The following is a 72,089-nucleotide window of genomic DNA, read 5'->3' on the forward strand; positions in this document are numbered from 1 at the left end:
GGCCGCCACTTCTGTGGAAACCTTTATTTGCATCATTGGTGAGATGTCTGGCTGCCTCGAGATAGAAAACAGACCATACACGAATGGGTCGCACTCAGGTTGGCATTCGGCTGGACAACATCGCTGGTGTGTGCTCGAGGACAACATGATATTCGGAAGAACCGCCACTTCTGTGTGCCACAAAGTAGTTTATTTTCAAGCAAACCTACACCAGCCTTCGTTGAGCTCATCATGTGTCTGCCGGCGAAGCTATGTGCGTGCTGTAGAAAAATACGGCGACGATGTGAAGTGGGGATCAGTGCCTATAACGGGTTTGGGGAGAACTTAATGCGCTCCGCAGGAAGACCGAAAAAATACGATGCACAATCATGACACGCTGATCGTCCTCTTTTTCGAGCGTGGTTCTGGACCTGATATTGGCGATACTGACATTTCAAACGAGTCATGTTGTGAAGTTCAAAGAAGTGCCCTTATGTGCCGAGAACATTCAACTGCAGTACATCACTGCGTTGCAGGTCATGCATGCAAATGAATGATTGGGAGAGGAAAGGATTGAGGGCGTAGCCTTGAAATGACTCTATCAAGTTAGCGAGATAATAGCTTAGATTTCAGTGCACCCGGATTGCTTGTCTTTATAGAAGTGTCGAACTCATGTACCAGTGCGAGCGAAATCAGAATGCGCTGCGACTAACATTTCATAGATGGCCGCATCGTTTATCGCTAACTTTTTGCAGTTTGACAACCACTGCGACTCATGAAGTGCACAGGATATGATAACGATTTCGCGCTGCATAAACCACCATTTCCCGTTTTCTTGTACCTATTTTTCTATACAGATAAAGCATGATTATAGGCATTCCGAACATTTAATGCTCCCTTTTGATATTCGGCCAGTCTTGCGCCTAAGGAGTCATAAACGTTTTTACGGAACTGAAGCCCACTTTGAACATGAAAATCGTAATACTTGTTTAATTGGAGCAAGAATAACACGAAACAGCGGTTGGCTGTGAAAAATAACCTGACAGTTTAATGTTTTAATTACCATGCACCCAGATTGCGGTTTGGAGCCTTTAAACAGTGCATGGAAAGCCATGTAATTAAGGTGAAAACGAGATCGAGCAGGGCACAAAATCGATCGTCGCTTCGGGTGGGGATACTCCAAGGGAAGGCGGACGTATCAAGTGGGGACAGAAAAGAACGTGGGTGGACAAAATTAAAAAGACTGCGCGGACAGGGTGGCCGGACCTGACGCGGAACAGTGTTATATGAAGATCTGTTGGAGAGGCCTTAGTCCTGCAGTAAATGTAGTTGTGTTGATGATGATGATAAATTAGGCATAAAATTACTTGAATTTGTCTTTGTCCAAAACAGGCCGCTCTTAACGCGTACCAAACATTTGGCGGTCTCTCTGCGCAGAGTAACAGAGAAATAGTTTCGGCGCCGCCGCAGCGGCACCCTATTAAGATTAAAAAATCCGTCACCAGCGTCTTTTGGAACACTACAGCGTTATGCTCTTTCATCTGCAGGGAAAGTGTTTTAATAAATTCATAACTAGACATACCGTTTTTGGTAACCAGACAACGAGGTTTGCTTCTCAGCCGGATGATAGAGCCTTTGTGGCGCCCCTGGAGACCGAACGGTCTCGAATGGTGAGGTCAAGGATGCTGCTTACCTTACGCTCTAAACTTGAAAGGAGTAAAAATGGGGTAACCTCTCCACTGGCGCACTTCCTTTTAAGGACAGGATGTGCTGCCCTAGCCCCGGGGTCGATTTGCATCACTAAAAAATGAGGAATACTTTCGATTGGCAACGGACACAATTTCCGTCTTGGAAACATGCGAAGTTCAGAAGTTACGAAGAAGTTAACCGAGGTTTCAATCTATTTGCTCACGTCAGGACGTCCGGTGCCGCGTTTAAAAGCCGCCTCTCATTGCTAACTGCAATCAGCTTGCCACGCTTTGCAGTGGGGAATATACCTCTGTTGCCAAATTAAGCATTCCGCATATATATATATATATATATATATATATATATATATATATATATATATATATATATATATATATATATATATATATATATATATATATATATATATATATATATATATATATTGACAGAAATATGCTGCGGAACTTGAGCAGCATACCGTGCCCCTAAAATGAAGTGCGCTATAGGAAAGCTTATTACTTTCTTTACTCTCATATAGACGTATTCGTGTTTAGAGTGCACACAGTTTAGAATTTAAGGGGTGCCATAAGTGCTCCACCATGCTAGTAACACACAAACCCTCTTGCCCGGTCACTTTTGGCGAAGATGGTACGTATTCTGTAAAATTATTATCCTCTCGCAGGTCATCGCTAGCGTGATTGCGCTTGTATTTGACGGTCGCGGCAGTACATTCATGCTGACGCCTAGCTGCATTTTCTTGTCGAGTGCGCCCTCCATCAAGCGTTGAGAAAGATTACGTTCAAATGTCCCTCCAGCAAAACTGAGTTCGGCATGCAAATGCGCGACAGAATGCATCGCCGAGCTGTTTAGGAGTGCAACACCTGCTTGCAAGTTTGCCGCGAGGACCGTGCGCTGTCTCAGGCTGGTCGTACGCCTGAAGGAGGAGTAACACGGAGCTCAGCTACGGCACCGTACCGTGCTTTACGCGCCCACCAGCTCCGACAGCGACCAAAGCACTGGAGCGATTTTCTTTGGAAACAACTGCATATCGCTCACTTTTTCCAAAAGGCACTGTGGAACAGTTTATGTTCTGTCCACAGGCATTAAAGTAATACCAGGTCTCCTGGCGATGACTGCACCGTGACTAGTTCAGACATTATACCCAAACTCGGCATGAAACCCTCCTCACTTAAGCTTCCAGTGGAAGAAATGTGTGTTGAAAAGGCATAAGCGTGCTTGCAGGACATAATATCTTGATGCGAAAAATGCCGACATACCCCATTCTCCCAAAGTATAGTTAGGGCTCCATAATATTCACATATTTTCTAACAGCCGATGGGCAGAAAGCAGCCACCGTATTAGCGTGACGGCAAAGGGGTTTTCATACCAATCGCTTCCCCCAGACGTGGCATGACTTGATAGGGCCTCTTAATCCTCGCATCGCCCCGGCTACTAGTCAAGATTCCCGAGAACACGCTGTTCCAGAATGTGGCCGTCTTCCACACTCCGTGGACAATGTACCAGGCCTCCGCCGTTGATGTCTCAGCAGGCCGATGATAAAGCTGCTGCGACCGGGGTCCTCGTGCAACGACGCTGGTCTACGGTGCGTCGTGGAATCGCGATGACGACTAGAAAAGAGTTCTAGGTACAACTTGAACGTCTCCTTTATTTACATCACGTAAAGTGCTTTAAAAAAAATGAAGACAGTCTCCAAGAACTGAAGGAGTCTTATATACTTATATGTAAAAAGGTTTCATTAGGCGTAGACTTAACGTGGTTGTTTGATCGGTGCTGTGCCTGTCTGCCTCTGCGCCTTACCCATTCTTGTGCGCAGTGTTTCTTTTGAGAGCTGCGACCATATAGCTTAGCTAGGCACTCTTGCGCAGTACGCGTAGGCCGTTTCTTGCTCAACGGGCTTGGTAGGGAGAGTGAGAGTCGCTAGTGACTTTGTCGTCCACATCTGAAGCCAGTTGTATCCGCCGCTCTTCTTTGGATCTCAGACCGCATTGTTTGGTGCAAGGTTAGTAGGCAGGAAATTCTCACAAGTGAAATCGATTCCTTGTGCCCCTTGCAATGGCGTCCCTATATACCGTCTTAAGCCGGAAATGCCCGATGCACTTGCTCCCTAATCCCGCTTCCTAAGGTACACGCAAGAGTTTAGTTTGCCAGCTTCGCGTTGTTGAACTCGCAAGTTTGCAGAGTTCCAGCGGGGGGAATACATTTGGTCGAAGAGACAGCATACAAAAGGCAGATACTATGTGTATATATCTTAGGTACTCGCTACTGCGCGACAAACTCGCCTTTGACGTGCTCAATTAACGACAGTAAAATTTGCGTTGCATCTGATTGGTAATTCCACTTAGAGAGATTTGTAATTTTTTCCTTAGTTGCATATAATTATAAACAAAGCAGGTGGAACCAAGAACTTCCATCACGATGAGTATCAGCACTAATGTAAAACTTAGTACATGCGAGAAATGGGGGCTAAAAACAAAATAAAAAGTCGTCAAATGCTGAAAAGCTCCAATAAAAACAGCATGTTTCCCAATGCGCGCACAAACAACCACTGCATAAACAATTTAAGGTGACAACACTGCCCCCAAAAAGTTAGTCTGGTGAAGCTCATGACAGTCCTCAGCACGGAGGAAATTTCTGCGTCCGAAAAAGGAATTGCAGCATGATTGAGCTTGCCTGCCGAATCATTTTTTTAATTTGTTTCTAGGTGAGGCGTTTCATTCGTTTCTCATTAGTGGAAATCAATATAACTTAAAACTGTTTGTAAGAGCTGAATACGAGAACACGCTTTCAGCATGACCACATAGGGACGCGTGACACCAAAAAGGGTTCACATATTCCTTTCCGTCAATCATTAAAATTTACTGTAAGCACTGAACAAAGATTTAAACTTTGCAATTTTACCTATTTGGTGCAAGGTGAGAATTTCGTTGTCTCGCATGATACTGGACCGGGGATTGGTCAATCGTTATACACCTTTGCAGCGTATATAATGTGTAGTTACCTTAATTATAAAACGGGACTCATCTAATACTAGCACACTAATGTTTGGATAGAAGCAACGATGCCAAATCTTTCGCATCACTCGGCGCTTTGGCTCATTTAACATGGTGCACTTAGAACGAAAAAAATTCGGCGCACACGCTCATATCTCTGTGCGATTTTCGGTGAGTGCTTTCACACGCAACGCGCAGCCAACAAATTTGATCGGAGCGCTGGCAACTGCTTTCCTGCGCACTCCTCGCGCCTGCCCCTCCGCTGCTTCCGTGAGAAATTCCCACGTGACCACGCGTCACACGACGTCACAGCGCTCCCCCAGTGCTCAGTTCGCACAGCGATCGCACCGATCGAGTTCCAACCGGACGGGAACCAGTTGCAAGCCGTATACGGCAAGACCGACGCTCTCTCCTGTCGCAAACCGACGGAAATTGCAGCGTCGGGAGGTGGAAATCGCAGCATGAGAAACAGGCCTTACGCTTGAGGAAAACAAGTTTCCGTGCTGCTGATTCACAAATAGTGCCCGCTCGCTTTTACCAAACCACTGTTGCCAATGGCCATTTCTAAATATTTGTAAATATTAGCTTCAGTGACCGAGATATCAATTACAGAGTAGGTGAACACGATTGGCCACTTTTTGTTCCTGACGCGTAGTATTTTTTTCGTGGTAAATGTCATCGACTACCATTCGCACTACTCAGTTACTTGCGTTAAACTGGCGTTTAAGTATGCACACGTTACGGGCTATACATTATACGTACACAATGGACAATCATCTGCAGACAGTCCAATGTTAAGACAGAATTCGGTGACGTTTGTTGTATGGCTCATACCTGTATATGCAGAAAGAATCCAGAAAACTTTCCCTTGGCACTGCAGATGTTATAGGAAGCGATCTTGAAGTGTCGCCATTGACGAACTGTTCGCTGTGTGCCTGCGCTTCTTCGAGCTTTTCACGTGCCCCTATTGCGATTTTCATGATCTCTGGTGGGTCGCCTGCTTCGAACCAATAAGATGGCGAATGAAAGAAGCTGCTTCTGGAACTGTCCAAGGCAGATTATGGTTTTTCCTACTGCACGATTGGTTTGCTCTGCTTTGTGTTGCCCATGCTGACCTAATGTAAGGCTGCGCTTCATCAACGCGTGCATTTTTTAATATTCAGGCAATTTTTTTTCTTGATATAAGAGAGTGATCGGGTGAGACGCGCGGTATAGTATGTTCGCGTCTGCTAACTTCCGCTGTGGAACAGCAGGAGCGACGATATACGAGCGCTTTGAAGGAATTCCCCATTGAAAGCCATCGACGATTAAGGCACTGTGTAACTGTAACGATGTGGACGAGCAAGGCCTTGCAGCCCGCAAGCAAGCTCAGAAAGTTCTCGCATTACGGTCGCTTGAAATTTTACGTATAATGAAGCGCCCTTTTATTTTTATTCATTCCCATCTGTTTTGTTTCCAATACGTGCCTGTAACCCGAAAGTTAAGATTCCCCTTGCCATTCTCAGCGAACTCTTCTCTTGGAACACTCGTGTATGGTTGCTTTAAACGCCTTGTTTTTATGCAGGGGACATCAGAGAGTCAAGTGGGCGGATGACATTGGAAGCTAGCGCGGATCGGTTACCCGCAGCTGGCACAGGACAGGGTAATTGAAGGAATATAAGACAGGTCTTTGCCCTGCAATGGGGGAACTTAGGCTGATGGTAATGATTTCTATGCCATGGTGCTAAAGCATGCAATGAATTTCAGGGCCTGCGAAACATAACACATTTACGGATTTGATTGTAGTACGTCGCTGTCATCCTCCATATATCTTGAATAGCTAATCCTCCTGATACAAGGGCGTGGATTTGCCTGGGCCAGGGACAAATCGTAAAAATACAAAAAAAAGGACTTAACTAACGTACACGCTATTTCTCTCCTGCGTGGCACACCTAAGTCGCGTGTGTTGAACAAAAACAAGACGCTTGTTCATGCTCCTTCTCCGCGTCTTTTCCGCTGTAATATCAATCATGCACTAATTAGCTGATACGCAGACCAGTTGCCACGGCTGTTCCTGTGCCCATCCGGGATGAGAGCCTACATCGCTGCTTCTGTCAATCCCAGTCCACAGGCATCATCCGCTTAAAGCGACTATGCAATGAATTAAAAGTCGCTTGCAAATGTTTTCCATGCTTAGAAATGATGCTAAGGAGCATTCACACTAAGTATGAGTCTTCGGAACTGAGCCGGCAGTTTATTATAAAGTTTTAAAAACCGTGTTTTTCAAAAATCCCGGGTCGATCGGGGTTTTCGTAGTGACAGATTTTTTAATTAAAATCGTGAAAATAAATGTCACTAGTTCAGTGACGTCGGCAGGCCACCACACGGTGTCATAAGCTGGAGCCACGGCAGCCACGACGTCACGGCCACACTTTCAGTAGCCGTGAAAGTCGTCTGCTCGTGCCGCCGCAAAAGCCCCTCAGCCAAGGGCGAGGCAGGTCACTGCCTTTGCGCATACGGTTTCAATTTACCTCTGGCGCCTCTTTCTGTCCGAAGTTGCGGAGCCAGCCGCAGTGTCTTTTTCGCCCGCGACAACAGACGACAAGCAAAGGAATCCGAAGCGCGCCGCCATCCAGAAAGGCGAAGAGAGACCGCGGAGGCGCTCGAAGCTGATGCTGGGGCGCTCGGAGAGACAACCGGAAGTCTCAAACCGAACGTCAGCTGATGACGTATTCATGGGCGGGGCCCAGTCCCAGAGCTGTTTTCTTTATTTTTTCTGGTGCCCCGCCTGTACGTGTTGAGGGGGGAGAGGAGAAGCGTAATTTTTAATCGTCTACACCTTGATTGTTATTGATGCTAGCTCGAAAATTCTTGCACTGGGGTGACGAATGATCGAATGCTTATCTCCCGTCTGGTTTATCTAACCTAAATTAATTTATGGCATAGTCCCTTTAATGCACAGAATTGGGCTAGTTTGGATAAATTCACGGTAGCACAGCAGACAGGGACAACGACAGCATGTTGGTTAAATGTTTATGGAATCTTCCAAGGAACACGGATGCCAATGAGTAATTACTGTCTTAATAAAGGATAGCATATCAAAGAAAAACTAGCAATGAACCTCGAACACGCTGGTCGACTGCCGATAAAGATATACTACACACGACAAGACCTAGCCAAAACCAAGTACATATTCCGGAGATAATTTGAGCGTAATTCTGATTAGTAAAATTTGTAATCGCAGGTTGCCTGTTAACCGGGAAAAACACTAGAAGCGCTAGAACGTTGTCTCTGGGAACGTCGGTTACGTGTTAAGACCCACTTTGTTTTGCATATTCAGATTTGTCAATAATGATCCGAGCATTCCGTGAGGCACATAGATATTCTCGTCTATCGAAATAGCTTTCTCGTCTCCCTGTCTTTCTTGCAATCACGTCACAAGCTCCTCTGAATTTTTGCCGCGCATTAATAAAAGCTTTGCCGATGTTTCACGCGCACTGGTTTAAAAACACCAACATTTTAATTCTAAATCGTTTACCTATATTAATATCGTGCGGTAAAAAGAGTACAACTTGTCTTTTATTTCACCCCTCAATCAACCTGCAATGATCATTTAGCTAATACATTATCACTTGCAACATCTTAATCGCTAATAAAATGGACGTAAAGGACTTGAAATTTACACACCTCTCAGCTTATCGCCTGTTGCCTACAAATTATTTACGAAGGGGATCGCTAATACAGTCAACACAACCTTAGACCTCAAGCAACCAAATGATCAGGCAGGCTTTCGTAAAGGCTACTCGATAATAGGCCATTCTCACACTATCAATCTCTTGATAGAGAAATGCGCAGAAACCAAAAACCCATATATATAGTCTTTATAGAAAACCAGAACACATTTGTCTCAGTCAAAACTTCAGCAGTCATGCTGGCATTAGGGAATCAATGTGTAGATAGACATTGTGTAAAAATACTGGAATATGTCGTTAACGGCTGTACAGCCACCACAGTTCTTCATAAAGCCAGCAATAAAATTCAAGTTAGGAAATAATGAACTATGTTAGGTAGGGAGACACGATGTCGCCAATGCTATTCATCTGCAGTTTAGAGGAAGTATCGGGAACAGTTGAGGATAAGAACTAATGGAGAATACCTAAATAATGTGCGCCTCGCTGATGACATCGCCTTGATAAGTCCCCAAGGGGAGGAATTGCAAAGCATAATCAATGACTTAGAAAGGCAGAATATAACGGTGGGTCTAATAATATGCATAAAGCCAAAGTAGTGTTCAACAGTCTGGCAAGGGAACAGCCGTTTACGATTGGTAGCGATGCGCTCGGATTGGTAAGGAAATACATCTATTTAGAGCACGCAGTGAGCGCAGATCCGGATCACGAGAGTGATGTACCTAGAAGGATAAGAATAGAGAGGAGCGCATATGGGAGGCTCTCTGAGATCATGAGTGGCAGTTTACGAAATCCCTCAAGAGAAAAGTATATTACCGCTGTATATTACCAGTACTCGCCTATGGGGCAGAAACGTGGAGGGCAACGAAAAGGACAACGCAGCTAGCTATGGAAAGGAAAATGATAGGTGTTAACGTTAAGAGACCGGAAGCGGGAATAGTGGATGAGGGAAAAAAACGAGGGTTAATGATATTCTTGTAAAAATCAAAAGGAAGAAATGGGCTTAGACACGGCATGTAATGCGAAGGAAAGATGACCAATGGTCGTTAATGGTAACGGAGTGGATACCTAGAGAAGCCGAGCGTAGCAGACGACTGTAGAAAGTTAGGTGGCCAGATGAGATGAAGTAGTTTGCTGTGATAAGGTGGCCGCAGCTGGAAAAGGCCAGATTGCAGTTCGATAGATTTTAAGTGAAGAAGATCTTAAGCGAAAAGCCTCGACCACACCACTAATATATCGTGGGCATAATGCCAGCAGTAATATAGGAGATGAGGCCCGAAGGCGACTGCGATTTTGCCACCCGAAGGTGGAAAGAAATCAATAGGATGAACTACTATAGGGACCCACAGCCGGGCGAACGGGCCCGAGGGCAGTCCCCGGATTTCCCCTAAGATGTAGCGGGTAGGGGTGGATTATGCGGACAGTAAAACTGGTTGTCAGGGTTCGAAGAAGACAAGTTTGATGGACAGATATGAGAGAGGAATTTGTCCTGCAGTAGGCGTAGTCGGGCTGATGATGATGATTGTCATTTACGACGCCGCTGTTCGGCACATTCTTCTAACTTTCTCACTGCGCACGCTAGCACCAGCGTGGCGTACAAACTAAGCTTGAGGAAAGGAGGTCTTCATCAAAATGATAGGATTGAAAATGAAACAAGAGGCCTTCAGGCAAGTACCAAAATGGAGACTAAGATGAATAGTGGCGCAGCCTTCTTTTTTTATGGGGCCATTAGCTTCCCCGAACTATCACCACGAGTCTTGTTCAGCTTACCAGCGTGGCTAAGGAGCGGTCAATGCGTGACGAATTGCTGTGACAGAGCGGCATCTTGTGACTGGCGCGGCTGTCGTTGATCAACAGGTTTAGCTAGAAGATAATGTGTGACCGGTACTGTGCCTCGGAAAGCGGCATGGCTTGCTACCCGTAATTCATCGTGAGTACAGATTGACGCAAAACCCGCTGTCTGTAGTGTTTCCGCAGATGAAACATGCTCTGTGTTGCATTCGATAAGTATTTAATACGTACTTTGTTCGACGCCCAGATGCGCTTGACGGTTTCCAATGTGTGTCCGAGCCTGCAGTACCCCAGGACGCTGCAACAAGCGCGGGCACCAGCAGTGACGAAGAGCCGCATGAACGCTATAAAGGCGTTGCAACGTCTTCTAGCTTGGTGGCTGGCATAGCACGCAGTCGCAGACAAGTACACCCGGAGAGTCGGTACAGCAAACATTAATATTAAGGCGAAAGCCTTTAATGGCTCATGCTCGCGGTGTCCATCCGTCTGTAACACCCTTCAACTCGATAAGAAAAAAATCTTTGTGCACGATGGGATTCCAACTACAACCCTTCCGTTCCGCAGCTGAGCGTGCTAACGACTACGCTACTTACTGCCAACGCATATGCAGTTCTCCTTGTCTAGGACGCTGGAGAGTGTTTGCAGAAAGGCGTCAAATCAGGTGGATGCCTTCCAAATGCCCTCCAGAGTCTCCAGCATTTCAGATTCACAATTGCGTGCTTAATCAACATCTTAAGCACACATCAGTGACACAAGCAGCAACACCGCGCTAAAGGCTTTCGCCTCAACATACTTTAGGTCAGCAAAGTGCCCCCTGAATTCTTTTAACGCCTCCTGCGATGCTGCATGCGATGCTACATCACATGCGATGCAACATAAGCATCTCTTTTGCATCCATCGCGTGTTCCGGTTGGTGCTGCGTTCGATACCCAGCGCAACCGGGTACCGACCAGTGTTCAAATGGGTACAAGCATTCCCCCGGTAGCTGTGAGTACATCGGACAGAGGCGCGAAGAAAACGAGACTAGTCACTAGGGGTCCTTGTTTTTGTCAATTATTTTCGTTTTCATTGGACAGCACCTTGTGTGCAATTCATTCATAGAGGTCGGCATGTTCGAAGTTGTGTTCTATCGGCCTTTATCTCCTCTGTTTATGCAGTTAGCTGGCAGAAAGACTGACGCGTCACGCTTGTGTTCGAGAAGTGGGCAAGCAAAACGTTGCGGCAGAGAATCAGTTTTCCGTCTTGTCCGTTGACCGCCGAGCGGATGAAGCAAAGAAATGGGGCAAGTTCTGGGAGCGCTGATGTTGACGTCATTCCCGCTAGCTTTCTTCCGGTTCTGCGCGCCCGCGCATCTGGGGGTGCGCGGTCGATCACGTGGCTTTCGAATGATAGAACGGGATAAAAGTGACTCGTGTGAGTGTTGCAGTAGCCCTTGCTTTTACAGCACTACACATCCGGCAACCCTCCCAGCTGATTCATAGTACTTAATTCTCTTTCAGGGCAGTGCACTGGGAATTGCGTTACATTTGTGATCCATTTTAGAGCACGAGAACTTCTTGATTTCAATAGATCAGCCCCCTTTTTTCATTTATTTAAACATCTTACTCATCTCTCTTTTCATAGTTTTTATGCCCTGAGGCAATAAACATCGCTCCAAAAATAAATCATTGTTACTGTGCGGATGGGTTGTAATGCGACGTCAGCGATTCTAGGTTATCTTGTTCGTTAGAAGACAAGGGCTTTTTTTTTTTCGTCAGTGATAAGACAGAAAAATGAGAAAAATGAAACGCGTCCCGCAGAGTAGCGTGGTGGTGCCCTCCGAGCAATTGCAAGCAGAACTGAGTGTCCATTACTTTTCTTTCCACGAGTTCTTTCCTTTCTTAGCGCTAGCAAAATGTGCGGCAAATTCAAAGGGGCGCCTTTTGATGATGAGATTAGGCTTTGCGGCCACACATAAGAAACCTCAGACATTCTTAAGGCCATTCTTACAAAAAGAAATTCGATAGCATGTGGAAGTTGTCCCGCTCACGAGTATTCCAAAGGACTCCCCAAATTCTGGAGGTAGCCCCACGCCAGAAAATGAATTAAGGTGGCTTAGTTGATGCATTAAGGTGGAATAGTGCGTTCGGTTAATACCCCTATGATAATCCAATGACAGGTACTCATTTTAGTTCTCAGATTTTCAAATTGCGCATTGCTAATGACGTCACTACCTCTCCACCCAACAGGAAATTCTGTTACCTGGAAACCGGGTGGTGTTTGCAAGATAACATAAATGCTATCACATGAATAACAAATTAAAATGTTCAGAAATGTGATTGAGTTAAATACTGTGTGTTTCTCGAAACCGTATAACCAAGAGCTCTGCGTGGCAGGCTGCAGAAGCTGGTACCGCCGCCTGGAAGAGCATGCCACGGTTGATTTATGACGCTCATTTTGAATCCTGTTGGCAGCGTCAAAGCAGTGCTGCGATATTTGACACATGCACAGGGCTTTGCGGCGACAACCTACTGCTTACTCCCATCGATGCTTACCGAATATAGGGGTCCTATCGATGCACGTTAGAAAATATACGTGACCACGTCTTTTACAAACGGTAGGCTAAGCTCAATACATTATCAACGGGTATGTCACAAGTTTGCCTTGACGAAAACGCCTGTGAATGTTCATGCTCAGTCGGCAGGTAACCGCGTTTTGTGGAGACCTGTAGTCCAAAATTTCTCGAACTGACCCAGGGCAGTCACTTTTTTTCACATTCAAGCCAAATAAAACGAGGTTACGAGCTGAGCATGAAAATGTATGCGGTTGGCCCTAGTGCCAGCGCTGCGTCGCTCGTGATGTAATGGTGGCGGTGTGTGCGATTATTGGCGTTGCCTTTGTAGCTTCCACAAGCTCACGACACTGAGAGAATGGAGAAGGCCCGAACAACAAGGATTAATACAGCTATCGTTAGCGTTGCCCAGGGGCCGTCTAAAGCAAGTTGGCTTACCTACTTGCAATTAATATTTGGGGTGCGTCAGGTGCCCTGCAAGGAAAACTGCAATTCTTCGGAAGTGTCATCCTAGACACTTCCCGATATCAACGCTAACATGCTGTCCTTATGAGGCTGTGGTTTTTCACCTGTTTATGCCTCCAAGATCTATTGAATTGTTGCGCTTGGAAAAGAACTAGGGATGAGCGTAGCACTTCAGTGGTGCCGGTTGGGATCAAGCCGTCGTTTGCGAAGTGACATCATGTACCTGTACTGTCGAGACAGAAACAGCGAAACAACATGGCCTGCTTTGGGGACCGCCACTGTGTTGGATATTTATACCTGATATGGAAAGTACCTGCTACATTGCGACTAGATTACGCGTACGGGTTGTTTCAAACTCGTTTCGCTCAAGGTTATGCACTCATATTTCAGCAGGTGTATATGCTTTGTTATTCCCTTGCCTAAGGGTCACCTTGCACAGTCTCTCAGTCCATGTGCAACTAACTCTCTGGCCCAACCTTGGCTGAAAAATGAGCTGTGGTGGGCAGGGATGGGGCCATTTAAAAAAAATGCTACATATTGCTAAAAAGTGCGGAAGTTTTTATACGAAACATCCTGAAAACGCAAGATTTAATCATTGAAAAAAGACGATGATGTGCGCTCAACGCTAAGATTCGTAGATGCTACGTATTCAGTGGGGCTGATATAGCTCTGGTGTAGAAATACAGCGACCTTTTGTGCTGAGTTGAGTGAGGTAACGATTATGTAGATCTTATGACATACAACATTTATTTTCCGAGTTGAAGACTTCTTTCCTTTCGTCTCCAATCATTTCTGAGCGCTCATGTTGCCCAAGGCAAATTTGTTGACACGACCTCCCACATACTTATCACAGTGGCATTTCAGTGCATACGAATGACATGATATACCTGAGAGAACTATTTAAACAATGTTTCTTTTTTCTTCAAAAACAGCTTCAGCTGTCAGCCCAGTCAAAGCCGAAATTATAGTGTCACGTCTAGTGTGGTCTGTAGATGGCTGCAGTCCTTTTTGTAATAGCATTTAACAAATGGGGCCAGCATGGTTCATGTTCGTAGTGAGTGCATCTTTCAAAATTTTGGATGGCGCTACGAAAAAGCAACCAGAATCGAATTCTGTTTCAAGTGCGCAACATTCACAGAAATTTGTAGCTCCTTTAGTGCATAATTTCACGGTTACGTCTACTGAACGGAGAATAAAGCAATTTTTTGAATGGCATAACTTTACTGGTGTGGCGTCTTCCTTGGCTTTGTATTTAAATGGTGATTGAAGCAACCACTTTATTTCTAGAGTTGCGGTGTTGATTGGAAGTGATATGCTTTTCACACCATTTGAATTTTCGCGCCGCATAGCAATGTGCAACGCTCGAGAGATGTGCTGCTTAGTGGTAGTAAGTGATGGTCGTGATGCATGCGATTTGCCCTTACCGAAATTGTGCTTACTGCACAGATTATTCAACAGCTTTTGACTGAGCCCTGTCAATATTATATGACCGTGTCTGCAAGAATATTATCAATCAGCCTCTAAACTTCCAACTTACAACAGTTTCGAAACAAGCTGAGGCGATCAGCATAATCTGATTTGTTGCTTTTCTGTTGCTAAACGTTTGGGAGTAATGGCTCTTGGTGAGACCTGACTGCAAACGAATGAGTACGCTTTGTGCAACGCACTGGAAATGACTGCGGCAAGTCCAGTGTACACAGGCGAAGGAGGAGCCATGGCTGCGAAAGTAGGAACAACTCCACGCAATGCAAAGCTCCGCGAACGTCATCGCGTGTTTCCACGGGTTACGGAGCATAGAAATTGCGTCACGCATAGTTTCAGACACGTGCTATAGACTCTTTAGCTAAACTGCAACTGCTGCCTTGTTTTTTGTTTGTGTAAGCAGGTTCTATTGTAGTGGTTCAATGAAAAATGATCCTGCAAGCTACTGCATGCTGAACAAGGTGCGCCTCCGTGTTGAAAGCATTGCGAGTGTCGCCCGAGTGCAAAGTCATATGCGCGCAGCTGTGCAGTTTCGACGAGCAAGCTATCGGCAGTAATAGGGGCGACTTCTGTGAGTAGCTTAGTTCATACAGTTAGAATTCACTCAGGCCATGTTGATGCCACTTGAACAAGCATGTGCCCAAAACCAGATACCAGGCCTATACACACAACATCAGAAACCTGTACTGTGGTTAATTTCAAAACTTGGATCAACGATTCCTGTCCATACCTTCTACGACGGCAATGCGACAAGGGCGTTCTCCTGGTGAGCACGAGTTCATGGGTTCAATCCCTGTCAGCCGGGCTTCATTTTAAGGCTGTTGAAGAGATGAAACGCTTTCATATTGTTACGTGGTCCAAGGCCGGAACGACGCAAGAATGCCCGGGCACAGCACACAGGCCAAGAGCACAGGGCCCGCAGAGAGCACACAAGCCCAGAGCACGCACTCCTCCGAGACACTTCGTTCACGTCGTCGTCACCAACAATATCCGTTGCATGGCCCCCGGTCGCAAAAACACCGTCTCGGTGTAGATTAGGGCGTGGCAAGGAATGGCGAGAGGTAGGCTGTGAGGTGAGAAACGTGGACAACGTCACGTTGAGGTGCACGGGAGGTGGTTGCCGCGAAGGCCGGGTTGATCTCGTAGGTGACAGTGGTGACCAGGCGGAGCACACGGTATGGGCGAACATATCGGGCCAAAAGTTTTTCCCAAAGCCCGACGCAGTGTGATGACGACCAAAGCATGACGAGGGCTCCCGGGGAGAAGGTTACCATGCAATGGCGGCGGTCGTAATAGTCCTGCTTTGAGGCCTGCGATGCTTGTAGTCGGGATCTAGCCAGCTGGCGGGCGTGGTCGGCCCGGGCAATTGCGTCGTGTGCATATTCAGAAGGAGGTGAAGGAGATGTCGGAAGCAGCGTGTCCAAAGGTAATTGGGGCTCACGGCCGTACAAAATATAGATCGGTGAGTAACCGGCAGTGTCATGACGGGAAGAATTGTAGGCGAAAGTCACGTATGGAAGGGCAATGTCCCAGTCCCGATGGTCCGAAGGAACGTACATTGCGAGCATATCCGTAAAAGTGCGGTTGAGGCGCTCTGTGAGGCCGTTGGTTAGGGGATGGTAGGCGGTGGTCAGCTTATGCTTAGTGGAGCAGGAACGAAGAATGTTGTCGACAACTTTAGAGAGAAAGAAGCGGCCGCGGTATGTGAGAAGTTGGCGGGGTGCACCATGACGGAGGATGAGGTCGTACAGGAGAAATTCGGCAACGTCAGTAGCAGAACTGGTGAGGAGGGCCCGCGTGATTGCGTAGCGAGTGGCATCACCTGGGCAACGGCAATTCATTTGTTTCCGGAGGTAGACTCAGGAAACGAGCCCAAAAGATCCAAGCCAACACGATAGAATGGTTCAGGGGGCACATCAACAGGTTGGATCATACCCGCTGAGAGAGTGGCAGGACGTTTCCGGCGCTGGCACTGGTCGCAGGCACGAACATAGCGGCATACGGACTGTTAGAGGCGAGGCCAAAAGAATCGAAGACGCACGCGGGCGTAAGTACGCGAGACACCCAGATGTCCAGCAGTGGGGAGGTCATGTAGCTCGTGTAGGACATCGGTGCGCAGGTGCTTCGGCACAACGAGCAGGAGGTCGTGGCCAGCGGGTTTCAGGCTTCTGCGGTATAGAGTGTCATGACTCAGCACAAACCGGCGCAGAGCAGGGTCAGATGGTGAGGAGTTGAGGCTGTAAATAATAGATCAAAGCTCGATATCCCGTCGCTGCTCATCGCCAACGTGATTAATAGCAGAGAGCGAGAACAGGTTAGTGGTGCAGTCGCTGCCAGAATGGTCACAAGAGTCAACGGGACATCAGGAGAGGCAATCAGTATCGGTATGTAGCCGACCGGACTTATAGACCACGGTGTATTCGTAGTCTTGTAGGCGTAAAGCCAAGCGACCTAGCCGGCCAGTAGGATCTTTCAGTGAGGAGAGCCAGCAGAGCACATGGTGGTCGGTGACAACCGTAAAAGGGCGGCCGTACAAATACGGGCTAAATTTTCCAACGGCTCACACAAGGGCCAAGCACTCGCGTTCCGTGATGGAGTAATTGCGCTCTGATGTAGAGAGGAGGCGACTGGCGTAGGCAATGACACGGTCAGATCCAGATTGCCGCTGTGAAAGGACAGCGCCGATTCCGTGACCGCTGGCGTCAGTGCGGACTTAAGTGGGAGCGGCCCAATCGAAGTGTGCCAAGACGGGCGAGATGGTGAGCTTCAAGATTACAGTGGCAAAGGCGTTTTCTTGGAGGGATCACCAGGTGAAAGTCATGTCTTTTTTTTAGCAAATCACTGAGGGGGCGAGCGATGTCAGCAAAGCTGGGCACGAATCAGCGGAAGTAGGAGCACAGCCCCAAGAAGCTCCGTACGTCGTTGCAGGAATGCGGCACAGGGAAGTCTTTCACGGCGCTGATCTTAGATGGATCAGGGTGAACAACCGTGGCATCGACGACATACCGTAAGATTGGGATCTGACAACGCGCGAAACAGCATCTGGAGGACTTGACCTGCAGGCCGGCATGACGGAAAAGTGAAAGAATCTCAGAAAAGTCATCGAGGTGAGAGGAAAAGTTAGGGAGAAGACAATGACGTCATCGAGATGGCAGAGGCACGCGGACCATTTGAATCCGCGCAGAAGGGCGTCCATCATACGCTCGAAGGAAAATCGCTGGTCTTCGCAGGAAGATATCGCGGCCGTGTTAGGAAGGCAAGAAAACAACTGCGGAATGCGGCGGCCTTTCACTTACTCAAATCTACGGCACTCTTTAATGATGGAGTAAATTTTGCCACATTCTTTACAAACAAGCAAGCTAAAAGCATCATCTGCAATGCCTCGAGCACGTGGTTCACCTTATTGGTCTCACTCATGTCAGCGTCGACCTTGTGGCCAAGATGTCCTGAATGTAGGCAACGTAGCTTTATGTCGAAGATTGTGCTCGAGACGCAAGCTGTTTCTTGGCGGCGAGCTGGCGGTCATCAGGCCGACCGAATAACGTCCTCGACTACTCCCTAAAGCAAAAAAGACGAACTGCGCAACAACAACTTTTTTGCATTATGATCAACCAACTAGCCCGACAAGTCCTGTTGAAACTCCTTAAAGGTCTCCCAGCTTGTTAGGTCTTCCTCGTAGGTCTCGGACCACACTCGTGCCGTGCCATTGAGGTAAAAGATGACATTGGCGAGCATTAACGTAGGGTCCCACCTGTTATAGGTGCTGACGCGTTCGTAGAGATTAAACCAGTCCTCCACATCCGTGTCATTAGTGCCGAAAAAGGTGCCAGGGTCGCGAGGAGGAGCCATGATCACGAAAGGAGCGGTAGCGGGGGTAGTGGGGCTCTTTGACTCGCCGTGTGGAGCCATGGTTATAGACCCGGCTTGACGACCACAACGAAGCTGCGTGGTGTTCTCAGCGTAAAATCCGCACCTCCCCCAAATATGCTACGCGGTCCAAGGCGGGAACGACGCAAGAACGCCCCGGGCACAGCACAGAGGCCAAGGCACAGGGCCCGCCCAGAGCACACAAACCCAGAGCACGCGCACCTCCGAGACACTTCGTTCACCTCGTCTTCACCAAGAATATCCGTTGCAATATTATACTATAAAATCGATTTCATTAAATTTAGGGAAGTTAAAATCAAAATAAATGAAAAAAAGCACGCATTTAGCAGGTTGCGAACCAACATCCTGTGGATCTGCAGCTGAGTGCACTAACCACAATTCCACTACTGCCACGGGAACCAGTTGCATTATTTGTGCATGACAAGACCCGCTTTTTTCCGCATGCTTGGTTCTTTCTGTCAAGTGTACAAATTCCGGGTCGTACTCAACGATTATTCCTGAAGTGCACCGAATCTTCCTGCAGGCTCTGAAAATGTTGTGAATGTGTGTGTGCACTCTGATTAGCATTGAAGTGCCTTGGTATAATCTTACTTTCACTGCGCTTTCTCCTTCTTTGGTCGCATTGTTATCCCAGCTGAAAAAGAAACATTTGGAGCCAACTGAGATTTGCAATTAAACCCAATTAGTTTTTCATTTTCAATTGGCCTCGCCATTTGGCTGATCCAGTACCGGTTTCAAATGAATTTTCCAATAAATTTACATTTCCGATTGAAGTTTCAGTTTTAAATGGACAATCATATTAAAATTGGAATCCCAAATCCAATTGGTCAGTCTGTGTTTTTCCAATTGGAATCTAAATCGAATTGGTTAACCTGTCATATTCAAATGGGAATACCAAAGCCATCTGCTCAGTCTATCATGTTCCAATTGACCTAATTGAAATTTGCCTTTTCATTTGGAGACCCAGTTCTAAATGGATGGTCTTTCATGTACCAATTGCAAGCCCAGATTCCAACTCTGTTTACAGTACCAAGTAGATAGTCCATATTTCCCACTAGCCTCCCAACGTTAATTTGCATTGTTTTTTATTGGGATTGGCTTTTCAGTCAAAATTTGTTTTAAATGCCCTCAAATTCAATTAACTTGCCGATGCGAATCAGGTTTCATAAACACTAAATCTGGAATTTGGATTTCCCTTTAAGAAGTGTGTATCAGAGATATAATGGCAGGTTTAAGAAATCCAAGCAAACTGCATGTTGATAACATTCGAGTGAGATTTATTTACATGTGAATCATATCCTGCACACTATAAAAAGACATAACAATCAAAAAGAAATTATGTATTGCTAACAATTCCATCTGAATATTGAAACATGCGCACGCACAAAATGAAAGCATACACTTATCATACATGCAAGCCAGAACACAAGTGCACAATGAGCAAACTAAAAGAAAAGTAAGAGAAAACTTTGGCAAAAACAGCATGACCTGCTATTTAACAAAGTGTGCCTGTCAAAGAAAAGAAAAGAATAAAATGTCCAGTACGCACAAAGCAAAACAATGGTACATATGCAATTGACACCGACATCGGTCAATTTGGTAAGAATTGCTGAAGAACAAACAGCTACTTCAAGAAATGCTTGGATCTGTGCAAGAAAAGTATGAAGTCCACATCAAGTGAGTATGTAAGATCTCACCACGAGTACATGAGGAAAATATGTTCTGCAACATTTATTGCGACAGTGCTCCTTGGACAGTAGCCATATATACCAGCATGCGCTAAAGAGAAAACAACTTAAATGATTTGTACAACAGTCATGGCGGCTTTACCGAACTTGCTGATACATTCCAGCTGGGTTAATTCCTTGAAGTTTGGCGCTCTATATCATCATGAAAATGTTAGTGACCTCATGCAATAATTCATGTCACACAATTAACGTCAGCCATAATAAAATGTCCAGAACGCGCAAAGCAAAACAATGGTACATACGCAATTGACACCGACATCAGTCACTGCATCAGCCACCGCCATGGCTCAGTGGTTAGGGCACCCGGGTTCGATCCCGGCCGCGGCAGTCGCATTTCGATGGAGGCGAAATGCTAGAGGCCCGTGAACTGTGCGATGTCATAGCACGTTAAAGAGCTCCATGTGGTCGAAATTTTCAGAGCCCTTCACTATGGCATCCCTCTTAGCATGTGTCGCTTTGGGACTTTAATGCCCATAAACCAGTCATTGCATCAGGATACTAAAAAGGTATTTACTGTCATTCCTCTTGTCTTAGAACAAAGAGTACAACGTGAAAAAAGCATCCTTGCACTGTTATCCTCACTTTCACAGACGTATTTCTGTGGTCCAGAGAAATACTGCGCACTGGCCACTGCTCTCTGTATGCACAGTGCAACCGGATGTGAAATACACACGAGCACCTGCTGCGTCGATGCAGTTAAAGGATCGTGCTGTTGAGATCAAAAGTGTGGAGCTAAAAAATCTAAATGCAGTTTGAAGCTCTGTTGCTATGTGCTTGAATATTTAAAGTATTGCCACTTATGTGCACTCCCTCACACACAGCAACTCATGCAATCAACTGCACTGGCGAATTGGCTGTGGCATTCCGCAAAAGAGCCCAAGGAAGCAGGATCAAACCCAGGTCGTATTTATATGCTGGCAAAATGCAAAAGACAACCACGTGCTGTGCGGTGCGAGTGCATGTTAAAGAACCTCAGGTGGTTGGAACAGATATGAAGCCCTCCATTCTCACATCTCATAGCTTTGGCACTATACACATGCCATTGCCATATAGCCACTCATTCAAAACAGCAGGCCCTGTCCAATGGCACCCTTCTCTGGAATAGTGCGGACTGCAAATGCAGCCCTAGAGCCTTATGTGGAGAAATTTCACTGAGATTAAGATGTTTGAAAACATGAGCCTAAAGTAGCGGGATCAAACCTCAGGTGCATATTTCGATGGAGGCAAAATGCAGAAGGCGCCCGATGTCAGCGCAAAATAAAGAACACCTGGTGGTTAAAATTAATATCGAGCTTTCGATTGTAGAGTCGCTCATGGCCCACGTGCATCTTTCGGACATCAAACCTCACTTACCAAAGCACAACCCTTTTGTTTAGCACACAGAAAATGCATGTCTATATTTAACACACCTATGTTTGCCTGTGAATGGCGAATTCGTTGCAATTTCGAACTGATATTATTTCGACATTGCTGTAGTTTAGTGGATCCAGCGTTCGGCTGCTGATCCCATTGTTGCAGCAGCCATATTACGATGGAGGTGAAATACAAAAACACCCCTATGCTGTACGTTGTGAGTGCGAGATAAAGAACCCCAGAAGGTCTGAATTAATCCCTCTACACTCCTGTATGTATGGCATTCGTCGCAGCCAGAGCACCTTTTTAAACAAATAAACTGAAGGTAAATGACTATATATGACACTGTCACAAAGTCTGCAGCATGACTACTATGTGAGAAGAAGAGACCCCTGCCAGCGCGTGCCGAACTGTGCGCGGGTGCCACCTCACGAAGCGCGCCTGGCCAAGAGTGCTTCGTCAGGTCGCACCCGCGTACAGTTCGGCACGCGCTGGCAGGGTTTTTTTTTACTTTTGGTCACGAAAGTACACTTTAATGTGCATGTGCACTTGGTAAAGGCGAAAGAAGTGTGCCACCTAGTTTTATGGATACACAAAGCTTACTGACGTAGTGAAAGGGGACGACCAAATGTGCTTTGGAAAAATAGACTAAACGGATGAGCAAGCTGGACTGTTCCATACTTAACAGCTCCAGTGCACAGCAAAGGCTGAACAAGGAAAAATGCTGACTGCTCAAAGCTTTGAAAATAACAGCAAATGTGCCATCTGAGGGCTGCGCAGAGGAGTTGTTGGCTCTACAGTCCTGCATAGCCCTTGCCAATAAATATGGTTTTGTTGTGGCACAAGCGTGCGTACTAAATACAGCTTTCAGTGAGAAGCTCTTGGTTGCCTGCCGAGTCAGGTGTCATCACATATGGCGTGCCACGGCCAAAAAGGGTAGTTCTTCTGAGGTGTAGACACTTTTTTGCGTGTATGCTGCTACATCCACAGATGCGCAGTACTGAATGGCACATAGGAGAATGACATTCTTCATGCATTCTTTTACTACGGGCGCTGTCAACCTGCAGCATGCGACACACTTGACAAGGAATGCTATTGGCAGCCTTCACTGCTTCCTTCAAGGTGTCATTTCCAGCCTCAACGGGAAATTCTGAGTGAGCCCACAGTTGACCACAGTGTCTCATACTCTGTCCAGTATAAAGCAATTGGTGCGTGTTATAGGCCATACATTTTTTTCCACAAAGAATTTGAGCGTGAACATGGGAGTCCAGAATAAGGCTTTGTGCAGCAGAAACATCAGGAAATGACACATTGGGCTGAAGCATTATGTGCAAAACCTCTACCAAGCATGCCCAATGCTGAAGGTTCCTTCTCTCCAAAATGCAGTCTATGACTGGCAGGCTGTAAAACAGCACACAGTTTTAATTTTTTTTGAATTCCAAAATCTTTTCCTTGGTAGATCTAGGCGTACTCCTCACGTCTTGGGGCGGTGCAATGGTCATGAATCGTCCATCAATAACGGCCTGGCGTTGGCCTATGTAAAACTACGAGCCTGCCGAGTCTAACGACACATCCAGAAACTAGCGCCCCGCACCCGACAGCACACAAAGCATAGTCCGGAACAAAACTCCAGACTCTATTAAACTTGTGCAAGTTAATGCGTGGGGACACCGTCTCAACACCATTCTCAGGCTTGCACGTCTTAACTGCATTTACCATGTCCAGGACCGTTTGCTTCTCCAACTCTCAAGAATGTATTTAGCCTCAGTTGGATACTTAGTTCCTGTCCCGACTCTTTCCCCCCTCTGAAGACACCAGTTATAGCCATAGCAGGCCTTAAGCTCGATGCAATCTGTCCGTGTCTATCACCTTTTTCTTGTGTATTGGATCACCTTTTTCTTGTGTATTGGACCTTGCGTTTTCGCTGGCACGGCGTTTTTTCAAGGCGTTAAACTGCGTTACACCCTGCATGGGGGCCCTGGCCACAGAATCAACTGCATCACAAGCGCAGAAGGGTTTGAATTTTTCTTCTATGCCTTTATGGTGAAGGCGAAAACCTTTTTGTTACAATTCAATCATACCCTCCACAAAGGCACCCTAAATAGACGCCCATGTGGGGCTTGTATTTTCCGAACCAGACACCAGCCAATATCGGCTTTCTAATTCCCTCAGTCAGAGGCAGCTCATAATCAGCTCAATGGGCCAGATCGATGTGGCAAGATTGACTTGAAGTGGGGGTTCCATCTGTATTTAGTGAGAAACGAATTCTGTGGCCAGCACCTTCGGTAGCAGCGACAAAGTCACGGTTCACTGTGCCATCTTGAATGTCGCACAGGGTGCCATTAAACTTGAGTAGCTCTGTTAAGTAAAAAAGTAACACCCTCTCAGCATATTGCATACTTGGGAGAGTACATCTAGGAGGACAGAGAAGGATGCATCTGTTATTCCAGATGACCAAGATGTCTGTCTGCACTCTGAACATTCAAATGATTTACTTGAAGTAGCTGTGCCATGTAAACCTGGGACTCTGGACAGAAAAAAAAGCACAACCCTCAAAAATATTCTTTATCATGTACTTTGAGGCAGAACAGGGCCCACAAAAAAGAATTATTCATTTCAATGCTGCTAAAAAGTAAACTTAAAGATAAATTATAGCGAAGTGCATGTTTCAGTACTATCATCATGTCACCTTTTGACACCGCTGATCTTTCAGACAGGACATCTTGAAAGCGGCTGGAAAGTCCTCCATCATCCGTTTCCACATTTGTGATTTTCCTACTGGAGCCACATTCCTCCAAACCAAGAGTTATAAATTTATACTCCTGTTTAATCAAGTAATCACCATTCTCCGTACTTGGCCCCTGTGTATACCCACTTCTCAATATTTTACAACTGAGTCAGTCTTCCTACACACTAAACACAGATCAACCCAGATGGGTGTTTTTGGCTTGTCCTCTAGCGTCCTCCCAAATCGAGGTTCGATATACACCATTAGACTTGGGGTAGATTTCAGCACCAAAAAATACGGAGGACTTACGGTTGGCAAGGGAGCAGATTGGGTGTAAATTTTTACACCAAAAAATACGAAGCACTTGCGGTTGACAATGGGAGTATATTTGGTGTAGATTTTTACACCAAAAAATACGATGCACTTCCGGGTTGCAATGGGAGGTTTCAACCGCGGCGATAGGCTGAGCGGTAGCTGCGGTGTCGTGTTTATGCAGGCGCCGATTTTGCAACGCCGGCATCTAGGAGGAGGTGATGACAGCGGTCCGTTTTTCTATATTCATTTTTGCTCTTTCTTACAGGGCTACTAGAACTGCTAACTATATACGCGGAACGGTGCTAGATAGTTAATAACAAAAATCAAGTTCGAATGCGCTTTGTAATCATGAACAAAGCCCAATGGAACTTCAATTTTCAGATATAACAACCAGCCGCGTTCCGTCCATGCCGTTACGAAGTAGTACTGTAAGGAACAGGGCAAGAACGATGGATACAAAGTGCATCGGACCGCTGTCTTCACCTCCTCCTGGATGCCTGCGTTGCACGATCGTGGCGCCATGCATACACTCCGAAGTTCCAGTCACGTCGCAGCGTACTGCCGTACATCGCGGAAACAAAACGAGACCAGCGGTGGCGGCAAGGAAACGTCTTTAATCTGACTGCGCTGAGTATACGGCACTTCTGTAAAAAATACACAAACCATGGCTCCGGCGCTAGCCGAAAGTATCTTGACGGGGTGGTTCACAATGGGCAAGAAAAGCAGAGTTGGGGAGATGACAGGCAATGAAACTGAAAACAAGACCGTGGTAACGGATCTACGTGCCAAATTAATGAAACACATTTTTCTTCTCGTAAAAGTATACCATCTCTTCACTGTGGTCCAAAAACCGAATCCCTGAAGTTAAAGAACCTGAATGATGCACAAGCCACTTGCGGGCAGCTCCACATTGGACAAATGTTTGCCATCTCTCTGCCTTTAAAAGTTTAAAAAAACTGCATTTGTATACAGTATCCTTAAAATCCGTTCATTACTACTTACTTATTTTTGCAGTCCATAATGAACCTTTTTAAAGAAAATTTTGAATTCCGTGCTCCACTCGCGCATTGAAAATATTTTTCGAGCACTATTTTCATCCAGTCTGTAAGTCCTCAAAGTCAATAAAAGCAGGATTCGCAGTAAGGATTACACAAAAACATTGCATATAGCTTGTGCTCTGTGGTTTTATTTTCGAACAAAAATATAGTTCTTGGATTTTACCTTCATAGTGCAAGGTAGCTGTGCAAGTTTGTTAGACATTTTTTTTCGAGACTGCAGGTTTAAGCACTTTACAGAACATTGTTACTAGCACGTCCTCAAAACACTGTTCGCAATTTAACTTGTGCATGCGACTTACATACATTCCATTGGATGTTCGAAAATTCTGAACTACACAGGCCACCGCTACAAATAGCCCTGGATTATCACAATTGTCAGTTACTAACCTACCAACATATCTGAAATATTAACACCAGCAGCATTAAAAGGCTGCTTACCATGTCAAGCTTATTTAATTGAAAAGAAATTGTAGAGCCTGCGTAAAGCAAAGAAAAGGTCACAAAGACCTGTAGATTACAATATTATTTTTTTTTAAATGGAGGACAATAAACAACATTTGAAACCACAATTCTTGGACAGGTCTAAGAGATAGGGACTAACTTGAAATCAGCACCTAAAATTAATCAAAACAATACAATAGCAAATCTTGAAATTCAACAATGCAGAGTTGACTTGAAAACTTCTTCGCTACACTTCAGGATAACTGGTGCTGTCAGGTAAGATTAGCTAAAAAATATTATGTACCAGACAATTCCCAGTGGCTAATTTCAGGAGGCAAACGTCTAAGTAACAAATAAAAAGAAAAAAAAGATGCAGATTACACTACAGCAAAAGAAATACTAAACAGACATCCTAAAGCAGCCCACTAAATCTACAATAAAATATCACAGGTATCCAACCTCAAATGTTTGTTTGTTCTTGGGAAACACGAAGGATGAACATAACCTTAGAAAACGTATACAATACATTCAATTTAACACAATCACATAAAAAGAACACAAAACTTTACACTCAATATATGGAGGCCTATGCTCTAGAGAAAGTTTATGTGCCCCGAAAGATATGTTAGCCACCCATTTGAAGGAGCCTGTCGGAAATAAAATGCAGTACTCATAACTTATATGGAAAAAATTAGACTACAGAAACACATGCACACATGCTTTTCAATCTAGCTAACAAGTAATGACTAACGCTGAAACACAAGGAATTAGTCAACCTGGTAATATGTGACTTTGCGCACTGCAAGCAAAGCAAAAACACATGGCTTAAAGTCTAAACGCTCAGGACACAGGCATTCTCTTTGATCGCGAGAAAGGCATTCATCACCTTCACTTTAGGACGAAGTGAAGAAAAATTCAAGAAAAGTTCCCATGGCAACTGATCAGAATAAGGACTAGTAACTTTGTGGTTATATATGTAATTGAATTTCTGAAGACCTCTGTCTAAGCACATATTTGCTTGAAAACTTAATTGTTCACCAAATCCCTCATCACCATTATTTTTTCTTCTAATTAAAGCATATGTATAAATGCCAGCAAATGTGCCATGTGGCAGAACGGGAAGTCTATTAAAAAACAAAATTACAAAATGCTGACAATGCTCCCAGGAAGCTGCCCGAGCTAGATGCAAAAAGATAAAAACCATGGCTAGCCCATGCAGGGACAAGAAACCAGTGGGGTGATGATTCTTAGGGTCAACGAAATGTTGCTGTTCCTGTTTGTAATGTCTTTCCATGCTGTCACATAATGCGAGTACAGCATTTGTCGAAGTTTAGAGCCCAAGGAATTCGCTTCTGAGCCTTGTTGTGCATCGCTAGCATTCCAGATCTCTTGAAGGTACAGAAAATCTTGCCCTGACCTCCGTGAATGTTGGACATCCATGGGTGCTCAGATGCCTTACTACACGGCTTAGAAGCCAAGCTCTTTGGCTCTGTACTCTGTAGAGTTTTCTCACAGCTTCATGCTGATGTTTTCCTTTTTCTTCGCTCTGGCCAACTGTATCATGTTAACATTGATAAGTTATAGCAGCACAGTTTGTGTTCCACTACCAGTATTCTAAACAGTACTAAAAAACTAGACATGTAAAACATGTACAGGCAGATAGAAGAGGCAGCTGTGTAGGAAAGACGAAGTGGTTTTTAAAAACTGATGAGCTCAAAACCATCGAAGCGTGGTTTATTTTAAGCCAAATATCTAAAAGCACTCTCAAGAAAGGTCAGCAGACAGAGTGCCTTCTTTAGATTTTCCAAACAGAACACACAGAAGGCTGCGAACAGCAGAATCCCCACAGAAGCAATGAGGTTTTCACTACAGGGTGATGGCCAATGAACAGGAAAACTGCTGCTTGATAGGTGAGAAGGCATGTTGTAAGCGCTTGGTCCTGCAAAATTAAAAACGAAATATCACTGACATTTCTAACATTTGTAGAAGTGCAAAAAATACTGTCGCATTTCAGCATAATGCCCATTATGACTACAGTATCCTAGGGATGAAATCATGAGGGGGTGGTCTCCCCTCCTCAAAGTGAGAAATTTTACATAACCAAACCATGCTCAACCCAATTTTTTCAAGAATAAATTCAAAAGAAATGCGAGGTTCAAAGATGTCACTGACCGATTTCTAAAGATAATGGTAACCAGGCTAATGTACTCGGAGCTATCAACACTGTCTAGCTTCAACTTCATTGCCCATCAAATGTGCAGGACACCTTGGTGACAAGTTTTGTATCAAAACTTTTTCATTCATGATTCGTTAGTATGGATGAATCACTTTGCGAGAATTTTGCTCAGAAACCAAGGTGTCCATTTTACAGAGGTGCAACTGTAGATATGATTTGCCCATTAGAGCCATGATCACATTTAGTGGGCCACCACAACTATGCAAAAGTTAAACAAAATGCTGCAATGGCCTCCCTGCCAAAGATTCGAAAATCATATTCTACCTATAAGACAACTGAGCTGCTCAATCTCATTTAATTGCAACCAGTGCAGCAACAGCCTAACTGTAATCGAACTAGAGGCTAAAGAAGCAATGGTGAGCCTTTGCTCATAAGGGAGCGTGATACAAAGTGCGCATTCGAAAGGTACAGCTGCACACGAAATCTACCACTCTTGCTTTATCCGTGACATTTGGTACATATCGCGACTACAGGAATTTTTGCTGAGCATCGAAGAAGCAAATGTTCTCTAGGGAATCACATTTTGAGTACCTATAACAGCCCGGGATGCAACAATCAGTACTCCCCATGAATCATATTTGCGTGTGTATAATGAAGACCTAAAAATACAAAACAGGTATAGTGTTGTTCAAAGTGTATTTTGCCATTATACACAGCTTGTGAAGTAGCAATCCACAATTATTGGATGACATCGAAGACTACAACACAAAACACTCTTTTCCAACTGAAAATACAAAAAAGCTGCGCTGTATCCAGACCTCATTACCATTTGTCAATAAAATGAAAAAAAAACCACAGTCGCAAAACAAAATAATGGTGATCGCCTCTCCATAATTTCGTGCAAGTCTAAAGAAACCACAACCGTCTCAACATTGGATTACTGGTTATTTGAAAAGAGTGGTAGTGAACACGTGTAGAAATGAGGCAGTAGCAATGAAAATCCCAAAATAGCAGCGTGTCAGTACGCTGTATCTGGTTTAGTCATGAAATTACTTTATTTTCAGAACTGAGCATAGTTGCAGCAGTTACATTGGCTCCTTATTTCTACTATTGTCTTTTTTTTTAATTGCACAAGTAACACTGCCTGAATTTTAACGAAAATCCCTTGGGGGTCAGCAGCTCCTTACTGTCACTGTTCGCATCCCGCCTCTTTGCAACATAACGAAACACCAGGGCTTTGTGCCAGCCCCATTCAAAAATAAATAATCACAAAACCCAAACTTTGCTAAGGCTCTGGACATCAATGACAAAATTTGAGTAAATTCTGTGCCTAAAAGGTGGTCATCAGATGCTCAGATAAATACTGAGCTGCTATTTTCGTACAAAAATTTCATTTCCTGCCTATGTCCACCAATAATTTGCACAAAAATACCTACAAGTGTTGCAGCGGGCATCTTTCTTTGCGACTTAACTCTGAACTGTTTGGTACTGCTTGTAGAATAAACTGACGCAACCTTGGAGTTCTTCATAGATTAGAACCTGTATAGAACAATGTCCAGTCGGGTTTGATACCAAACAAATCATTATGAATAAAATATATGTCGTTCGAATTACTGACTCCAATAATGGTAGGTGAGCAAGGCAATGAAGTATGTGATGCTTTGAAATTAGAGCAGCTGTTATATTTTCACAAATAGTGACAGCACGTTTATACTGCAGCCATCGAAGTTATGCCGCAATGAACCGCAGAACATAAGGCAAGAACTGACAGCCGTTGCTTTCTCTCTTTCACTCCTGTTCCAGTGACAAAGAGATTGCGCTATTGACTGAAAGCAACAAATAATCAGATTGGAATTCTAAATGTGGCGGCCGAATCTATGACGACAGAATACAAGTATGCACTTCAGAAGCTTTGATCACATTCATAAATTTGCTGCGACGCGCACGATAAGCAAAATTATGTTTTTTGTGGGCAACCATGGCATTTTAGAAAAAGCTACCTGATTTTTTTTATGTTAATAGGGGTGCCGCATACCTCGTTCTGCTAACATGAATAAAATAAGAGTGGCCAAAAATGCTGCACATATCCAAACTTAAATGACACAAATGCTTCGGAGGGCACTAAAATAACAATGCCGAGAACATACAGCCACTTGCAAGGTGTACTTCAATGCAGACGCAAGCAGACTTGTACTACAGAGCGCTCGTGCGGTGCTTTGCGGAATGAAGGCGAACTTATAACGCAGGCAGTGGGATTGACTGACAATGCAAGTGCTCAAGCGCTGGCGCATAGTCATATAAAACAACCCATACACTGGCAGTGCGTCGTTAAGAAAACTGCGCTAATGTTTTGCTCCATTCCGCAGCACAGTGCTTCAGCGCTCCACACAAGCCTGCTCACGTCTTTATCGTACAACGATATTTAAGACGCAAAATCACTTACCATGACGGCGAGACGGACGTGAGACGGCAGGGATTCAAGAATATCCTTCAGGGCAGCAGTGTCGAGGTAGAAATTTCTCTCCCGCTGGCCAAGGGCGCGGGTAAGCCACCGCTTGTCTTAATTCGCTCACAACGGCGCCATACCGCCATTCGCAAACCAGAGCGAGGGGAAAGCTCAGCCGTTGTTTACGATATCCACTTCAGTGAACTCGGTTAAGCATCCATCTTTCCTTTCTCCGTCGCGCATCGAAAACCAGCAGCGGCAAACTCACAGTCGCCGCTCACGATATCCGTTCCAAGAGAGGCTCCAGCCAACCCACCGCGGTCAATTCTGCGACGCAATCCGAGACGGCCCCGCTGGCGCTGTTAGGCCTAGAGCCTACGCCGCTTCTGTCACAGCTTCCGCACTCACGAGTCACGACTCCCTCGCCGTCTTCTGATCCTTTGCGCCGCCTGCTGTCGATTGCATCTCGACCGAAACCAAAACTTGCTGCTTTGTTTCGGAACTAAGCGAAACAGATAAAAGTACACAGTTCCACTGGCGCGTTCTTTTGAACAGAAGTAGGAACTTGTCCTCGCTACGTCTCAGTTGCCTTACGGTGTTTTTTTCTACACCCTTCGGAAGGTTCCGAATGGCGACAACACCACTCCGTTAGAGACGGCTGATGAACGATTGCGGACCTCGTTAGCACACCGTCAGTTCTAGCTGGTGTTGCTTCGGTGTTTATGATATCATGCGCACCGTTTTACAGGTGTTCCCGTCTGGCGATGCGGTGTTTTAAAGCGGACGAACAAGGATAAACCTCCCATCTCGTGTCATTCGTGTTTAGTGTGTATGAACAATAGAGTACCAAGGCATTTTCCAATGCTTCCGTATTTCCTTGCATGTCCTCTCCTAAGAGAGAATTACCTTTTTCCCTTGAAGCATATGCATTTCCATGATATTCTCCAGTGGTAATATCAAACATACATAGGATTTTGTTCTCTCAACTTATTACAAATAGCCACAATGCTTCATTTTCTAACCACAAAAGGCTCAACATGAAATATACCTCACAGCAAAGATACACTTTTTCCTTCAGAAACCGCAGGCATATTTAGATGAAAATTGAGGGGCTGAAAAGTTTCGTAAACTAGTTTTTTTTCTGTTGACAGAAGCTTGCGGACATAATAGTGATAAGACTGACCACACAAGGTTTTCAACAAGTGCATTTTGTAAGTCGACAAACACTGTATATGCTATTGCATGTACTATACCTATGCCAAAAAAAAAACTGTGGACTTTAAGCACTTCATTCAGAAATGCACGCTTACTGCTTCGAATATTGCATTAAGAAATCATTTTTACCAGTCCGATGTCAACATCTTCAATCTCATGAACACCAGGATGTAAACTTGCATCGTGCTGCACAGATGCGCCGGTTTCGGTGCATTAGGTGCTTCTGAATGTTGCTGGGTTGCTGCTAAGAGTTGTTTCCCAAAAAACTCTACGTATGAGCTACGCAGCAGCTACAGCAGCTACGTGTGAGCATTCCAGTGAAGCATCCGGAAGGGAGTCCACGTTTTCCAAGGCAATCTACAATTAAGCAAGACCACAATTACAGCCTGCAGGTGTCTGCAGCATTCTTTATTTATTTATTTCACGATACTGCAAAGCAGATTTTCGGCCCTAGCAGGAGGGGCGTACATGAAAAATTCCGTTCAGGCAAGGAAATGAAAGCACAAGTCAAGTCACCCGCAGTCATCTGCTCACGTCGATAAGTATGTTTTTTTTTTACTGTGAGGGCCCAGATGATCGAAGCATACGCAAGTTCAGACCTAATATACGTTACTTAAGGCAGAAGTTTAGACTGAATGGAACATTTTTGAGTTTATGACGGAGAAAACAAAGTTTTACAAAAGCAGATGAACAGATATTTGAAATATGAGTACTCCACGATATCTTATTGGTAACGGTAACACCAATACATTTATAATCGGACACTTCGGAAATAAGACCATTGTGCAAGTGATAATGACATGAACTGAAATGTTTTTTACGCGTTACCCTTAGAAGCACTATTTGCTCCTTGCTAAGTTCCATTCCGCAATCTTTACACCACTGTTTTATTGAAAACAGATTACTGTAATAGCTTGCGGTATTAACTGTAATTATACTTTTATTAATAATACGGCGATCTGCAAATAGTCGAACGAAAACAGTCAGGAATTACTTGAGTAAAATTATTAATGTATATTAAAAAGAGCAAAGGGCCTAATACAATGCCGTCCGGCATCTCAGAGGTTACAACGAGGACATCAGAAAAACTGCCATTAGTTTCTACGAGTTGGTCTCTGTCCTTGAGGTATGAACTTATCAACTTAATGAGATAACTCTAGTCAAATGAAGTGTAGTATTGCTGCGATTGTTTTTATTCGCTGTTCGTCGCCGTCCACACGCAGCCTTATCATCCTGTTTGACACATGGAACACGTTATCGGTCGGAAAGTTTCGTTTCCAGGGAGCAATTTTTAACGCTGCATGTAGTATGAGAAAATATAAAATATACGCAACATTTCAACTAAACTAACGCCGCTGCGCTCACATGCCAGTCATTCTTGCCAGTTCGGTGCTCGAGTCTCCTATGTCAGACTGGGAACCTCTGGAGATGCGCACTACTTTCAGTCTTGTGGATATCATTGGACGCGTCTGGTTGACTACCATCAGCTGCGACATGCCGGCCAGCGTCAGCATTTATGGGGTTTGCTCTGGATTTGCGAATTCCCCAGAGGCTTATTCTTGAGTTGCCGCACCAGATGTCTGCAAACAACATTAGGTCAGTGAACGTTCAAAGCTCCAACAAGCTAACAAGCACAAGCGGCGCTCAACGCTTACCTTCTCAAGTTGTCTCTGTCTACTCTCTGCTCTCGAAGGTTTCTGAGCTCGGAGGTAGGGTCGAAATACATCTTGTAAGGACCCCGCTTTTTTCGCTTTTTTGGACTACCGATAAGTGATCGGAATGTGGTCGCTACACAAGACTGCAGGTATAACTCAAATCAAGTGACACGTTTTCCGCGATCTAAGTACGATGACGCGACAGGTATAGCTCATAAGTGGAAAAATAGCTGAAACCGTGCTTCCACCATATAGCCCGGTAAGAAATGTTGTCAGCGCTGTATTTTTCCTGTGCTGAGGCAATTGCTCAACAGAAAATTTTATACTTTAATTGTATGCACTTAAATTTATGTTATAGGGATATAAATTATAGTTAATTATTAGATTAAAGAGATCTCGACGACACCAGAAGTTACCACCTCCTCCCCTCCCTCACCCCGCGTTTCAGACATGTAGAGTTATCCGCATCCGTTTGAGCGCTCGCACTACTGTGCTCATGGAGGGACCTCCTTGACTGTTATTGTATTACTGTCCTCCCAGCAGTGCAGTGCAACACTCCCAGCGCTAATCTCCTGTCACACGTGCGGCTGAAGGTGTCTGTTCACGGGCGCAGCTGACAAGTGTAAATCATGGTTACTTATGCATACATACGCTACGAGAAAGACAAAAGTGATGTCATTGTTGAGGTAGCTGACATTGAGAATTTCATAACCGGCGATGATTGCTTGTCAACATTTTACATGGTTAATGGACTGACGGTAGTGGTGCGTCCGGCTTCTACTGTGTCCGGATTTTGCTTGTGGGAGGTAAGTGGAAGTGCCGCGAAAGGACATTTTGTTATCCGCTAATGCAGAGTACGTGTAAAGCTTCAGGCTGTCATGGCGTACGCGTAATTGAAGCGTGAGTTGTGTAGAATATTCAAGCGCGATCTTCTGCGAAAGCATGCATTCTCTAGCACGTGTAAGCAGATGGGTACTCCATGCAGCACGTGCTACATGAAGTGCCCAAGAAATCAGAAATGCCAGTGCTGCAAGTCGATAGCGTGCAAATAACGACATCCTCCGAAAGAAGCTGCGCAAAAGCAGTAGAAGCTGACGAGTACCCCTTGTACACGTACCGCATATGTAGTACAGCACACTTCCGTGACGAATCTCTATCAACTCGCACGTATGTCGCCTTGGTGCGCTCGAGTGGAAGAAACCACATTTTTTTGTTGGCAGAAGTAACAAGAAAAGTTACAAGCGAGGAAGCTTGTTCTAAATTATTTAGGCCGCACCTGCACTTTCTAACTCTATCTAATCTTTTTGATACATTGCCTACTAATTGTCATTGCTGATACTCAGCTTTACCCGCACAACGTTTAACACGAAATTAACTTTTTGCAAGAAACCTCCTCCTAAAAATATTTTCGGCAATACAAACGCAGTTAGCCTTCATGAGGTGCCCCGACTTGTCATTACAGGTAGTCAACACAGCAAGAAAAAAAAATTCAGGAAATCAGAAATCACAGGGAGAACATTACAGGTAAGTCTCCTAAACAGAGCGAAATACGATATTTTTATTTTTACAGCGAAGCTCTGTGCCTCTACCGTTGAAGGTAATTTTCTTATCGTCGTAAGCAAAAAACGCCAGGCTCAAAATTGAACGTTACTCCGAGTGGAACACTACCGAACAGCATAGAAATCGTATATCATACTGATCATAAAGCAGTCGTACAAAAATAAAAAGGGAAAATATATACATAATAAAATTAAAGTGACAAAGGCAAAAAAATAAAATAAGAAACAAATAATATATATATATATATATATATATATATATATATATATATATATATATATATATATATATATATATATATATATATATTGCCACACTGCTGACATTCTGCCGGCGCCACCTTGTGGCCCAACCTGTTTCCCAGCGCGTTGCCGAACGTCTTCTTTTGTCTCGAATGAGCGCGGCGGTTCGGCAAGCCTCACCTCAGTAAACCGCTGTGTTTCTCGCTTCTTGCTACGTTTGTCGGTGACATTTGGTGGAGCTGCTGTCCACAAAGCCAGCCGTCACCTGCATGACCTGCAACCACAGTTTGAGCCACTGACAAGGCCTGTGCGAGCCATGACTTCCACCACAGGTAGCCAGACAGGTGAGTACTCCGGCAGTGCCCCGCCGTTCGTCCTTCTCGCACCTTGGTCGCCACCATTCTTCCACGGCGACCAGTTCGAGGATGTTAAAGATTGGTTGGCCAGTTTCGACAAGGTTGCTGCATTCAACCAATGGGACGACGAGCGGAAGCTGATGAATGTTTATTTCCCGCTGCAATACTCGACGAAATCGTGGTTCGAGAACCACGAGGCATCCCTTCCCAACTGGGCAGCTTTTCGCCGTGAGCTGCTCGCTACATTCAGCTCGAACGAGCGAAAGGAAAATGCTGAAATTCCCCTTCGCTCCAGGTCACAGCAGTTCAACGAGACCGTGGCCTTGTTTATTGAGGACATGACCCGCCTCTCCAATCGAGCCGACCCGGCCATCCCCGAAGCTACAAAGGTGCGGCACCTTATGCGTGGGGTAAAGGATCAGCTGTTTGCTGGCCTTATGCGCGACCCTCCGAGAACCGTCGCCGCCTTTGCCAAGGAATCTACGAGCATGGAACGTTCATTGCAGGAAAGGAGTGCCCAATACGGCCGTCAGGCAAATGAAGCGGCCGCTCACTACTGCAAGTCCTTACCAGGTCCCGGGGATGAGGCGCTGCGAGAGCTTGGGCGGAGCATTGTCCGCGAAGAACTGCGACAGCTCCACTTGGATGCTCCGTCGGCGAGCATACGTTCTACAGGCGATGTCATCCGTGACGAAATTCGGCGAGTGCTGCAGCCACCACCAGCACCACTATCGGAGCCGCACGTGATGTCCTACAGCGATGCCCTGCGCCGATCTGCCCCCGCGCCGCAAGCATTTCGCCTCGTTGCCAAACCACGACCACCCCATCGTTACCTGCGTCCTGTCGAGCAGCAGCAGTACATGTGCCTTCCTTTCAGCAAAGCGCACGTATGGCGAACATCCAACAATCGCCCGCTCTGCTACCACTGTGGGAGCCCGGCTATATTCTGCGGAATTATCCGTATCGGCGGCTGGGTTTGAGAGGATTCCCACCGGACGCAACTCGACCGCGCTATGGTGAAAGACCGCAGGACATAGAGGAGTACCTGGCCACTCATGTGCTGCCCCCGACCTCGCAGCGGCGCCAGTCGTGATCGCCGTCCCCGAGGCGCTTTGCTTCGCCCAGTCGGTCCTCATCCTCCGGTCAGTTCAGAGGCACGTCCCCTCTCCGGGAAAGCTGAAGACGGCTTCCTCCGGGGGTAGAGCCGCCGCCACTGCACAGAGTCAACAGCTTCCACCCGACGATTTGACGCGACGGCCTGAGCGGCGACGACCCGATCCGACATACTGCGAACGATTAGTTGCTGCTGGAATTCTAGTAACCGTCGACAGTCCTGAAGTGACCGCACTCGTTGATACCGGCGCTGATTTTTCTGTGATGAGCAGGCAGCTCGCCACAACCCTCCGTGAGGTTCTGACGCCTTGGTGTGGACCCGTGATCCGCACCGCTCGTGGTAATGAAGGGACGCCGATCGGCGTCTGCACCTTTCGCATCCAGATCCGCGGTCTTACTTTCACTGGTTCCTTTGCCGTATTACGTGACTGTTCGAAAGAACTCATTCTGGGCATGGATTTCCTTCAAGAGCATGGTGCGGTCATCGACCTTCGGGAGCTCATGGCATCTTTTTCCGCGCAGCGAGCCGTTGACACCAACACCGAGCCAAGCAGAGTAATGTTGCGCGTATGTGACGACCACATAACGATCCCTCCGCGAGCCAGCAAGTTCGTCTCAGTCGAGTGTAATGGCAGCACCGGTACTCTTGGCATCGCTGAAGCGAACGTGTCGCTGCTACTCGCTCGGCAAGTTTGTGTCGCTCGAGGTCTAGTAGAACTTGCCAACTGTCGCACCGACATCTTAATCACCAGCTGTACCCGTGAACCACAGCATTTAACGAAGACAGCGGTCATCGCTTATTTTACCGAGCTTGGAGAGTGTACCAGGCAGTGCTCTTTATCCGGCGCGTCAGACCTTGACGAGACGATGGCTACAGATATTCCGACCGACGTAAACCCGCACCTCTCAGCCAGTCAGAACAGCTGCGTGGAAAACCTAATCTCTTCCGTGACTGCTTTGCATCGACTTCCAAGGTACTACAAACGCCGCTTACCAAGCACTAAATTATCGTTGCTGAAGGATAAAGACCACTATGCCAGCGCCCTTATTGTGTGTTTTCAAAAGAACGTGACGCCATCCGCCGTCAGGTTACACAAATGCTTCAGGACGACGTCATACAACCGTCCGCAAGCCCCTGGGCATCGCCTGTAGTCCTCGTAACGAAAAAAAATGGCACCCTCAGGTTCTGCGGGGATTACAGACGCCTCAATAACGTCACGAAAAAGGATGTGTATCCTCCGCCACGCATTGATGGCTCCCTAGACCGCCTGCGCCATGCCACCTACTTTTCGTTCCTTTACCTCCCCAGTGGGTATTGGCAAATAGAGGTCGAAGAAGGCGACCGAGAGAAGACCAGCTTTATTACTCCCGACAGTTTGTACAGAGGTCGAAGAAGGCGAACGAGAGAAGACCAGCTTTATTACTCCCGACAGTTTGTACGAGTTCAAGGTGCTCCCTTTTGGCTTACGCTCGGCCCCTGCCATATTCCAACGTATGATGGACACCGTGCTGTCTGGCCTGAAGTGGCAGTCGTGCCTCGTATATCTCGACGATGTCGTGATCTTCTATGACACGTTCGCTGAGCATATGAAACGTTTGCGTGCTGTTTTCGAGGCCATACGTTCCGCTGGTCTCTCTCTCAAGCCGGAAAAATGTCACTTTGCGTTTCATGAGTTAAAAGAGAGTTATAGCATATCGTTACCTAGTTTACGTTACCGTTTACCGGGCCCAGCTAGCGACATCTGCGCATACGCCGAAACTTACCGATCCGCTAGCACTGTATCCAGACGTTGCGGAGAGTTAGCGTTTGCGGGGACCTGCCCTGCAGCCCCTGTTTGCTTTCCCGCGAGGCACCGTGCCGCAGCAGTCTCACCCCGAGGATGAACGCATTCTCTTGTCAGTTACATTAACTGGCAAGAGAGGGCGCCAGCGTCGCTGCGCGGGAGACTGCTGAAGCCCGCGCGCGGGAGATGGGGCTTCGGCTGGGATCGTCTGCGCGAGCGGACGTGTCTATCGCGGCTCCGCTCTTCGCCGGCGGGGCGAGGAAGCGACGGGGAGACTGACTCCCGTACTCGTCCCGTCCAGCCTTCGGAGTATATTTCCCTTGCCCTAGCGCGGGCGAACATTCGCTCAGAACCTTGCTGGTGAGTCGGACAACCTCGAATCATTAGCGTACCTTGTTGCTAGCTGGCGTTATTGTTGCTGTAGCAATAAATGCCTGTTTGTGTCAGCCAATTTGTCGTTCCTTGTTGCCTCAGATCAAGGCCCGCCGTGGTTGGCGTGCGCTCGGTAGCGTACGCGATCACGGGGTGGGGTCCGGGCGCCTTTGAACCGTGTCAGCCCCGATTGAGGGGGGGAGAACGTGTATTTATATCTCCCCAATTCAACCCCACACGCCACACCTGTACCGGGTGGATGCGGCGAACAGGATACAGGCCGCTCCGTCGCAGCAAGTGGCAGCGAGACGATGTGCACCGGACAGCAATCCTGGGTGGCTCCACCGAATCTGCAAAATTGCAGAAACGCTCTCGGCGTGCCTTTAACGTAGGTCACGGGAGGAGAAACGGTATCCGCAAGGGCCTCGTGGCTCAATGCCTAACTCGCTAGCAAAACGCGTCGGCGGCTGTGCAAACGCAAAGTTCGAGTGAACAAAGCCCTTTCTTGAGCTGAACGAGACTGCCCAGTTCCTGCGAGGCTAGAAAAAAATGGACGGGCAGCAAAATGCTCCCCCTTTCAACACCACGGTCCGGTGGTCGTGCCTCTTCTGACGTGGTGCAGGCAGCTCCGAAAAGCATTAGGCCTAACTACCACTCCGACAACGACCGTGAACGCAACAAAGACCCGAAACGGGTTACGTGCGCGCAGCCGCGAGGAGACATCAGCTTTGTGGGGTGGTCCTACCCCGCTCACTGCACAAAGCAGCTTCTGAGCGGTCGGCGCCCACCGTATCGGACGGTGTCGCAGCGCCCGGTGCCGAGCTGCAATATCAGCGAGTCGTAGCGGCACCCGTGCCCCAGGCCACCCGGATTCCGGAGCCGCGACTCCAAGAGTCGAAAAAGAGACAGTAGAGAACTATAAACAGAAAATCGGACCACTCACGGGGCTTCCATACTCACTCGCTTCGGGCTCGGCGACTCCGCGGACGCTAGACTCGCGCTCCCTCGATGCGGACCAAGTGATTCTCGCGAAGAAACTCCAGGGAAAAAATGTGCTGAGCATGTCGAAAAGTTCAAACATTGTGCAGCGCAATACAACTCGCACTCAAGAAAGCATGCCGCAGGTCCTAGCGATCAAAATTTACTCTAGCCCTAGCACTTGTCAAATCCGGACAAAGAGCGTTCTTCGAACCGAACCGACAGTTGTCCAATATTCCAGGAGCAGACCCCACGCTGGGCGCCTGATGTGGGGTTGAACTGGGGAGATATTAATATACGTTCTCCCCACTCAATCGCGGCTGACACGGTTCAAAGCCGCCCGGACCCCACCCCGTGATCGCGTACGCTACCGAGCGTACGCCAACCACGGCGGGCCTTGATCTGAGGGAACAAAGGAACGACAAATTGGCTGACACAAACAGGCATATATTGCTACAGCAACAATAACGCCAGCTAGCAACAAGGTACGCTAATGATTCGAGGTTGTCCGACTCACCAGCAAGGTTCTGAGCGAACGTTCGCCCGTGCTAGGGCAAGGAATATATACTCCGAACGCCGGACGGGACGATATACGGGAGCGGGTCTCCCCGTTGCTTCCTCGCCCCGCCGGCGAAGTGCGGAGCCGCGAGCGACACGTCCGCTCGCGCCGACGATCCCAGCCGAAGAGCCCCATCTCCAGCGTGCGTGCTTCAGCAGTCTTCCGCGCAGCGACGCTGGCGCCCTTCTTGCCAGTTAATGTAACTGACAAGGGAATGCGTTCATCCTCGGAGTGAGACTGCTGCTGCACTGTGCCTCGCGGCAAAGAAAACACAGGCGGCTGCAGGGCAGGTCCCCACAGGCGAGACCAGTCAGCAATCACCTCCGGCTGCTGCTGCCCTGGCGACTACTGCAGTTTTCCCACCGGCCTTTTATTCAGGGGCCTGCGGACACGGTAGTCCGCGGGCCATGCGAGTCGTCCCAGCGGAGACCTTCACGCTGCCTTCGGAACAGTGCGGAAGACTGCGTGGACGCTATCGGCGTGACCTCCGCTGCAAGACTTGCCTCAAGGACATGAAGACCAGGAGACTCCTCCATAGCATGTACTTTCAGGCGCGTGGGTCTATTTAAGGATGGGGGGATGTGGGGACCTGCCCTGCAGCACCGTGTTTGCTTTCCCGCGAGGCACCGTGCAGCAGCAGTCTCACGTCGAGGATAACTGCATTCCCTTGTCCGTTACATTAACTGGCAAGAGAGGGCGCCAGCATAGCTGCGCGGGAGACTGCTGAAGCCTGCTCGCGGGAGAGGGGGCACCAGGCGCTTGGGCTGGTATCATCGGCGCGAGCTGACATGTCGCTCGCGGCTCCGCTCTTCGCCGGCGGGGCGAGGAAGCGACGGGGAGACAGGCTCCCGCACTTGTCCCGTCCGGCCTTCGGAGTATATATCCCTTGCCCTATCGCGGGCGAACATTCGCTCGGAACCTTGCTGGTGAGTCGGACGACCTCGATTCATTAGCATACCTTGTTGCTAGCTGGCGTTATTGTTGCTGTAGCAATTCGTGCCTGTTTGTGTCAGCCAACGTGTCGTTCCTTTGTTCCCTCAGCGCAAGGCCCGCCGTGGTTGGCGTGCGCTCGGTAGCGTACGCGATCACGGGGTGGGGTCCGGGCGGCTTTGAACCGTGTCAGCCGCGATTGAGTGGGAAGAATGTATTTATATCTCCCCAATTAACCCCACATCTGCTGGGGAGATATAAATATACGCGAAATGAAATAAAACCGTCATCTGCTCTCTGTTCCTTGTCAGCGGGCGCTTTTCGGGGCGCAAGACATGTGCATCTGAAGCCCCAACTTGATGCAGACATCTTAGGCGTACGGCGGATCGCCTACGCGCCCAGCGCCGCGCTGCGACGGGCGTCAAAAAAATGCATCCACCTCCCATGGCCGGTCTCGAGTGGGGCTTCGCGCGCTCTTTCATCGAAGAAAAGCGCGCGCTCCTCTCGAGACCGGCCGTGCCACCTCCATGCTCCCTGTGCTGGCGCGTTCCCCCTCTCGTCCGACCAAAGGAATTTCAAGCGTGAAAAAAAGGGGATTTGGGGGGGGGGAGACTGAAACCGCGAAGAAAAGTTCCAGGAACATGAAAGAGCCTCAAGACACGAAGAAAAGAGTCCCCGAGTGCCCCGCGGTCCTCCTAATCTTGTAAACCGAACCCCGCTTCCGACGCGCGCGCTCGGGCGCGTATAGACGCTTTACAGCGCGGAAGCATGGGCGCCGCCATATTTGGTCACGTGACCACTCTTCCATTGCTGGCCTTCTGACTCCGCTGCCTGCCTGTGCGGAAGCCTCATCTGCAAGCGTGTTTTACTGCGATAGTACTTATTTTTGCTCGCAAAATGGATGCAGGATGGGTGGATGACACCAAGCTTTGGCCGAAGCTTCAGCGGCCGTGTAAGTGCGCTGTTTTTTTTTTGTATTTTAGGACTCTTTGCTCTTGTTTTTGTGTGAGCCTTCACGCCACATCGCTTTGCTTGGTGACGATGGTATGCTCGCTGTCTGTCTTTTCCCGCTTTTCTAAAGCCAAAAACACTGCTTGGATTTCTGTCCTGGTGTGCTTATGACTGTTTTCGTGCGTGAGTTTAAAGCGAGAACTTCCCAGATTTGATTGCAGCACAAGTTAGTTGCGCAAAGTTGTACTTTTTGTGCAGCTGGCTCGTAACGGCCTCATTCTGTAAAAAATCCCCAACACCTGCGTACCAGTTGCTGACAAATAATGAAAACTAACTATTTGTTTCTGATCGGCCGCGTCAGTCATGCTGCGACCCGCCGCATATGTTTACGATGGCTGAACGGCTGGTATTAGCTCCTGATGTTCGACTTTGCATAAAATCGAACTTTTACTCGCTTGCGGAAAGGGTTTCCGAATTTATGCTTTCTGTAGCCTGCCGCAAGGAGCGCGAGATTCAACGTGCACTCGTTTGCAAACAAGTTAGCACTTGAGAAAAGCTCTTTTGCGTTTAACCTACAGCTGCTGCATGGCATCGCGCGATCTACTGCGGTAGCCTTGCGTACGATAAGCAAAGTTTCCAGCGTGGACAGTGAGCCAAAACTGGCAGCCGCTAGTAAAATGCGACGTAAAACTATCAGTACAAGTGACAATTTTCCTCACTGCATGCTTCTGCGCCAGTCATGTTAGATCAAAAAAGGTTGGAACTGTGGAGACATTTAATAAGCAGTCCTGTTATTTTGGTTTTGCAAAGTCGAACATCAGGAGCTAATACCAGCTGTTCAACCATCGTAAACATACGCGGCGGGTCGCAGCATGACTGACGCGGCCGATCAGGCACAAATAATTAGTTTTCATTATTTGTCAGCAACTGAAAGCATAAATGTATTATGCAGAACCTTACTAGATTTCTTGGCATCCAACTTTCAGCATGGGGACAAAGTTTTATTACCACAAAACTAGCTACATAAATAGCACACATGATGACATACTGTACTGATATCATTCTTTAATTCAGTTGTCTACAACTACATGGTTGAAATGCCTGATACAGATGGCAAACCATCCCTCAACTACAGAGGATTTGCTGAAGGCAGCAACCTGCTTGACAGTGGTCATGTTGGCGTGGCACTGTACCAGCAGAAAAATGGCGTGAAGTGCATCAAGGCAAACATCAGGTCGTCGCAAACAGTGAGCAGGACGTACCAAACACAAATAAATTTTGGACAACCTTTCTCAGCAAGTTGCACATGCAAAGCGGGTCTAAGTGAGCAGTGCACCCATATTAGTGCACTGCTCATGAAGGTTGTCGAGGCAACATCTAAGGGGCTCACCGGACAGTCATCAACTGACAAAGCGTGTGCATGGAATGCGGCAACAGCGAAGAATGTCACCCCAGCAACAATGGAGGTAGTTTATTGCCATAAGAAAACACAATCGAAGACGCAGCAGTTTTTATCTGAAAAGGAGATGCTCCTTCATTCGAAAAGTGCCCTCTCGACGTAAGCAAGCTTCAGAACACCATGCTACACACTGTTCTGAAGCCACGCAGGAAACTACCCGCAGGTGGTGATGAAGATGGCCGTGCATGTAAGAACATTATTTCCTGATGTTGCGCATGGCTGACTCAACTAAGTGAGTCGAGCAGGCATAGAGGCTATTATTACGTGCAAGTAAGATTTCCATCTGGGTTTTGTTGTTGCATAAGTGTATATTTTGTTCATTTAAATGTAGTCAGTTTATATAAAGACATTATGCATAAAGATTTGCTCTTGCAATGTTCAAAACTGCAGAAATGCAAGTGACATGTGCTTGTTGTTGAACCATCCCAATATACTGGCAGTAATGCTTAACTAGTAATTAGCATTACAGCAGAGCGTGCATCTCGACATTGGAACGTGGTATAGCATCAACAAGACCTCTTTCATACTCATTTATGCAATCTCAGCTGTTCATCATGCACTGCTGAATATGATAGTGCATGAACTACAGGACCTCCTATCAAGTTGCGACAGTTTTTTTGTGCGATGATCTCACAAGGTTACTCTTAGCACCTGTGCATAGTTCCTAAGTTCTAGGTGCACCGAGAAACAGCTATTGCTGATGCTGCAGCAGACTTGATTTTTTCCAGCGGCTTTTGATTGTAAATTACAAGTACACATGGCCCTACATTGCATACTGACTGAGTGATTTTCAGGTTTTAGCCACCATAAGCCTGTTTCGAGTATGCACAAGAAGTCGTTAAATTAAGCAGACCCTTCTTGTACTCCACAGTTCTCCAGCAAGAGCATGGCCAGCGTGACTGCAAGCGGCTGTGCCAGTTATGCCAAGATTTCTTCGTCACCAATGTGCTGCTGTCTCCTGAGCAGGCTGCAACACTGGCAAACCACCCTCAGGGAAGTGCAGCATGGCACAAAGAACGTTTCTTGAGGATAACTGCCAGTGAGGCCCGTAGCATTCCCATCAAAGCTTCCCCTGAGAAGTGGGTATCAAAGCACATACACCCAAGCTTCTATGGTAATGCCAGCACACGGTAAGGAGCCAAATATCTCACTGACTACAGCCTTTGGTGTTGTGCCTCAGTTGTTCTGCATGGCATGCTGAAGTTTACACCTTGGATTCGAAAATGCTATGGCAAGTTTTATAGTACAAGAACTATTGCTAAATACTGTTTTGCATGTTTGGTTTGGTTTATTGGGGTTTAACGTCCCAAAGCGACTCAGGCTATGAGGGACGCCGCAGTGAAGGGCTCCGGAAATTTCGACCACCTGGGGTTCTTTAACGTGCACTGACATCGCACAGTACACGGGCCTCTAGAATTTCGCCTCCATCGAAATTTTGCATATGATACTGACAATAGAGCGGTTGCAACACTATGCTTTGATTTTGTACAGCAGCACTTTTGCGTATTTGCAGTATGAACTCTCTATTACTGCATTATACAAAGTGGCAATTTGCAGGCCGAATTTGCCTGCAAAGAATGGAAGTACCACTGTGTGGTTGTAATTTGTGATGTAAATTTCTATTCATTGCTTCCAACAGCAAAGCACAGCCTGACTGCTTGTTCATCGCAAATCGCATGCAAGTTACAAGCCTGAAAGCATGAAATTGGAGGTTGATATTTGTTCCGTTGTGAATGCTTGGTTTGTGTATTGCAATATACTAGTCACTGTTGAAGTTACTTTAAGATGAGGGACACTAATTCATTACAACATGAATGTGATTTTTACATGAAGGTATGGAAGAGAGTCAGAAGCAAAAGCCCGTGCCTGGTACAAGAAAACAAAGACCACGGACGTTGTGGAATGTGGCCTTATCATCCGGCCTGCCACTTCATGGCTTGGAGCCAGCCCTGATGGCATAATTCCAGACTCGGACACAGTGCTGGAAATAAAGTGCCCGACACCACTGACTACAAAAGCATGGTAACCTTGATTCCCTGTTTAAGAGCGGAAAATATGACGTGATTAAGAAGGAGAACAAACTCACACTCAGCAAGGCCGGGAAGAACAGATATTACCTGCAAGTACAGTTGCAGCTGTTCTGCTGCGAGAGAAGTCGGTGCGACTTCGTGATTTGGGCACCGAACGAGGCATATATTATCGAGGTGCCCTATGACAAGGAGTTCATAAGTAAGCAAATGGCACATCTTGAGGACTTCTATTTTTCACACCTGCAGCCAGCAGTTGTTGACAGCAAGCAATGAACACATTTCTATTGGAATAAATTTACAAGATTTGACTAATTGTCTTGTCATTAAGACAATTTGACCCGGTTTATTTGTGCATGCAACATCAGAATTATCAAATACATCTCTGAACATACAACAAAACAAAAGCAGGCATAGAACAAAAACCAACAGGCTCGTATTCTCACCTGGTACTGAACATTTCTCATCATCCCAAAGTGAACACAGGGAGTACAAGCAGTAAATCTTCAAAGAATGACATCTCCAATATGGTATCAACAAAGGTTTCCATCGGGCAAGCCAATGCAGAAACTCCCCAACATAATTTTCCATTGCATTTTAAAAATCCACAATCCACATAAACGTCGCACCTACACTGTACACACAGCCGCAAAGCAAGTGCCCCTAAGTGCACCAGCAAGACAATGCAATAGGCTCAGAACATCAACCTTGGCAGCTCGAACGTGCTTTGCAAGTGATCCGAACTTCAATTCCTCAAGGAGGAAGAGTGCTTTAGAGTTTGCTCTTTCTGGACAAAAGGTAGCGGACCTGAAATTGCTGACAAACACTTTGGTAATCAGACGGCATGAAAAAAAGGCTCCAACGCGAGTTGTTTGTAGCAGCTAAGATAGCTCAGAGCCATCAGTGAAATAGCTAGCAAAATACCTGAATAGCATATCTCTGACAGATATTCTTAGGGTCATCAACAGCAGCCTGCCAGTACACCAGCATGCTTGAGTTAATTACATAAGAGTTGTATCTTGGAAGTATTCACCTATGGGGCAGAAACTCTGAAGCTAATGAAAATGCTTAAAATTAAATTGAGAGCAATGTGAGCTGTGGATAGAGACAGCAAACAAGTGGGCTGGGTCAGGGAATAAATGCAAGTTAATGATATCCTAGCTGAAATAGAAATTGCCATCAGCAAAGCATGTAATATGGAGAGCTGATAACCAATGGCACCAAGGGTGGCAGAGTCAGATGGGCAGTTAAAATTGGCAAGTTTGCTGGGGTAAGGTGGCTACAGCTAGCCCAGGAGATTTAACGATTTAACTGAATGCAATTTTGAGGAGCCTTTCTCTTGCAGTGAACATGGTTACGTTAATCAGTGAACAGAGAACATGGCAGGTGCATAAAAACAAGAGACGACTAGATGATGTGGCTACTCCACATAAATCTCCATGCCTCATTCAGGTGTGTTGTCTACCACTTCCAGCTGCTTGCCTGGATGCGATGGTGACTGAGCACCAGGTTCTGACGCATCACCATGATCTCTAATCAAATTCGGTTGCAGGTTGCAGAGCCCAACGATGGCAACAAGTACATCATTTGCGAGGGGTTTCTTTGTGAATATACTAGCAGGGAATTGCTTCAAAATCCTGAAGCATTTGAGACGCCTTATTGATCGCTCAACATGAATCCGAAGCCTTGCCAGGCAACGCGAACTTACTACATCTGAACGACAAATCTGCGGCCGGCCTTTGGAAAAGCTTGGGAGTGAAACTTTAACAGATGGTGGGAGCAGGTCATCTATGTTAAAGCCACGGTCAGCGAGGACTTCGTCGCCTTGCGTCAGGTGGTCTAAAAAACCACTGTCCAAAGTGATGAAACGATCGCTTGCACGGCCACCATACGGTTGTGACAAAAACATAATAAACCCACTTGGTGCAATGACGTGAAGAATTTTGGCCGTATTGTGCGATTTGTAGGAACTGTAAGTTGTATTTCTTCGGTGCAGTTGCCCAGGTCTGTCAATGAAAATTTCGAAACAGTCCACAATGCAAGTTACGGAGTAATTCTCCTCAAAAACATAAGGCAATGTCCTCCTGATTGCTGTTCTTGGCAGCCAGAACACTAAGAACTCTCTGGCAAACTTGGCAAGTTTTGTTACAATGAAGCAGAAAATCCTGCTAATGGCTGCAGTGGATGCACCAAAAGGTAAGCTAAGGTCATTAAGCAATAGGCCAAGACGCAGCCGCATCAGTGTAAGTAGGATTTGGTCCTCAAAGGGCATAGTGAAAGGGCTCTTCACAATAGTGGAAAGAGTCCGAACCAGTTCGTCAAATACTACTTTTGACAGACCTGTAAAGAAGCGGAAGTGACTTGGTGCAAGAGTTGAGTATGCACTGAATATAGTCTGGCAAGCACTGTCTGCAGTGACCGGGGCCTGCCTGCGAGTGGTTGCATACAAATGGTCATGAGCAGCCGCTGGCTCCACTTGAGTTCCTTTTTCTGACGTTTCGGTAATCTTGCATCTGCAGCCACAGGCCAAGCAGCTATCAACGAGACTCTCAGCTCCTTCTCTCCTGTACAACGAAGGATGTGGAGGAAAGTGAGACACAATATTTAGCATAGTAGTATGAGCTAACAAGCACACAGAATAAAATTACCATGCCGTGCAACGGTTATACTACAGGGAAATAAATAGAGTGTTCTGGCTGTATAATTGTGGTCTGCATCGTACTCCTGTAACAACTTGCAGAGGTATTGAAAGCTTTAAAGGGACACTGAAAGAAAATTGAAACTGGCCTCTATAGATAAGGTACTGTGTTCTAATCACAAATGCTAAGCGAACACTGAGCTTTTATGAATGGGAAAAAACTAAATACAGGGATTCCCATCATTGGCTGACAATATTCAGAGTTTTCCTCAGTAGCCCGTGAAACAGTGCTAATGCAGCAAACTGTCAAGCTTACAGCAGACGACGAACCTGTGCAGTGGAATGGCTGATCAATGTATGTACATGCACTGACTGAAATCAAGTGTGCTCTCATGTGCATTGATTGCTTTTTGTTCAGAATTACACAGCAGTAAACACCAAGCAACGTGAAAAAGTCTAGTTCCAAACATACATAGCAGCGTGTGGCAACCACCATCTCATGGGAAAAAGAATGAAAAGATAGTAATTGCTTCATTGAAATGCAGACTGTGTATGCCTGCAGAGATAGGCATAACTCCTGCGCACATGGCAGCAAGAGATGCACAATCCGGGTCCAGGCAATAAGCTGTAACTGGGCTAGCCTATATGAGTGGTTGCAAGAAATTTTACTGTTAACTGAACATGACAATGCTAGAGATGGCAAAACTAGTAAGCAAGCTTAAAATCACCATTTCATGATATCAGCAACTTTATTTGTGAACAGATTCTGCTGTTCTTAACCCTTTCACACGCCATTTCTTTTTTTCTACTCAAAAGGAGCACTCCCACCAAAAAGGCATCTTCAAGCATTGACAAAGACAGTTTGTTAGTTCTCAAGGGCAAAATACTAGTAGAGGTGCCAATATGGAAATAGCAACAATAAAAATTATGCGACTTATGAACGATTGTGGGACTAATTTCTATTTCGGAGGTGCACATTACGCTTGAAATCCAAAAAAAATTTATGTCACTAATGGTGGCAAACTATATTTGCACAAAAATGGTAGATGGCATGCTACCCCGCTGACGAAATTGCTGAATATTGTTTACTTCAGTCACTGTATGACATAAAAACATCTTATTTGCGACTTGAAGGATGCAAAATTCACTTGGAACGAAGAAAGCACTGCTAAGTGCAGCACACTCTCAGCTAAAGGTAATATCTATAGCGTACCACAGGTTTAAACTCTCCATATAACTAGTGAAAGCAAACGTGCATATTGTGCACCCAAGACAGACTTGCATAAAAGCATGTGAATGAGAACCCATGAAGGATAATTCACACCACTTTACCGTACCTATGTGATACATCCTCTGTTGCAATGTTGATAGGCACGTGATCATCAGCTGCAGCACTCTCTTCATCTTGCTCGTCTGATAAATGGTGTGACAAAGGTTCAGCTGTTGAACAGGTCTCAGGCTCCAAAGGTTTGAAATCGTGCCGCACCAGCTTCCTTCTTCCCTTGTGGTGAGCAGTCTAAAATATTGCAGAGTATGAAAATACAAAAGAATAAATAAACTGCAGTTCACAACAAACCTCCGAAAGCCATACCGGTGTTCCAAGGTGCAGTGTTGGGTACGGGTTGTCTTTAGAGGGACGCCCATCAATGAAATGAACTGAGCATACCTGCAAGAAATGTGTATGAAGGCCACTTAAGTTCTGACAACCAGTGCAAGCGGACTACGTCAAACACCACAAATACAAGGAAATATGTGATATGGTCATTCTAACTAAACATGTAATATGGTCATTTCATGCAACTGTCCAGGCATTGCACTTCTCCTTTGTGCTCTTCAAAAATATTGCACCATAATATTTTCACAATGCATATTTGAGAAGTTTTGTTTTCCATAAACCGGGGCACACAACCAAGATATATTTTTTCAACCGGCGTTTGCACTCACTCAAAGATAGCCCAACAGCATTCCTCGGATGTGCGATGCCAATATTCATAAACGAAAAAAAGTCCAGCCCAATGCCTGGAAAGCTTCTGGCCGTATTATGAAATCGCCTATCTCACGTGCGCAAACACACGTACGTAGTACCTCCCCGTTGTGGCGAAAATGAAATGCAGCCAGCACCGCACGTTCGCGTAAGTATTTCGAAACGAGATGGTAGAGATAAGGTACTTACAAAGCAAAGGATCTACGCTTCAAGCGCGAATGCACAGCCGACTCGAAAGGCACCGACTAAACGCGCACATGTATGTACGCACATCATGTACATACATCAGCCCGTTTAGCTCGGTATTAGGTTAGATCATTTTTGCAATTAAAACAGCACGCTCTAAGCCGTACTACCCTACTCTCAGATGAACACTGAATGCAAGGTGACTGAAACGATACTGGCAAACCAAAACCTCCCGTCAGACCATGCACAGAAATTCATTTGAACAGCGGCTCGAGCGCGCAGGTGACTGCCGGCGTTACAGGTATACCGTCAGCAAACAGCCCGAGCAACCGGTGTTTTCACTTTTATCATGTGTACTCACCCTAGCCGATGAGCCGGGGTTGAAGTCTTTCCTCTGTAGATTCGCAATCCAGTGCTCTCGTACCAAATTGTTCTTCTCTCCTTGCGGAAATCTATGCATTGCAAAGGCCTAGTGCAGGGACAATCTTCGTGAAGTTGAGGCCCGTGCGTTTCGCAAACAGATACATTCCAAACCTTCAAATCTGCGTCGCAGTTTTTACAATCGAACACGGAACACGTTTTTCCTCTGCTTTTCCACATTTTGGCCGCAGAGCATAGCGGATACAGCAGCGAAGTCAGCAGCCCGTAGGCACCACCTGCAGTCGCCTGCTATCCAGAAGGCCACTGATGTCGCGACGGCGGTGGCGCCGCGAGTGTCGACTAGGCGAACTGCTCTCTGTAAACGGTCTATATCTGACATGGACAGACATCTGCCCCTGCGCGCGCGTCGCGCTTTGCGCATGCGCAGACAGGATCCAGCGTACGCCCTTGCGCTTAGGCGCTCCGCCGGTACGCGTGGGATGTGTCCATCGAGTTGGGGCTTAAAGGGGCTGCGAAACACCGCTTCAATGGATGCCGGTTACGCTTCAGATGGATTCTTTATGTCACACAGATGCTGACTCAAAAAGAATTACGAGAATCGATGCATAGGAAAGGGAGTTATTCGATGAAGAAATTTCAAAATACAAGCAAACAAAATGCTGCCCTCAACTCGATTTTCGCGCAGCTTCCCATTCCCATTTCACTCAACCAATGACAACACCGAGAGCGACCAATCAAAACAGCCTATCTTAGCACGTGGCGGAAGTTTGCACTCCATGGTTGCCTGTTCTCTGTAACTCGTTCATGCCAACGTTGGCAGCGCCGTTTGCATGGTTACAACAACCATGTGAATGCCCAGCTGACCCAGCGATGCTTCATCGTCACGTCGACGGCGCAGAAGGGAACACTGATCAGTGGCGTTCCCTTACTTATGGATCCGAACTCGAGCGCGAGATAATGCGACGGTGTGACAGCCTGCGCAAGATATCAGGCACACTTAGCATAGCGCGTACCGCTACTGCTTACCGCCAACCATCGCCCGTCGCTCCTACCGCGCACCTTCGGCATCTCCTTCGGACTCCGCCACTGCCGTTTTTTTTTTGCCACGCGGGAGAAACGTGGGAGGAGCGAGCGCCCGCCCTAACTGCTCTGCCGGTCTCCGGCGTCTATTTCGATTAGAACACCGCGCCGCTCCGTTGCTGCCGCGGTTTTCGGCTCCGTCTTCGTCGCGCTGTAGAGGAGGCCGGCTGTGAGAATGTGGCCTCACTCATTTTAGCCTTACGGTAACTTGTTACGGGAGAGACGGTACGCTAAAACGTCCTCTGGCGTGCGCCGCTCTAACCGGAAAGTCCGGTAACCCGGTAAATGGTAACGTAAACACGGTAACGATATGCTATAACTGTCTAAAATTTCTTGGTCACATTGTAAGCGCTCGAGATGTTCGTCCAGACCCCGAAAAGACGGCCGCCGTAGCTGCCTTCCCCAAACTCACAGACAAACGGAGCCTGCGTCGTTTCTTGGGCCTCTGCGCGTACTATCGCCGTGTTGTTCACAATTTCTCCAAGCTAGCAGAGTTTCTGACCCGCCTGACGAAAGAAACTGAACCCTTCTTCTGGGGCGAGGACCAGGATAGAGCCTTCACGGAACACAAGTCCCGTCTCCAATGTGCGCCTGTGCTTGGTCACTTCGACGAAGAGGCCTACAGGAACTGCACACTGATGCCAGTAACGTTGGTCTCGGTGCGGTCCTTGTTCAGCGACAGGATGGTCTACAACGCGTGATTGCTTACGCCAGTCGCACTTTATCCTGTTCCGAAGTCAATTATTCCACCACGGAAAAGGAATGTCTGGCTGTGCTGTGGGAAGTTAGGAAATTTTGACCGTACTTGTATGGCCGCCCGTTTCTGGTCGTGAGCGACAATCATTCACTGTGTGGCTGCCGAACCTGAAAGATCCCTCGGGGCGGCTTGCTCGATGGAGCCTTCGGTTACAAGAATTTGATGTCACCATCGTGCACAAGTCCGGCCAGAAGCACAGTTATGCTGACTGTCTCTCCCGCGCTCCTATTCCCTGCCCCACGGACGAGTACGATGACGATTCCGCTTTTCTCGGTGCTGTCACCGCACGCACCCTTGCCCGCCAACAGAGGGACGACTCCGAACTGCTGCCCCTCATCTAGTACCTCAAGGGAACCGCTCCATCACCACCTCGACTCTTCCAGCGCGGACTGTCATCGTTTTGCTTGCGCGATGGTGTCCTCTACAAAAAGAACTACGGCTCAACAGACACTGTCTATCTGCTTGTACTGCCTACAACGCTTCGTGACGAAGTACTGCGTGCCTGCCACGACGACCTTCCTTCGGGCCACCTCGGGTTCTTCCGCACGTTAGCGCGCATACACAACAAGTACTACTGTCCCAGGCTTGCTGCGGTTGTCCACCGCTACGTGCGAACCTGTCGAGAGTGTCAGCGCCTGAAGACGCCGCCCAGTAAACCAGCCGGGCTCCTGCAGCCTATCGATCCCCCGCGCCTCCCATTTCACCAGGCCGGTATGGACTTCCTCGGCCCATTTCAGGAGTTTTCCATGGGTAACCGAAGTATTGCTGTTGCCACTGACTATCTCAGCCGCTACTGTGAGACTAAGGCCTTTCCCCGTGGCACCGCCACCGAAGTTGCACATTTTTTTCATTCACAACATTGTGCTTCGTCACGGAGCCCCAACAGTCGTATTATCTGACAAGGGCACCGCGTTTAAGTCGGCACTTATAAGCGAGGTACTTCGACTCACTGGCACCAGCCATCGCAAGACTGCAGATTACCATCCGCAAACAAACGCACTCACTGAGTGGCTTAACAATTGCCGATATGCTTTCTATGTATGTCGACGATGACCATGCGAACTGGCACCGGATACTGCCTTACATCACGTTCGCGTACAGCACTGCGCTCCACGAAACGACGCGCTTCACTCCATTCCATTTGGTGCACTGTCGCGAAGCCTTGACCATGCTGGACGGCATGCTTCTTCCGGATTCTACTCCCTCTTCTGTCGTGGACGTTGAAAAATTTGTTCGTGATGCCCAAGCCGCTCGCCAAATTGCTCGACAGCGAATCCGGTGCCAACAAGAACGCGACGCCGAGCGCTACAACCTCCGCCGCAGGGAGGTGATTTATACACCCGGTGACCAAGTCTGGGTATTGTGCTCGCGCTTCCTTCCTGCTGTGGAGTTCGGCGATGTTGGGCATGGGGAGGATTCCCTGAAGACCACTGCGAGGGTGGGTGAGCCCTCTGGAGGAAGACGTGGCTGCAGGAATGCCGGAAGCAGCTACGACCATCGCGTCCCCACGTATTCGTTCCGGTCATCAGACGACGAATTGCGGTATCAGTGTGGTCCCCTTCGGTCACGCTGGGGTTGAACAATTGCCCCAGTGCCGCGCCTTCGACAGAGGTTCCGCGTTCTGGTCACCAGTCAAGCTCTTAAAACACCTGCGGGGAGACAGCCTGCATTCCTGTGTCATGCAGGCGCCTTCCGGACACACGTGCGCGCCCACCTGGAGGCCGCGTGGACGACAACGTGACCGGGTCCTGTTCCCTTTCACTCGACCGAGCTCCGAGAGAACATCAGGACCGCGCTGCCATGGGTGGTACCATCAGTGCCATCGTGTGATTGGACATCATTCTTCGAACTGTATTCCCAAGCTAGGGATCTGGGGAATACGAAGAGGATTTAAAAGCTGCTGGTTTGGTACCAGAGGAGAGCCCCCTTCTTGAGAAATACAGAGACTCCCGACTGCTAAGAAGCTCTCTTTACTGTGAAACACTCTCAGTTGCCCGTACTTGTACATTATGTCAATAGTCCTTGTATAAAGTTTTCCAAGTTTTCTTCCTCCGATCGTCCTCGTCTCTTCTCCGGCCCAGCCACGCTACCTGAATACCAACAACTGGCGGCAGCGGTGGGATGCTGCTACCTGAATTCCAACAGTATGGAGTCCGATCCGTTTGCGAGGGCGCTCTGAGAAGCTTCTTCGCCGTTACTTTGGTCCATACCAGGTGTTACGCCGCCTCAGCGCGGTGACCTACGAGGTGTTCCCTCAAGGAACTGTCCGGTCGTCTCGACAACCGACATCCGAAGTAGTCCACGTGGCGCGCATGAAGCCATTATACTCCCGTTAGCCCCTTTCCGCGAAGACTTTTGCGTTACTACCTTTCGAATTACGTATGTTTTCCTCCTCGCGTGCGGCATCGAGTCGATGCCTCTTGGAAGAGAGGGGGCAATGCCACACTGCTGACATTCTGACGGCGCCACCTGGTGGCCGAACCTGTCTTCGAGCGTGTGGCTGAAGCCTCGCCCCAGCAAACGGCTGATTTTCCCGCTTCTTGCTACGTTTGTCGGTGACACACACACACACACACACACACACACACACACACACACACACACACACACACACACACACACACACACACACACACACACACACACACACACACACACACACACACACACACACACACACACACACACACACACACACACACACACACGCACGCACACACACACACACACACGCACACACACACACACGCACACGCACACGCACACGCACACACACGCGCACGCACGCACACACACACACATAAAAGAAACGAAAAAATAAAAATAACATGACAAAATAAAGCATAAATCTCCTTTGAAATCAGGCATACAGCATATAGCTCAGTACACATCTTCATTAAGAAAAACACAAAAGCATCAAAACCACATAATGGATGATAAGGCGCGTGTGAACAATGGGAACACCGTCCAACGCGTTCCGGTCGTGAATGTCGTTGTAGAGTATTAAAGGGTAATGAAAGTATATTTCACTTGTGTCTGGTTTCACTCTTTGTAGAGTCACGTGTGTGTATTTTCAAGTGACGTCGCAATGGGTAATTGGGTGTCGTTTTACAGCCTCACTGTCCAACAACCTTCACAGCGTGGATTGGAGCCACAATTTTTTAATTTTGATTTTTCTATCTCTATTTTTATTTTTAATGTATTTTTATTTTTATTAGTTTTATCTCTATCATCATCGCTATCATCACCACTATATCTACGTATCTCTAGCACTATGAGTATCTCTAGCACTATCTCTATCGGCAGCTATCATTATCACTGCCACTATTTTACTATGTATTTACTATTACTACTAACATTACATATGTGTTGCTTATCGAGTGTTGCTTATTCAACTTCTACATCTTATTTTAATTACCATAAAAATTATGTTTGACAGTTCGTGCGGACATTTGCGGACAACTTCCATCTACAACTTCCGTTCACGCCGCTTATGAGACAAGAAAGGCTTTCCCCTTAAAACTCACTGAACCTTGGCTGCGTTTACAATCTCCTGCATGATCTTCAGGTCATTAGTATGCGGGGTTGACCAATTATTATGCATTCGTTTCTCGTGGGGCTATGCTTAATCTAACCTACTGCATTTCAACTGAACTTTCTTTTCGGACTCTGTAGAAGATGTGCAGCCGAAGAAAAAGACTCGCCCGGTCAGGGGATGCGGCGCATCATTGACACAGACGAGTCGCAGAGAAGTGAATGTGCCTGGAGGTGCAAAATTTTGCATGTGCATGTGCCTGCCGTTTTTCTTTTCAGATATTGGCCCGAAATTCTTTTTTGTAAATCTTTGTAGGGGCTCTCCGCAAACTGCGCCGTGCACAAGTGCGAACCTCTTCTACACAGAACGACGGTTCTTCTTAAATCAAAGGACTGGACCACAAGGAAATTGTGGGAAGCATTTTGCATGGCTTCAGTAAAGGACGGTGGCGGGTGCGTTAGCGACCCATCTGTGATTTTAACAAAACAAGAAAAATTGTTTTCTAGCCGGTCAGTTGTAAAATTCATGACTTGCGAGGATAGTTTGTATCTCGCATAGTTTACGATTGCTTAGCTATCTCGGCTGGTTTTAACGCTTTTATGTTTGTGTGTCCCATGATTAGATGCGTATAAATATGCGCCATGTCGAAAACAAATTCAGGTGAAAGTTTGCGCTCGTGCCTCGTGGTGTTCCTATGTGGTGTTGTCCCCTTGTCTAGAATCGAGTGCTCCCCAGTCTCAGTTTCTTTTGTATGTTGCATTTAAGCCACCCAAGAACACCAGTTGGGTAATTAATATTGATATCAGTTTTTAGAATTTCGAAACCGCGGTTCAGATCAGCGCAGTGGGACAACAAATTTTGTCTATATCGTGCCAAAATACGTGCGCTTTCGAGAAGCAACCTCTCCAGTGCACGTAAGTCGTCTAAATAGGCAAAATTTATTGGAACACAGCGCCGAGGGTAACGGCGTTTTAGAAATCCTAAAAACTGATATGAATAATACTTACGGTGTGATACACGCCTCTGAATAATTAAGGATCCTGACAGTAATGGTTAAAAAGTTAAATATTGTCACAAATAGGTTGCAGAACCAAAGGGGCTAGGCACAGGACGCTAGCAGTCGAGCAGTGTTCCAGCTGCAAGAGCACGCACGTCTCTCACTTCGTTGTCCTCAAGGCGCCCCCTGAGGACACCTGGCGGCATTATTCCCCTCCCCCCCAAAAAAGGAATCATAAACGTGGGCGCGCTTGCAGCGAACGGGAGTAAGTAAAACAAGCGAACAAGCGATCACGGGCCGCCGAATGGCTGCAGGCAAAAATAAAAAAGAAAACGCGGAAGAGGTGCCCTTTACTGCGTAAAGTAAGGCATAATAAGCAGTGCGTGCACGACCTCAGGCTGAGGTCGACGGCGCGAACTCGGCTGAGTGCCATCGGGGAGGACTTCATACGTCACATCCGTGATGCGGCGCAGCACTGTGTACGGCCTAAAGTAGCGGCTCAGGACATTCTCCGACAAGCCTGGACGACGTACTAGAGTCCATACCCACACTTTGTCGTCGGGGTGGTACTCGACGTTTCGATGTCATTGGTTGTAGCTTTGTGCATCGGTTGCCTGCTGGCGGCGGATGTGCATACGGGCCAGTTGGCGGGCTTCCTCTGCGTGCCCGGTAAACTCCTGGGCGTCTGGCGTGAGCGCCTGGTCGTCAGGGGTGCACGGAAGCATGGCGTCCAGCGTTTTGTGCAGATCACGCCCGTAGACGATGCTAAGCGGCGTAAAGCGAGTCGTTTCCTCAGTCGCCGTGTTATAGGCAAACGTCAAACATGGGAGGATCTCGTCCCGTCTTCTGCTGTACGTCGACGTACATTGCAAGCATGTCCGCTAAAGTTTTGTTGAGGCGCTCCGTGATCCCGTTTGACTGCGGGTGGTATGCAGTAGTCTTGGGGTGGGTCGCGTGACACAGCTCGAACACCTCGTGCATGAGCTGCGCTGTAAACGCGGTGCCCCTATCGGTGATGACGGAGGACGGGACGCCATGTCGTAAAACAATGTGATGTATGGAGAAGTGCGCGATTTCATAGGATGTACTGCGCGGCACCGCCTTAGTTTCCGCATAGCGCGTCAAATAACCAGTCGCAACTATAATCCACTTATTGCCAGAAGACGACACAGGGAATGGGCCCAGAAGATCAATGCTGACTTGGTCAAAAGATGTGCGAGGTGGCGCAATTGGTTGGAGGAAACCTGCGGGCTTTAGCGGTGGTGACTTACGACGCTGGCACTCACGGGAACCTCTGACGTAGCCGTGGATGGTCTTTGCAAGCTTTGGCCAATAATAGGCCTGACGCACTCGAGCGAGCGTGTGTGCAAATCGACCAGATGCATGTTCATCATGACACGCCCAAAGAATGTTGTCGCGGAGGTCTGATGGCACGACTAAGAGGTAGGTCCGGTCACCGTTGCTGGAGTTTTTCTTGTGCAGTACGCCAATGCGAATTCAAAAAGAGGCCAGGTGGCGGGAAGAGTGTCGAGGTACGTTGGAAGCATGACTCTTCAGATGATCCATGACAGACCGCCGGTCAGCGTCAGCACGCTGCCTTGCCACCAAGTCTGAACTGCTGATCTCGCCTAGGAAACGATTGTCACCCTCTGCGCTGTCATCAGCTTGCTCTACGAGTGCGCGTGAGAGCGTGTCGGCGTGTTCGTGTTTACGTCCGGACTTATAGGCAATTGTGTAATCATATTCTTGAAGGCGAAGGCTCCAGCGTGCTAGGCGGCCTGATGGGTCCCGGAGATTTGTCAGCCAGCACAAGGAATGGTGGTGGTCTGTGACCACTTTGAAATGATGACCATAGATATAAGGCCGAAATTTCATCGTGGCCCAGACGACAGCGAGGCACTCCTTTTCCGACGTGGAGCAACTGATTTCGGTGCACGAGAGTGTGCGACTCGCATACGCGATCCATACGTTCCACGCCTTCTTGATGTTGAACGAGGACGGCACCAAGCCCGATGTTGCTAGCGTCGCTGTGTATCTCGGTAGCAGCCTCCTCATCGAAGTGAGCCAGCACAGGGGTAGTGTGCAGCCTCTGGCTCAGCTCTGTGAAAGCAGCCTGTTGCTCGGCAGTCCAGACGAGCAGTGTATCGCACGCGTTAAACGGGACAGGGGTTCAGCGATCTTGGAGATGCTGGCGATAAAACGGCGGTAGTGGGCGCACAAACCCCAGAAGTGCTTGAGCGTGTTCTTTGTAGTAGGACAGGGAGACACGGCTACGGCGGCAGTTTTCTCTGGATCGGGTCTTACGCCGTCGGCGTTCACAACATGGCCGAGAAACTTGAGCTCTTTGTAGCCGAAGTGCCTTTTCTCGAGTTTAAGCGTCAAGTCGGCCAACCGCAGGGCATCCAACACGGTCCGCAGGCATTCAAGGTGTTGGTCGAATGTTCCTGAAAACAACACCACGTCATCTACGTAAACTAAACAGGTTTGTCATCTGAGGCCAGCCAGGACAGTATCCATCATGCGCTGAAACATCGCCGGCGCAGAGCAAAGGCCGAAGGGCAACACCTTGAATTCATATAGGCCGTCAGTGTGATGAAGGCAGTTTTTTCGTGGTTACGTTCATCGACCTCAATCTGCCAATATCCGCTGTTAAGGTCGATCGACGAAAAATACTTGGCGAGGCGAAGCCTGCCGAGTGAGTCGTCGATGCGGGGCAGCGGTTAGACGTCCTTTTTCGTTATGGCATTCAGCTTACGGTAATGAACGCAAAAGCGCAATGTCCCATCCTTCTTCTTAACAAGCACGACGGGCGACGACCGCGGGCTCTTAGAGGGTTGAATAATGTGGTCTGTAAGCATCTCCTTCACCTTCGTTTGAATGGCGTCGCTTTCCTTAGGGGAAATGCGGTACGGCTGCTGTCGTATGGGGCCAGCGTCATCGGAAGTGATGATCCGATGCTTCGTGATCGCCGTTTGCCGCACTTTCGAGGAGGATGCGAAGCATGTTTTGTATTAGAGCAGAAGGGTGCTGACGTCGTGCTGTTGAGTCGCTGAGAACTCGGAGCTAATATCGATGCGATCCAGGGATGTGTCTGGGCGTTACATGGCCTCGGGCGCAAAGCACGCAGTAACATCGGCCAAATGGTCGGCCCACGCGACGGCAGTAGCTCGGAAAAGGGGGCGAGTTTCGTTCACGAAATTAGGAATCAGCAGTTCCGACCGACCATTACGGAGGTGAACAAGGCTTCGGGCCGAGCAATCTCTTACAAAAATGATTATCAAGTTTATTTCCAACTTGTATAGGGGGTCTAATGATTCTAAAGGATCTCTATAGGAACCCGCTGCCTATCAAGCCAGCTCATTAAGTATTCTATTTATTCTTTAACGAGACCTTACTATAAAATCTAGCTCTGCACGCTGTCAAGAAGAATTCTATAGAATCGGCTCAATAAGAGTTCATAATGATCCAAATTTTATAGAGCTTGTTTTGTGCCTTCACTATATGAACTCGCTCCGTTTGCAGCCAATACCAGTTCTATAAAACTTCCTCTGTGAGACTTTATAATGAGTCGAATTTTACAGAGCTTGTTTTGTGCCTTCATTATAAGAACTCGCTCCGTTCGCAGTAAAAACAACTTCTATAGAATTTCCTCTGTAAGACTTCATAATGAGTCGAATTTTCTAGAGCTTGTTTTGTGCTTTGCTATACAAACTCTCTCTTTTCTGAGTCAGAACTGATTCTATCGAACAAGCTCCGTAAGACTTCAAAATGAGTCGAACTTTATAGAGCTTGTTTTGCGTCTTCGCTACATGAACTCGCTCCGTTCGCAGTCAAAACAAATCCAATAGAATTTTTTCTGTAAGTCTTCATGGTGAGTCTGTTTTAGAAGTTTAGTTTCGCGCCTGCGCTGAATGAATTCGCTCCATTTGCAATCATCTATTGAATTCTCTCGGTAAGACATCTTTATGAGCCAAATCTTATAGAGATCGTTTACTGTCTTCACTGTGTCAGTTCGTTCTGTTCGCGGTAAAAACGCGGTAAAATTTTAAACCAAGCTGCACATGAGCACGCTAAAAATAATTGAATGCAAACATATAGCATTACATTTTCAAAAGGCACCGCTGAATTTACCACTGATCTCGAGAAAGAATTCGGCAGAACTGAGCGTTTCATATATATAGATTCGTTTTCTTTATTGAGCAAAAAACAACGTCATTGCTAATGCGATCGCTTGAAATCTCCGGAAACTGGATGAACAAATCATACAATTATCTGTAAATAAAAAGTTTTTCCTCGATGAACGACGAAATATCATCAGCTCTTACTACTAACGAGCGCGAATAGGAATAGCCTTGTTCATCGCCGAAGTTACTGCATTAACCATTTTTCGAGTTCGGGTAGACTTGTGTTTGCGTCGATTTTTTCCTATTTTTCCTACGGCGAAAAAGTGGGCCTTTTTTCCCGTAGCGTTCTATGTATATGTAGCATAAACATTGCTCACGTGTTCTACCACGAACGGTGTTTGTCGACCAAGCACACGACGCACTGCAGGACAATAATTGAGTGCAGTATTAGCAGAACCTTTCCAAAACTTCCTAAGTCACGTTTCCTGCATAGCAAAAACACTTCTACCACGGATTCGCGGCCCGTCCTAGGGGCAGGAGTTCGATGCAGCGCTGAGGACTGGCAAAGCTGCGTTTTACCATTCCGTCGCGATTGCAGCTGGTTGTGGGTGCATTTCACCTGCGTGTAAATATCTTGCCAGAGCTTCGCCTAATCCCTTTATCGCCGAAACAACACAACTCAGAAGCCCGTGCACGAAAGGCACGCGACATTTTTGGACAATACATTTCTGCAGCGCTGCACCCGATCTGCCCCTAAAACACGTTGGGCCTGAATGTTAAAGATTCCTGCCGCTGTAAAGAGAACCTGACTTCGGGAGTTTTGCAAATTAATTTTTGCCCACGCAGATTGTCGCGTCGTCCCAGCACGCCCCAGTATCAAACGAGAACATTAAGTCTCGTTCTCAAGGCTTATTGTGTAGGGATCAAGCACATTCAGTACATCGCTGCCAAAGTTCTGTGTAACAGGATTGTCCACAAGCTCGTCAAGCACATCTGTGGCTAGACGCGAAGCCAACACTGCTCTTGACAATTCCTTTAAAGGGGCCCCGAAACACATTTTCAGTGCATTGTTTTCCCTGTTGATTGCATAGAATGAGTTATAGTGATGCTATTAGCATGGGTCTTACCGCGTATACTGTGGCTTTTAATATTTTAATTAGCTCGCAAAAACAAATTTGTGGCGCTGACGGTGTCACCGTACAGTGGCGGTTTCTAGCAGCGGATAATACATCACTTAGTGCGAGCTTGATGATTGGACAAAGAGTAAATACACTGCAAATTGCGATAATAACTACAGATACGTTTTGTCAAGTTTTGTCAAGCCGCAGTCTTGTGGGCACCAAATATAGCGTCAGGCTGTCTGGGTGATTACAGTAGTTTCTTTCCGCTTTCGGGTAAGTGTCGAAAGAACAAGAAACTGAACGCGCAAAAAATCACAGTTCAAAGTGTTTGTCGCACTTTACAATGCAGAGTTCGCAAGTTTCAACGGAATTTTTGTGGCACTTACGAACTGGCGATTCAATTCTCATACCGATAAATTTTTATTTCGAGCCTGTAATGAAGCCAAACTTAAGCATATGATCTTATTAATAGCCAAGAATAATTTACTGCCGCTTAACTACACTCTGAAAATCACACTAAAGGTGCCACAACGTCAAGAAGCCGCTTTGCTATGTCATCGGGCCATCGGCGCCATCACCGCCTCGTCCGCCATGTCGTACAGCCGCCGCGCCACCTATAGGAGCTGGAATGACCGAATCGGAAGACGTCACATTGCGCCTTGCACCACGCCTTGATTCGGACGCCAGGCAGCCGGAGCGAGCGGACGCATGTTCGATGAGCTCCGTCGAACACGGCCGCTCTAGCCCAAGTTTGGACCGTCAGTGCACAAATCATCGTTGGAATCAACTATCAGCGTGACAAGGAGTCTAGGGGGACCGCAACTCTCGAAGGTAGGCACGCGATCTGCCTATTTCTCGGCGGCCACGCGGGATTGTTAGGCCTAATCGCTCGGCCTACTCGTAGGCCCAGCAGAGGCGAGACTTTCTCGGCGGCGTTTGCCGCAAAGGAACATGAATAGCTCGATGGAATGTGTGGAGGGGGAAACCATCGACCCTGTAGAATTGAAGACAGGGACGTGGTTCACCAAGAAAAAGGGCCGCGTGGTGCCCCTCGGAGATGAAACCCGGGCCGCTACCGGGGATGGGGAGAAGCGGCAGACTACAGGACATAAGGCCGCCATCGGAAGGAGACTGGCGGCAAAGTCAGTGGAAAGACAAGCAGTGCGGATGCCCAAGGACGCCGAGAAAATAATAATACGCCCCCGAGGCGGAGTCAACCGCCTTATAAAAGGAGGAATGATCGAGCTCGCAGAATCAATTGCCCGCGCCGCCGGCATCGAGCCTAAGGACGCTGAGGACGACATCTTCTCGGCAAACGTAAAACAACAATCCATACTAATCGCCACAACCAGCGAAGAGCGTGGAAGAAGATACTCGATTTTACGCACCGTCCTTTACGACAACGAAAAGATCGAGGTAACGGCGTACCCCACCATGCCTGAAGACTGTGGCAAGGGAGTTGTGCACGACGTCCCACTGCACTACTCCAATGAAGAGCTCCTGGAGCGTATACGCAGGAGAAAGGAAAACCCTACAGTACTTGGCGTTCGAAGACTGGGAGCGACCTCTAAGTCAATACTGATCCTATTCGAGGATCAGAAGGTGCCGCGCTGGGTATATCTATCTCCCTTCGCACAAAGATGCGTCTTATACAAGAAGAAGTATGAGGTCTGCCTCGCGTGCGGCCGCATGGGACATCGAGAAGACGTCTGCCCGGACCCGACGCATAGGAAGTGCCGGGGGTGCGGCATAGAAAACCCTAAAGAGGACCACCAATGCGAGCCGAAATGTCAGCTCTGCGGAAAAGGACACCTTCTCGGCGACAAACGCTGCCGGGAAATATATAGGGCCCCATATATCTCCAAAAAGAGACAATGGGAGAGGAAGCTGGACCAGCAGGACCAACAAAAAATGACCTATACACCACGGGCCGGCGAACGCGAGGGCCGCTCGAGAGCCAAGAAGGGTGACGAAGAATCCCGAACACCGGGAAGAAGATCCAGATCCAATAGCAAGGACTACAACCATTTCACAGCCAAGGAGGGAGACTTCCCAAGACTGGAGGAAAGAGCAACCGCCAACTCCATGCGCCGCCGCTCGAGCTCCGGTACCAGGAGCCGATCCAGCTCAGGGCGAAGGCGCTCTAGCTCGAGAACCTCGGCTGACTCCTCCTCCACGGCCAGCAGTCCCGGGCGCTTCACACGGGACCCCAAGGCGCCATGGGGGCCACCTGCAAGCAGACGCGGTTCGAGTGGAGATCGAAAATCGGTAAGCTTCACAGCCAGCAGTCCCCAGGCAAATAGAGAGGCAGATGAGAGAATCGAAAAGCTAGAAAAAGAGAATCAAGAACTCAAGAGCATGCTCCGCACGCTCACTGCAGAGATCCAAAACCTAAAAATGGGAAAGAGTACCCCTCCTTCTCCACCGAGGAACCAATCGGTACCCCAAAAACAGGCACAGAAACAGACGCCCTCTCTCCCGCCTGCGAAGGCAGTAATCGCGCGCCCCGAGCCGAGGGACAACGAAGGGGAGAAAATGACTACTGAAACAATCAGGCCACCCCCGCAAAAACGCAAAGGGGATGAGACGGACCCGCTGGTGGCACTCGAAAGTAGAGTAGAAAAGAAACTAGAGGCTAGAGATGCTCAGTACGAAGCAAGATTCGAAAGAATCGAGACCCTCCTCACCCAACTAATGGGTGCAATGAATCAAATACAGACGCAACTCGCGCAATTCACTGCCGTGCAGAACGCCTTCAACGAGAGGCTAACTACATTAGGAAAGACGGTTACTCAAATACAGCAAAATGGACAGGCGCAGCAAAAATGAAAACACTCTGGTGTGGCAGTGGAACTGCCGCGGTTTCCAACGCAAGCGAGCGCTCTTGCAGCAGCACTTAGAGCAGATTGAAGAAAAACCTTTAGCTATAGCCCTTCAGGAAACGGGAAAGGGACCACCAAAATTATCGGGATATCAAGCGTTCCACAGTGACCGAGGAGAAAAATCTCGCGTCTCCACGCTAGTTAAAAGACATATAGCGGTAGTCGAGCATGAGGTCAACTCACGGGATATCGAAGCCGTATTAGTAGAAATTATCACCGGTCGCAAAGACAAGGCTAGTCTCTTCATCTTAAACGTGTACAGCACCCCCCAGCAAAGAAAGGCACGTTTCCGCGCCCTCTTCCGCAAGGCGATTAGAGCAGCTGGAAACAACACACTCATAATCTTAGGGGACTTCAATGCCGCCCACCAAGAATGGGGCTACAATAGACACGATCCCAAGGGCAGACAACTATGGGAGGACATACACGAACTTGGCCTCACCCTCCTGACGGACCCTAACTGCCCGTCCAGAGTGGGAAACAGCGTCTGTGCAGACACCACCCCGGATCTCACCCTTGGGAAAAACACGAGAGACGCGGCCTGGGAAAACACGGCTCAAAATTTAGGCAGCGACCACTTTATTCTGGCTCTCACCCTCAGCAAGGGCGTCAAAACACGTCGCCTCAAAAAACCCAAGATCACTGATTGGGACATGTTCAGGCAAATTAGAGAAAATGGTGAATCGGAAGGCGATATCCAAAACATAGAGCAATGGGCGGAGGAACTTAAGCAACAAGTCGAGAGGGCGACCACGACCCTGCGAGAAGACGATGCGCCAGCGACGGTTGATAGCAAACTCCTTCACATGTGGGAAGCGAAATGCGGCATGGAGAAACGCCTCCGGTCACAAAGATGGAACAGGAACCTTAGAAGGAGGATAGCAAGGCACAACAAAGAGATTGAGGATTACGCAGCAAAACTCTGCGAACAAAATTGGTGCAATAGATGTGACGAGATGGAAGGGAACATGAGTCTAGCTAATACGTGGAGTTTACTCAGACACCTGCTTGACCCTGATAATTCGAAAACCCAATCGGGCATAAGACTTACGAAAGCCAGGCACACGTTTGAGGGCTCGGACAGAGAACTCATGGCAAAATTAATTAATATGTACATAGGAGATACAATAACCTCACTCCTGCCGGAGTACGAAGGACCCCCAAACGAGGCCCTAGACGCGCCGATCACGGAAGCGGAGGTTCGCGCCGAAATATTAGGCCTAAAAACAAAGTCGGCCCCTGGTCCAGATGGCATTACAAACAAGGTCCTCCGAAACTTGGACGATAATTCCATCCGCATGCTCACCAAATACATGAACATCATATGGGACAGAGGCCGCCTCCCACAACAGTGGAAGACGGCAAACGTGATTTTAATACCGAAGCCGGGCAAACCCCCCAAGCTAGAAAACTTACGGCCAATCTCTCTAACATCCTGTATTGGGAAATTGATGGAACGGGTAGTCCAAACGCGCCTAACGCGTTTCATGGAGCTCAACGATCTGTGGCCGCACGAAATGGTAGGGTTCCGACCCGGCCTGTGCACACAAGATGTAATGCTCCGCTTGAGACACGACATCATAGAAAATAGCACCAAGGACGCGAGGGTAATATTAGGTCTCGACCTGACGAAGGCCTTCGATAACGTAAAACACGCGGCAATCCTCTCTGGCCTCGGAGAGCTGGGGGTCGGAAACAAAACGTACGGCTACATAAAGGACTTCCTGTCGGGTAGAACGATAAAAATAAGGTTTCAGGACATTGAATCCCCAACCGTCAAACTAGGTAGTAGGGGTACGCCGCAGGGTTCAGTGCTGTCCCCATTCCTCTTTAATGTTGCCATGCGAAATCTCCCGGCAGAATTGAGAAAAGTGGAAAACTTGAAATTCAGCATGTACGCGGACGACGTCAACCTATGGGTCACCCAGGGCAGCGACGCGAACATCGAGGAGCGCTTACAAACGGCAGCAGACACCGTAGTGTCCTATGCGGCTGAAAGGGGCCTCTCGTGCGCTCCCCAAAAATCGGAGCTCTTTATCTACAATCCGAAGGCGCTCAGGCACAAACGCCAGATAAACATCAACATAACAGTAGATGGCCAAACAGTGCCAAAAGTCGAGCAGATTAGGATCCTGGGGCTATTTCTACAAGCGGACGGGTACAATGATACAACGATAAAGAAATTGAGTGCGTACGCCACGCAAGTCATGGGTCTGTTCAGGAGAATCGCACTCAAGGGTCGAGGCCTTAAAGAACGAAGCCTCCTGAAACTAATGCAGGCTTACATCACTAGCCGCATATGCTACGCCACACCATTCCTAAACATCAGATCGGACGAAAAGCAGAAAATAGACGCACTCATCAGACGATGCGTGAAGAGGGCTCTGGGACTCCCCATCTCGACCTCTACTGAACGCCTCCTCGAAATGGGTGTGCACAATAATTGGACGGAGCTAGCGGAGGCTGTGCGCATGGCACAACTGGAAAGATTAAGCAAATCTACCACGGGCAGAACCATCCTTGGCTGGGTGGGGCTGCAGTCAGACAGGGGGACATGCCAACACGCGGACATTCCACGAGGATGCCGCGAACACATAACAGTGCCCCCGCTACCTAAAAACATGCACCCCACATACAACGGGGAGAGGAGACGGAAGAGGGCCGAGACTCTCGCAAAAAACGCGGACAAAATAGGGCCGAAAGGAGTCGCCTACGTGGACGCGGCTAGCGGAAAGTTGGGGGCGGCGGTGGCTGCGGTCGTTGACGGCCGCGGCGTACCCGTCGCCGCCGCTTCCGTTAGAAGTCGAAACATAGACACGGCCGAAGAAGTTGCAATAGCGCTCGCTTGCGTTGGCACGGAAGCCAGTACGATCATTAGCGACAGCAAAACAGCAGTCTGTAACTTTGGAAAAGGGAGGGTCTCGAAGGAGGCAGTCAAAATCTTGGAAAAGGGAAAACTCGATAGACGAGTTCGAATAATTTGGACCCCCGCGCACGAATCCGTCCCCGGCAACGAGGCGGCGCACGAGCCAGCCCGAGCACTCTACTTCCGGGCAGCCGCAGAGCCGCCTGGTTGCGAAGGGATGGACGAGAGGCTGCAGACATACAAAGAGATCATAGAGCACTATAGACTTGGTAGACGGTCCCTGCCACCACCGGACCGAGCGCTAACAAACAGGGAGGCAGTCGCATGGCGGCGCCTGCAAGCTGGGAACTTCCCGAACCCCGTCTGGCTCTACCACACGCAAGTGGAGGAAAGAGCCGACGATAAATGCGCGACATGTGGAGAGAGGGGTACTTTAGACCACATAATCTGGCAATGCCCTGGTTCCCCGGGCGCCAAGGAGAACATAAGAAGTAGAGAAGCCTGGGAACTGATGCTGCGAAGCGAGTCCCTCGCCCACCAGCAGCAAGCCATCCGCCTGGCGGCTAAAGCCGCGAAGAAACACTGTCGCTTCGCCTGTCTTTAGTCGCGGAGACCCCGGCCCCCGTTCTCCAGGCCTGCGTGCCGGGGATGGGGAGTAGGGGGTCTCCTACATCGGTGGAAAATAAAGTTCTTACTCACTCACTCACTGCACCACGCCTTGACAACGCCGGCAACACCGTGGAAGAAAGAACGACCTGGCGGGATTGCTTACGAATGTATGTGAGTAGAGACTGAAATTTTCTTTCAAAAAGTTGTGGTGGGGTGTGTGAAGTGCTGTAAATGCTGCTGGGTGTTCTCTGACAACTTCTTCGGAGTGCAGTAGAAGTTCGAGTACGACACAACGGCTTCCGCAAGTGCGCAGTTTTCACGTGACCGCGAGCCAGTCACATAGTCATGGAGGCCATCGCTTCGCTCCTATAACTTCTTCGCAGCGAAGAAGTTGCGATGCGTAGTGTTGTTGCTTGTTTTTGATCTCATGAAATCGTTTCTCTCATTATTGCGTTGAATGGGACCAACGCGTGGAAAGCACTGTGTTGGAACGACGTATTCTTCTCAGTGGCAGTGGTTCCCGGCGTTTAGTTTTTCGTGCTTCTGTGTGTTTATGTGTTTATGTGTGTGTACAGGGCACAATTCCATGCTCAGCAAAACATGGCCTGCCTATTCCACGTTGCAAATGCGTACAAAACGTAGGCGTTCTGTGCCTGGAAGTGAAATGACAATGTAGCTACAGCTGTCTGAGTTGCGCACAACAAATGAACAAGAAATGTTGCCGATTACTTTCGCCACGAAAATAACTTTTATGAATTCCTTTCCGGTGTTGTTCGCTCACAGTGAGCATTAAACGTTTTGTGGCCACTGGATTTGGTTGATTGGTTTATTTTTTGGCATTTGAAGCATGCTTCGAATTGCTGCAGTAATTAACCTCTACAAAGAAAAAAAATAGTAACACACCTTTACACCTTCCAATATGTCGCTGCACTCTGCTGGCATTGCTTTCGTTTTTGTAATTGCACACATTGGACTGTACCATCGCAAACTGCGCATAATGTATTTTCGACTGTGGTTTTAAATAACTTTGTTTGAAAGGGCTGTATGTGTGCAATAGTGATACATGCAGCTAGTACTGATTTATAGTCGTGCCATAAAAAGCTTACTATTTTACATTGTGTTTTGTCATGCATGTGGTATTGGCGCTGATGCATTCGCCTGGTTGTAATCTCATTGCTTTTCTGCAGCAACTGAAACAATGCTTCATTGGTCTCAGTACTAGAGCGCTAAGATATGTGAGTTTTCAATTTGCCTGTAAATAAATGGAGTCATTTAAATGCAGGCAAAGGATTATGCGGGCTAGCAGTTTGAAAAGTAATATGACATTGTTAATACACCTACTATCTTTTTACTATTTCAGCAGTATCAACTCAGCGTTAGTGAAGCGGGAAAGCGAAAAATTTTCTAAATGGAGCAGGATTAGAATTCATGAAGTGCTCTCCTTAACAAACGGGTCATCGGCATCACCGTTTTGTCAGATGTTTGATGAGTGCAATTACTGTGTTTGAGGCACAAGTCCGAGAGACCCAGATGTAGATGCTCTGGGCTGCCTATCAGCTATGGAGGTTCAGTGACAGCTGTTCTCACAGTTTCCACTGACCCTAATTTTCTTGCTGCAATTAACCAGTCACTTGTAAAACACAGAAGGTGAATTAGTTTTCTAACAAGAAGCGATTGTGATTGTCATGCATTATAATGGTAATAAATAGTGTTATGTGTTAGAAGAATATTGTTACAAGGTAATGTAATAGAAATTTTCATTGTCATGAAATATTTCAATATGGCAGGGTTATCAGTCAGAGCTGGATGGTGTTTACAGTTTTTTTCTAAGGGTACATTGCATTTATTTAGAAGTTGTACTTTCTGTATTGTTCGGTTAGCAATGTTCTCAAAGCTAGATGACCAGAGTGCTACTGCTCAAGCATACGGATCTGATTGCTGCTTCTGTTTGCATTAGTGTGAAAGCAGTGGTGTGATCGGTCTCACTGACTGATTTTTTTTCTTTGGCCTATACGCAGACATCTTGGTACTTCAGACTGGCAATCATGGGTGGCGTCTACCTGATAACTCCTCATCTCTGCACAGAAAAGAATGACGCACCTGATAATCTGCCAGCCAGGTCATATAATTGGCTTACCGCAAATGATCAGCGCATTTTAGGATAGAAAATACTGCTGTTTATGCAATTGAATTATTTTACTGTGGGATACATGAACTAACTGCCTCATTTTACCAATTTCTTTTTCAGAATAATGCAACAAATGAAAAGATCTGAAGAACAAACAGAATATGTTTACGCCAGCATGGTTAGAAAGGCAGGCTTCATATCAAGCTTTTGCATATTTCAAGTGTGTGCTTTGAGTTGGTTGTTAATATCCCAGCACATTTATCCTCCTTACTATTTACTATAAAGGAATACAACGAATACGAAACAGATTGGTTTTCGAATATTTGTTTTGTTTCTCCTTTAAACTGGATATAGCGTTTCTTCTCATTTTTATTTTTGTTCACTTAATTACTACAGCACATCATCAATTTCTTGAGAAGTTAATTTCGCAGCCTGCTTATGATGACCTCTTAGATTGTTAGAAGGAAGCTGCCTGTTGTGAATCCAGTTAACACTTAAACGCAGCTCAGAAAAGCGTGTGCATAGGTATAAAATTAGTCGCATGTTGGCAGCAGCAGTTGAGTGAAGAAAGGGGGCTGTAACGGATGACATTCACAGCTTATGTTGTCACCTAACAAGGATTGTCGAACAGCCAACTCTAAAACATCCTATTCTGGCCACCCTCTATTCCCTATGGGTAGACCAAGCTGTGCATGCAAAGCAGTGCAAGAAAAGACAGGTGACATATGTGTAATAAAAAAAACCAGTCCTTTTGTAGACCAGAGTCACGCATTTGGTATGCACCTTTTTTGTGGTTAATAGCAAGCAG

The 72,089-nt window shown here is 47.3% G+C and overlaps 1 protein-coding gene across 1 annotated transcript; it reads right to left on the reverse strand.

Annotated features, from left to right (window-relative positions):
* Window positions 1–47,437: 47,437 nt before the first annotated feature.
* Window positions 47,438–48,474, reverse strand: LOC144128629 (uncharacterized). Its single transcript, XM_077662173.1, has one exon. It carries the CDS (start codon window positions 48,263–48,265, stop codon window positions 47,438–47,440), a length of 828 nt encoding a protein of 275 aa, XP_077518299.1. The 5' UTR covers window positions 48,266–48,474.
* Window positions 48,475–72,089: the final 23,615 nt, after the last annotated feature.

Source organism: Amblyomma americanum, chromosome 1 (assembly GCF_052857255.1).
Source record: "Amblyomma americanum isolate KBUSLIRL-KWMA chromosome 1, ASM5285725v1, whole genome shotgun sequence".
Taxonomy (NCBI): domain Eukaryota; kingdom Metazoa; phylum Arthropoda; class Arachnida; order Ixodida; family Ixodidae; genus Amblyomma; species Amblyomma americanum.

What these genes read in the sequence shown, in the direction of transcription:
- LOC144128629 (XM_077662173.1), bottom strand. Translation starts at nt 48,265, where the DNA reads ATGCCCTTTGAGGACCAAATCCTACTTACACTGATGCGGCTGCGTCTT.